This window comes from Lactuca serriola, chromosome 9 (genome assembly GCF_051521515.1).
Source record: "Lactuca serriola cultivar US96UC23 chromosome 9, Lser_US96UC23_V15, whole genome shotgun sequence".
Classification (NCBI taxonomy): Eukaryota; Viridiplantae; Streptophyta; class Magnoliopsida; order Asterales; family Asteraceae; genus Lactuca; species Lactuca serriola.
Genome location: NC_136416.1, coordinates 47,278,005 through 47,350,093, shown reverse-complemented (window position 1 = coordinate 47,350,093; position 72,089 = coordinate 47,278,005). Strand labels below are relative to the sequence as shown.

Below are 72,089 nucleotides of genomic sequence, written 5' to 3'. Positions count from 1 at the left end.
TCTGGGAGTTTGAGTAAAGCCCTTTGCAACCAATCGCGCCTTATACGTGTGTACTTTCCCATCCATGTCGGTCTTCTTCTTGAGGATCCATTTGCACCTGACCGTCTTACGACCTGGCACATTGTCAACCGAGTTTCAGTCTTGATTTTCATACATGTACTGAATCTCGATGTCCATAGCCTCTTTCCATTTAGCAGACTTCGGGCCTGCCATGTCTTCCTTGTAGTTTTTAGGTTCATCCAAATTTATTAGTGTACTATCACTAATAAATGTATCATCCTCAGCAGTTATATGGAAACCATATAATACGGGTGGAACGCTAACTCTACTGGAACGTCTAAGAGGTAAGGATTCGTAAATCGGTTCAACAGGACTTTCCTCCTCAGGTTGAGCATCGGTGTTAGAAGTTCCTTCATCGCTTGATTCTTGAATCTCTTCAAGATCAATTTGCCTCTCACTATCCTCTTGGCATATGAGTTCTCGCTCTTAGAAAACGCCTCTCCTCGCAACGAAGACAACATTGTCACTCGGTCTATAGAAGAGATATCCAAAGGACTTCTGCGGATAGCCGATGAAAATACATTGCTCACTACGAGGCTCGAGCTTGTCGTGAGTCTTTCGTCTTATGAAAGCCTCGCAACACCAAACCTTGATATGTGCCAACAAGGGAGCTTTCCCTGTCCACATCTCGTGAGGTGTTTTGGCAACCTTCTTACTTGGGACTATATTAAGGATATGGGCGACAGTCTCTAAGGCATACCCCCAAAATGAGATAGGTAACGAAGCCCGATTCATCATGGAACGAACCATGTCCAACAAGGTTTAATTGCGCCGCTCAGCTACACCATTAAACTGCGGTGTCCTAGGTGGCGTCAATTTTGAAACAATTCTGCATTCCTTGAGGTAGTCGTGGAATTCAATACTAAGGTACTCATCTCCTCGATCGGATCGGAGCATCTTAATTTTCCTGGCCAGCTGATTCTCCACTTCTTTCTTAAACTCTTTGAACTTTTCAAAGGTTTCTAACTTGTGCTTGATCAAGTAGATGTACCCATATCTGCTATAATCATCGGTGAAAGTCACGTAGAAGCGATTTGCATCCCCTGTATCCCACATACACCAGCATGTATGAGATCCAATAAACCCTCACCCCTTTCACAAGTGACAGTGAAGGGTGACTTAGTCATCTTTCCAAGTAAACAAGACTCGCATGTGTCATCGTCCCTAGGGTCGAATGACTCCAACACTCCATCCTTTTGGAGTTGGGCTATGCGTTTCTTGTTGACATGTACAAGACGACAATGCCACAAGCATGCTTTTTCCAAACCATTGGAAGAATCGATATGCAACACATCATTTCCTAAGTTGTCTACAACCATCACAATTTCATATATTACATTACAAGGCAATGCTTCAAAATAGAAAGTATCATTAAAGAAAGCATTAATAGAACCATTTTCATTATTAAACGAAAATCTAAAACCTTGTTTATACAAACCATGAAAAGAAATAATGTTTCGTGTCATTTCTGATGAATAGCAACAATTATTCAAATCTAGACCTAACCCACTACTAAGCACTAACGAGTAAACTCCAATCTTGGTGACATGCGACACTTTCCTATTCCCCATGATCAAGTTTATCTTCACATGCTCCACATCCCTACTTTTTCTTAGACCCTGTAAATCAGAATAAATGTGAAAACCACATCCTGTATCGAGGACCCAAGACATAGCATGTGATGAGTTATTAGATTGAGTAGTATAAATACCTACGAAGGTGGGCTTTATCTTCCCATCCTTGATGTCCTGCAGGTACTTCGGGCATCTTTGTTTCCAATGCCCTTTCTCGTGGCAGTAGTATCACTCTGCTTCCTTCGAGTTGGAAGAGGGAGCAGCAGCCAGCAGGACCATATTTAGTTCTACTAGAAGAGGTACCATCATGAGACTTTCCCTTGTGGCTCTTAGAATGAGCCTTCCTCTTCTTTCCATTTCCCTGCCTAATAGCCAAGACAGGGGCAGTAGTACTAGGATTAGATGCAATAGATTTGCCTTTCAGACTACTCTCAGCAGTCCTTAGCAGGCCTTGAATCTTTCTTAGAGTGACCTCCACCTTGTTCATGTGATAGGTCATACGAAACTGGTCGTAACAAGGAGGTAAGGAGTGTGAATAATATCTATGGCCAGCTCCTCATCGAAGTTAACATTTAACTTCAGCAAGCGGTCCACGTATCTCTGCATTTTCTTCAAGTGGACGATGATGGACTCTCCGTCCTTCATTTTGGTAGTGATCATCGCAACGATGAGCTAATGTCGTTCCTGCCTAGCACTTTGATGGTACCTTTCCATCAAATCTTGGTGCATCTCGTAGGGTTAGTAGTCCTCGTAGGACTTTTGGATTTCAGCAGTCATCATTGCAAGCATGATGCAATGAACCTTCGTAGCATCTCGCCCATGAGTTTCATAAGCAGCGATTTCTTCGGGAGTGGCAGAGTTCACATTGACCTCTTTCAGATGCTTGTCGAGAACATACTCTTTGTCCTCGTAACGGGTGACCATGCGAATGTTGCGGATCCAATCATTGAAGTTGGACCCATCGAATATCACCCTCCTACACAAGTTCATAAGTGAGAATAAACCGGAAGGGGTCGAGCCAGAAGTGTTGTTGTTGTTCGAAGTAGACATTTGAAATAGAAAAGGAACAAAGTTTAGATTAGATAAGAATCCCTGATTAAACACCCAAATGAGAAATTAGGGCTAGGACCCAACACAATTATTTAAAATTCAGAAGAGGGATGTCGTAATCTAATTGCAAATCATTTGAAGGTAGGTAAATGACGATTTACCAATTTCCACCATGAAAACGGAAAAGACAATTAAGTTTTAAATGTCTAAAATTCCTAGATCCTTTGAGATTCGTTGAAATTTTCAATGGCATGTTTAAATCTCGATATGCCCTTCAAGTTTGTGACTGGGATACTGAGGATCACAAACAAGGTGTGAATAACCTTGTAAATGTACTTGGTGCTCTCGATGTCATTTACCACCTAATCAATGTGTCGGTTAACCACACACGCTCCATTAATCTATGATAAACATCGAGCCACCCTTTTCCACCATTACTAGTCCCAAATCAGTCTGTCGGTTATCCACACACGTTCCACTAACGACTTAACAGGGTCCAAAGTGTAATTTCATGGAATAACATCATTTCACATTTTTCCTAAAGTAACTAAGATTAGGAATTTTATAAAAAATTTAGTTACTTTATTAATAATTATACTTTTAATGAGGAATTAGATGTCATATCCTACCCGTTCGGCTAACGACCTTCCACCAATCAAGGAAGCGGTGGGTGAGACTGGACACCTATTAAACTGTCATTTTATAGCAAGCAACCTTATACCCCCTTATAGATCGGCTTCGTGAATGACGTCTACTAACAGTAAGACTAGCTTAATCTTATACATATATATAATTATTAATCTTTATAATATTATAATACTATAAGGGTTGAATTTTAAACTTGTAAAATTCTAGGGTTTGGAATTTAAATATCTCAAAATTAAAACTTTTAATTAAAATTTAAATCCCAAAACTTGAGGGCAAGTTTTGAAACTTTTCAAAACATCTTTTAGATCAAATTTGAAAAATAATTAATTATATCATATTATTAATATTTATCACATAATTAATCTTTATCATATAAAACAAGTAATTATCTTATTTATGACAATTATCTTTGAATTGCATTAGGATAATTCATACCTTATTGAAAAAATCGGATTTTAACAGCCAAAAACGTTTTTGGTAATTATCTAAATTCAACTTCAATAAAAATCCCGAAAAATCAGCCACCACACTTCCCGAATCGCCGAGTCATAGAATGGACTCGTCGAGTTGCCTGGCTCGTCGAGTTAATCAGGTGACTTGACGAGTTCATCAGGCAGAAGCAAGATTTTTTGATTTTTAACTTTGAAAAATTTTAACAATACATCAAATACAAAAGAAAAATGACCTAGGCTCTGATACCACTGTTGGGTTATTAGCAAAACATCAATCATATGGTGCACATGCAAACCCTAAAGTTTTGGATCTAGGTTTTCTATTTGTACATGCAATAATCATCCAAAGCTCTCAAACCCTAAACTAGCATACAACAAAATTGAAATCTACATCTAATGAAGACTTAAGATAATACCTTTGATTGTAGCTTGAAGATCCTTGAGCTTTAATGAACCTAGCACCTCAAATGTGATGCCTCTAATGAATCACAAACACCAAAACAATTGGAGAATCTTAGAGATAGAAGGGAGAGGTAATTTCAGCTCTTGAATCCTTCGAGGGTTGTGGTAGCCGAAAATTGGATGCCAAGGGTGTCCTTATATAGTTGAAGAATTAGGGTTTCAGTCAAAGACCTTATCCGGTTGCTTAGGCTCCAAGCAGTCCACAAGAATCTTCCAGAACCTAGCCATTGGATGAAATCCTTATAGGCTCCCATAAGATTTTGTCTAACCCCTTTCCAAGGGTTCCTCAGCCCATTATGCAATTATCTTATAATTACAAGTTCAGTCCCTTTAATTCAATTAACCTATTTTGACCACAAAATTAATTCTAAATTAATTCTTGACCAATGTTAATTAAATAATATGATTTCTCCTTTAATATGTTATTCATATAATATATTAATAAACCATAATAACCTCTTTCTCCATTATTCATCCAGTCAAGTTGCTTTGGTGAAGGCAACCCAAAAGGACCATGCTACAACCCGGTCAAGTACATACCAAATATAGTTATGGGCTTAGACACCTAATCCAACATATACATCACAAGGAAGACACCGAATAGCTGTTGGAAGTTTTTTGAACTCCCAACTTACACAACTTCAATCCAGACGGCCACTTGAGCCGCCTCTCCTTCTGACTGGGATGTGAACTTACCCTAGTTCCATACCCGATCCAACTCCTGGAATTCTGAACGATTCTCCCCCACTTGGATTCGTCGAAACTCTCCCATCCCATAAAATTTGATGGACCCCCAACCCATCTTACCTGAATATAACATGAACCGACGATGACCAGTGTTTACCAATACTAGCATTCTATTACTAGCCAATCTCGATGATCGCCCAACTCTTGAAATCCAGAAGAATACTATCCTAAATCTTAGAAAGTCCGATAACCCCAATCACTTACCATGATACCGCACCAAATCCTTAAGTCCTTTATGTTGGTGACAAATACCATAACCCTTGCACTGAACTGGCGAATCTTCACCCCAACTCCCCATCCTTCACAGAATCTCTGAATTCTAACCATCTTCAACCCTTATGATTAAAAAATTATTTCGACACTTCCAATGACCAAACGAACTCATACGGCTTCCATCCACATCTTCTTGCTACCGTTCCTTCCCTAGCAACGGTAGTGATTGGATCCGAAGGTCCTGCCGAAGACGATTACCAATCCTACCTGAAAATTGCTATCACGCTCGCACTCTAACATTGTTGGAGAAATAATCTTGCTGAATCGACTAAAGATCTCTCAATCAAAACCCCTGAAATGAACCCAATAGAGAACAAGAACAACCACCCAAAGAATTGAATCCCGCTCAGCAAGATACGACCCACGAATGACTCTTGGCACGCAAATTGGCATATAACAATTCTTGATGATATACCTCAGGCAAGGACAGATAACTAACCCGGAGTGTAATGACCAAAAATTTGAGCCAATTTAAAACATTTTATTTCATTCAAAAACCATTAAGTTCATACATCTTATTTTCAAAATAGTTTAAACATCAGAGTATCCCCCAGAACCATACCACATGAATCATAAAACATGAGGAGCGGTACGATCACGCCTTCGCCTTTCCACAATCTCCTAAAGTACCTGAAACAATACACTGAACTATAAGCCCGAAAGCTTAGTGAGTTACCCCTAAAATACCAACCACATACAACCATAATCATAACATATTGTATCACAAAACAGAACAGCCATGCCTCTCAATTCTGCAGCGTGACTGGTCCGCCCTCAACAGGCCTTCAGTTCACCTGGTCCACTCTCTGAGTCTACAATATGACTGGACGGCCCGCACCAGGCCTTCAGTCTATATGGATCTATCTGAGCCTTCGGTATGAATGGACCGCCATACGGGCCTACAATCTATCCGGACCGCTCGTAGGGTATGTTGGCCTTCAACACAAAGCAAGACCACCTCAACCCAAACATCAAGCAAATAACCATGTGTACATATAACAAGAAATCACCTAATAGTCCATAGGCAAAAAAATCGACCTAACCGGTCACTAACATAGCATCATCCTATATACCATGATACTGACCTAAACCAGGTCACTAACATAGCATCATCCTATATACCAGGATACCGATCTAAACCAGGTCACTGACATAATACTATCCCAATTACCAGGGCGTCGATCTAACAGATCAATAAGCACATCAACAATACTAGTACAGATATCAGATATAACTATCTCACAAATCATCGATCATATCAATCTCTCATGACCAAGGCATCGACCTAACCAGGTCACTAACATACCAATCCTAACGAATCACATGAGCATAACAACATACTGTCTATTCTGATACGAATCTAACAGATCATAACCACATGTAGCATACTATAACCAAGATAACAACTAAAAGGGTCGGCCTTAGTGCCTTAGACCCTATTGATATAGTGAGGATAACTCACCTGAAATTGTTGACTGAAAAGATAAGACCAAGCTGCTCCGACACGATCGCCGCCACTGAACACTACCAAAGAACCAATTCCAAAAATACCAAGATTACCAAAGTACCCTTAGAAGTCAAATTGGTCAACTCTTGGTCAAGGTCAAAGTCCTAAGTCATAGTTAACCTTCCTGGTTGACTCTACTTGCCGAGTCACCCCGTCGACTCTCCGAGTTCCCTTACCCAGAAAACTCTCATAACACAACTTAACTCGCCGAGTCGCCCCAAGACTCGCCGAGTCCAACGATCTCTGAGTCCCATCCTGTCCAACTCACTGAGTCGCCAACCGACTCACTAATCCAAGGCTTTAACCAAAAGAGGTTGGGGTTCTGCGACCTGACTCGCCGAGTCCAAGGCAATCTTCGACAAAATTGTCGAGTTGTTCTTCCAACTCTTCGAGTCCATGCACGTGTTCATACAACTCGTCGAGTACACCCATGTGACTTGCCGAGTCTCTCCAGTTCTCAATCCATTTAGAGGCTTTTCGAGCCATGATGAGGCTCCAATCCGTAGATCCACCCTTCTACAATCTATCCCTCACATAAAGTTGCAAACTTTACGTGAAACCAAAGAGATATAGGCCCAAAACACACTAGGGCTTGGGTTTTAGACAAAAGGGCTTCACCAACAATTCAATAACTGATGCTTTATGACTCTCTGGACAAATACAAGTCTAGATCTAAAGTAGCAACCTCAGATCTGGACTCCAAACCCGAAGTGGATCTCAATCATACCAAAATGGCCCCAAATCTCATTCAAGAATAAATCTAGAAGCAACAAAGGAAAGGTAACAGCTCATTACCTCCAAGATGTGCCCAAAACTGAAGTAGATTCTGGATCTACACTACTTTCTTGATGCAAACCCTTTTGATCTTCAAGTTTCTTCCACTAGAACACCTATCAAAGCTTCAATCTCCCTCCAATGGCCTTATACACATGAGCTAGGGTTTACTGGATCTCAAAGGGGGATAAGGGAGCTGAGGGGGGGGGGGGGGGGACATTAAGTCCTTTAAATAGGGTGCAAACCCTAAGATTAGGGTTTTTCTCATCCCAGCACCAACTCGTCGAGTCCAGCTTCCGACTCGGCGAGTTGGTCACTTAATTCGTGACCCAAACCCGCTCCGACTCGGCGAGTAAGCGTACCTACTCGTCGAGTCCCTTCTTCGAAATTACACTTTAAACTCTTAAATCGTACTTCTGAAATTCGGGATGTTACATGGAGATAACACTTACCCATACCCAACAAGATATCAAAGCAATATAGATACTAATAATAATCAAGTGGAAAGCAAAAGATAATATACTCGTGATAGCATCTGAAAAAATCTTGACCTCCTCTTCCTGCCGAACTACCTGCGATGGAACCTAAGTTGCCCCAACCACTAAGCATGGGCAATTCACCCTGATATGACCTGGTTGATGACAACGATGACACAATTCTACCCCCAATGTGCATTCTTGGCGTAGGTAGGCCTTCCATCTGCATATGTCGCACTTAGACTTGTCGTATACATGCTCATGTTCCCCTTCATCCTTTTTGCAAACATCACGGCCCCTTGAGTCTCTAACGCCAGCCATGGCAACATCCACCTGCTCAGATCGCCGAGTCAGACCATGATTCTGCTTCCTCTTCCCCAGTTTCCTATCCGAACCAATCTCTTGCTCCTAGGTTACCCTATCCATCCCATCAACTGTCTGAACAACCAAGGTTCGACCCTCAAACCTGGCGACCAATCTATCAGTGACACGCCCAATGATGTCTGGTAACTCTTCGCGTAAAGCTCGTGAAACCTCTGTGGCAATCCAATCATGGGATCGATCCCCATGGAAATAGGGTGCATAACCCACCTTCGATTCCAGATAACAAGAACTAGCTATAGGATCCTCCTTCCTGAAGGATTCTAGGTCTCCACAAGCTTTGGGCTCCAGATGAGCCCCAAACTTCCCCGCTACAATCTCGGTTTGAAAATCCCCAAGACAACCATCAAGGCAACCATCCAAGAGCTCCAAAATCCCCTCTTTGACTAAACCAAAAATCACAGGATTCCATTCCAAAATACTGTGGGTAACCTCCGATGAGATGAACTCCCACATGTGCTCATTGATCAGCCTAACACCTACAACTGAGCATGCATCTGAACCTGAACCTCCTTCCTGAGTGCTCATCGCCATTCTAAAACACAACCATATAAATGACCAGAACATATCTAAGAATCCTCATCCCACAATATTCCTAGATTCTCCAAGACTCTCCCCAATTCGAGTATGGATCATGTTCTTTTAGTAGTACAGGCCTAATACCACCTTCCAGACCTATCCATACTTTCCCTAAGAATCATCTTGAATCCTCTAAATCACCTTCTCAATCGATACTGCAATGCTCACTAAACAGCGCAACTAAACTCTCCAAAGCATTTCCTAGGCTTTCCTAGGTTTCCAATCTCACCCTGCCATCAGCTACTAAAGAACTCCCCATAATGTCAATTACCCACCTCATGAATACAATCACATGCAACAAATCTTAGATAATCCTTCGAGTAAAAGAATCGTCTCTACAATGGTTAGACTCAAATGAGAGCTACACAATAGGGTCAAATTTGTCACTCTAATATTATCCAATCTTGGCACTTGTGACTTGTCATATTCACTTAATAGCAAAATCACAACACTTAAGAGGTCCACAAAGAGCAAACCAAGCAACATTTGTGCAGTAACATTCCAGTCCATAGAATAACCAAGAACATCCAATCTCTTATACTACAACTCATGCTAGAAACTTCCACTCTCACTGTTAATTGCCTTACGCATACAAATTATACCATATCTAGCATCTGATGCTTCCTAGGCTACAAGGCATCATATATATCAGGACAATCTATCACTGACTGATCAGAGCTAGCATGCAAGTCTACAAGCTCATACATTAGGCATACAAGGATTTTTTTTCCTAGCATTCAATTATGGAAACACTGAGCATATCCTTATCCCTAACTAGCATGTGATTCACAGATTCATAAATCAAATCATATCAAATAACATGTATGGGTATTTTGGGAAAATCTTACTTGAGCTCGTTCGATTGCATGCACACACCCTTTCTTGTATTAGAAAACCCTTTTCTTAAAAAAAACATTTCTTTTTGAAAAAAATTACCAAACTCTCAGTTTGAGTTCGGACACACCCGAGAGTATATCTGAATCCATCAAACCAAGGATCTGATACCAACTTATAACGTCCCAAAAATAAGACCCAAAAATCTTTCATTTTTTAATTAATAAAATAGTAAACCATATCATTGTCATAAAACCAAGGTAATAAAATTTCATCAATATATCATCATTATTAGAGTAAATCACAAAATATGGAATCGAGTGGTGTGTGCTCTTCAATAATCCCGGGCTCTTCCCTTTGAAACGAGAAGTACCCGAAACATAAACTAAAAACCGTAAGCATAAAAGCTTAGTGAGTTCCCCAAAATACCACATACCATACATATATAAAATAAACACATAATGGGTCCCGCCCGACATCGGGCCCCGCTCGGTATACAAATATGTCAGTCATCAGGCCCCGCCTGGCATCGGGCCCCGCCCAGTATCTATATAACATATAATCATATATACATACAACACATGCAACAATCACAAAGATAATATCATAGAGTACCGTTATCAGGCCCCGCCCGGTAAACATATACATATAACACATGCAAGAGTCACGCAGACAACTAGCATACTAGAACATCAAACCATGGGCCAAAATTAGTGCCTTCAATTTGCTAAACACATTGAGGAAACTCACCTCGAGCTGTTGAATCACTCGAAAGGTCTCCGACTGATGGTCCGGAAATATCCTCGCGCTATCCAAACTATATAAAATCCAAGTAATAACTGGATTCCAATTCATAACCAAGGTCTAAGCTACTAGACCCAAAACCAGGGTAAAAGGTCATTCTATCCTTTATCCATCTTGGCCGAAAGCCAAGGTCCAATTCAACCACTCACAAGGCCCAACACTTAAAATGAAAATCTCAACCCCAAAATATGGCCCAATTTCCAAATTGGGCCCACAACCCATTATGACCTAGAACCAAAGAGCCCAACATGCTAGAGAAAATCCCCAAACATAAACTAATGCCCCAATAAGGCCCTGAATCCAAAACATGGACCAACAATGCAAATCCATAATCTCTTTGGCCCAGACTAGCGTACGCTTGGCGTACTAATCTTGTACGCCCCGCATACACGATTGATGTAAATACGGGACTCACAGCCAGTACACTTAGCATACCCAGGAGTATGCCTTGCTTACCAGCCAGACCTTAATTCCATGACCAAACGGCTTAATCACTTTAGTACTTGCAATACCAATCACAAGAAATCTTCATGCTAAGGACTTAACCTATCAATTCGAAGGCTTTAAGCCTTTACATGGCAACACTACTCCAAAAAGCCAAAACTAGCATCTTAGTTCCATTGAATGATACACCAACTTAGCATGGATGCAAAAAACCCATAAAGGAGACACTTTTATGCACAAGGGACCCCTAAAATGTCCAGATCTTATGGTTAAGCTTCTGAAACAACTTATACTCACAAGAACCAAGCAAAAAGGGCCCAAAACAAGCCATTATCAAACCCAAATAGATCTACACAATAAGATGTTAAGCTAAGAACTTTATAACTCAAATGGCTTGAAATGAAGATGCTAACTCTAGATCTCTAAGCTACATTCCAAAGGATGAATCTTCAATCTCCTTCAACCACTTCAAAATGCACAAGAATTCACCAAACTTCTTCACAAGAGCACAAAAGCACCACAACAAAGGCTAGGGGCAAGATTAGGGTTAGAAGATGCAACCTCCTGATTTCCAAGTATGAGATTTATTATTCAAAAGGCAAATTTCCCTTGGAACTTGACAAGTTGATGGCCTCAACTCGACGTGCTGAAAGGCTTTGGGCCTCGCATCTTTTTTGACCAAATGGACAAGTTGGAGAGGAAAACTCAACGAGTTGGCGACTGATTATGAAACCCTAAATTTTAGGGTTTGCACCCTATATAACCTCCTTATGTCCTTGAGACTGATCTTTTATCAGCCTCCAAACCCTATTATCGGCCTTGTGAACCCTAATCTTCATTCCATCCCGTATCGTGAGTTAGTGTGGCATTTTGGAGCAAAAGAAGGAGAAGATTGAAAGAAGGAGGCAAGGATCTAGCAAGCTAAGCTCTCATATTCAGTTTGGAACTCTTTTGGACCATTGTAAGAATTCAAAATCCGATTTTTATCTATCTATGTAGCTAAATCTTGAGTTATGTCCCCTTTTCTCCTTATTCTTGGATGTTGCAATGGATGCACTTCATAAAGTTTGCAACTTTATGAATCTCCACGTGAAGGTGACCTTAGAGTGGGTTAAATCTGGTCTTTAGCCGAGCTTTGATGTCATGCATGGAGTTTAGGTCATATTTCCCCTTTTGACCCATTTTTGGTTCAAGACATGCATTGGATATGCATGTCTATAAAGCACCCACCTTTGGGACGTTTTTAGGCTAGAATCTCTTATGGAAAATTTGGTTCCAAATCTCAAGGATTTTGTGCTTAATGGTTAAGCCTTTGAGTTTTCAATCCTTGTGGAACGATTTTTGAGCATTTGGAGTAGCACCAAAGGATAAAGTTGGAAACTTTATCCTTTTAGACAGATTTGGAGTTTAGATCTAAGCCTTAGAGTCTCTGGAATCGAAGAATCAGCTATAGGTGTTAAGTTGGGAAAAACTCGACGAGTTGGCTAGGGTTTTCCCTGACTTTCTGAGTACTGTAGAACTCGAAGAGTTCAAGAGGTGCACTCGACGAGGTGGGTCAACATGGACTGTTGACCTTGACCATTGACTTTGACTTTGCCATGGTTGACCAAGTTAAACTTTTGAGGGCATTTTGGGTATTTTGAGATTTTGATGGGTTGGTCATGATGGTTGTAGGCTATGAGTCGGGAGCTAAGATTCGGAGTTAGATCTTATCAGTTCAGCTACTAGTGAGGTAAGTTTTCCTCACTGTACTTTCGGGTCGAAGGTACCAAGGTCGGCCCATTGGTTTGATAACCTAACATTGTTTATATGTTGAGTATGGTATAGATATGCATGTTAGTCTTGATATGCTAGTTTGGTAGATTTGTAGGACTACTTATGATACTATCTTTTTATATGCATGATATTATCTGTTATATGTCGAAATATTGTGTGGGTTGGGTTGAGGTTGTACTGCTCCGTGCTGTAGCCAACAAACCTACCCTGGAGTATGCCAGATATGAGCTGAGGGCCAGGGAAAGCATGCTAGACTCATACTGAGGACTCATGAGCATTCCAAATACAAGATGAGGGTCGGGAAGGTCATGCCAGACTCGTACTGAGGGCTTAGTAGTATTCAATCCAAGGACTGATCAGGCCGGGGAGCAAGCTAGACATAAGCTGTGGGCGGAGGGAAAGCCAAAATTATGTTATGGGCTCAAGGAGTAAGCCAGTCTGTTGAGTATGGTATAGATATGCATGTTAGTCTTGATATGCTAGTTTGGTAGATTTGTAGGACTACCTATGATACTATCTTTTTATATGTATGATATTATCTGTTATATGTCGACATATTGTGTGGGTTGAGTTGAGGTTGTACTGCTCCGTGTTGTAGCCAACAAACCCTGGAGTATGCTAGATATGAGCTGAGGGCCAGGGAGGGCATGTTAGACTCATACTGAGGACTCGTGAGCATTCCAGATACGCAATGAGGGTCGGGAAGGTCATGCTAGACTCGTACTGAGGACTTAATAGTATTCAATCCAAGGACTGATCAGGCCGGGGAGCAAGCCAAACATAAGTTGTGGGCCGAGGGAAAGCCATAATTATGTTATGGGCTCAAGGGTAATCCATTATGTTAAGCAGTGGGCCCATTACATGTTGTTATTATATTTGTGCTATTTGTTAGTATCAGTATTTTGGGGGAACTCACTAAGCTTTGGGCTTATAGTTTTTGGATTATGTTTCAGGTACTTCAGAGGATCGCGAGAAGATGGAGGCGTGATCGTGCACCTCCCCATATTTTCTTTTACGATTTTGGGATATCTCTGATGTGAAACTTATTTTGAAAACAATTTGTAAACAACGATGGCTTGTGGTTTATTTTAAATGTTTAAACTTTTCAAGAATTTTATTAATGTTACAGAAGACATGGAGGCTAGTTAAAAATGACCAAATGGGGCTATAATGGGGGTTTAAATGGGTGCAAACCCTTAAAATTAGGGTTTCGCTCAATCCACGTATGTCATGCGTACTCCACGTATGCCCCGCGTACGTGGTTTAGTTCCACGATCTGAAATGGCCTAGTACGCCAAGCGTACTCCCTTGTACACCCCACGTACAAGGCTAGCCTTAAATTCTACCAACTTTCGAAGTTCATAACTCCTTTGTTATAAGTCCGTTTTCGACGATCCTTATATCCACGAAGTGGTAACGAGAAGCTCTACACTTCTATCAACTCATATTTGCCTTAAAACTTCCTGAACAAAACCTAATTTCCATAAACGCCCGAACTGGCACTTTACCGAAGTACCCCTAGGCTCCCAAACACAATCTGAATTCCCGTATCATCTAGTTTACATTACCCACACCCAATTGAGTCTAAATCTAATTTCCTCAAAGGCCCTAATCCTGATGATACCCGATCTTCGGGTCACCGTCCCACATTAGGAAACGATTCGAAACAGGACGTCACATATACTATAATAGAAACTAATTTTATATTTACAACATAAAATGAAGAGATTCCTGTTTACTATTACAAACCATTTGAATAAATAAATAATATTACAACCATATCGAAAAGCCCAACAACACACAACACACGGTTCATCGCTTGTTTGTAACAACTCAAAATACGACCCAAAAAATTTTGTTTAAATAATACTAAAGATATCAACCATTTATAATATATCATGAAATCGTACGTCATAAATCCCCAAAAGTTATAATAGATGTGTCATGACAAAAGAACTGTATCAACATAACATAGTATCCGAAATAAATTCCCAGGACAAAAGCTAAAACTGTGGTATATGCAATGGCCAGATCCCGAGCTCTTCCCTTTGCTTACGGAAGTACCTGAAACCAAAACTGAAAATGTAAGCACAAAGCATAGTAAGCTTCCCCAAACTACCACATACCATAGAATAACATATAAAGCACATAGTGGGCCTTGCCCACTGCATCGGACCGAAGTCCGGAAACTAACCAGGGCCTTGCCCTCTGCATCGGACCGAATTCCGAAACTAACTGGGACCTCGTCCCCCGCATCGGACCGAAGTCCGGAACTAACTGCATCGGACCGGAGTCCGGAATTGACTGGGACCTTGTCCCTTGCATCGGACCAAAGTCCGGAACTGACTGAACATAGCATAGTACAAACACATATCAACTAGCATAAACACGTATACTACATACCGCATCGAACCGAAGTCCGGAACACATAACACAAGGACATGCTTGAATCACAAAGACATCAAGCAATCTAACTACCGCATCGGACCGAAGTCCGAAACTATTGCTAACTAAATGGGCCGACATTGTGGTCATAGACCCGTTCCTACTGGAAGGAAAACTCACCTCATAGTGTTGGCTGCTAGGATGCTAACTCTAAAAGTGGCTGACTGCTGCTTCGGAACTGTCCGGCTACAAATCCCAAAACGCTAGATCGGTTACTTGTAAATGCTCTCAGGGTAAAATGACTATTTTACCCTTGGTCAAAGTCAACTCCCAGTTGACCGGACTCGCCGAGTCAGGGCACAGACTCGTCGAGTCCCTTATTTACTAACTCTGACTTTAACTCACTGAGTCCCTTTCCACTCACTGACTCACCCTGAAATCACAAGTCGAAGAAAAACGGGGACTTGCGACTCGACTCGTCGAGTCCGAAGAACAACTCGCCGAGTCCTATCGTGCAGATTCCATACAATTGAATTCTAATCCATTCTAGAGCATCTAACTTGTAGATCTGAGCCCCTGGAACCATCTGAACACTTAAAGTTGCTAACTTTACGTGTAACTAAGAAGGAATGAAGCTATTTCACTCAAACACTACTTTTCTCGGGAAAACTCATCCGTCTCGCCGAGTTGTTCAAACAACTCGTCGAGTCTAAGGAAATCTTCATCGAACTCGCCAAGTTGCTCATCCAACTCGTCGAGTCCATGGCTATCTTCATATGACTCGCTGAGTCAAGCTTGCGACTCGTCAAGTCCTTTCAGTCCTTTTTCCATACAGACCTGATTTGAGCCATGTAGCGGCTCCAAATCATAGATCCAAGCTTCTAGGGCATGCTTATCATGTAAAGTTGCAAACTTTACGTGCATGCATGGCTTTAAAGGCTTCAAATGTCAAGACTAAGCTCTTAATGGGGTTCTAAGCTCAAGAGGGACCTCAATCACGATCATGATTGAAACTTTACACTTCTAGAATGCAATGAGGGTCCAGATCTGAAGTTTCCATAAAAAGGGAAGTCCATATCTGAAGTTTGAATCATAAGAGGCTCCAAAGAAGGCATAACAAGCATAAAGGAGGTTGTAATTGAGGACTACACAAGGTCATAACTTCATTACCTAAATGAAAAACAGATGTAAGATAACTCCTGGATCTTCCTTCTCTTCTATGGACCTTCTTTCCTTGCCAAAGCTTCCAAGCTATCACAAACACACTCAAAATCAACAATGGGGGCTAGGGTTTACAGGGGAAATGTTCTGAGAGTGATAGAGGCGAGGTTGGGGGTGTATAAGTGTGTTTAAATAGGGTGCAAACCCTTAAAATTAGGGCTTCATCCAACCAGGCGGACTCGCCGAGTCCCAGCGTATGGACTCATCGAGTAGCCAGCTTAAATCACGTGATCATCCCGTCTCTACTCGACGAGTCGGGCTACAGACTCGTCGAGTACCCCTCAAGAAAAGAAAATACTTTATTTAAATCACATACCAGAAATGGGGTGTTACTTTGTTTATGCACATATAATCATACAAAAATTTTCAAATAATATTTTGTTTTTCTAAGGCAACGTCAATGTGATCAAATGCATGTACTTAAAAATAACTTGATCACATTTCCTCTCTTAAAACTAGCATTGCCTGTTACCAAATAAGCCACACATGAACTTTTCATACAAGCATGGAAATCATCCATGGCTTCCAAAAACCAAATATTTTCATTTCATCAATAAAATCTATGCATGCATGTAAAGAAGGCTCTGATAACACTTGATGGAAACATAAGTTTCAAAACATAAAACTTTGAGTTTGCAACGAAAGACTTTTCATACAAAACTTAAACATCATAAAATCCAACAAAGGATCACATTGCATGAACATGCAAGATTTAGATCAACAACCATACAAGGATAAGATTAACAACCTTTGTTATCCTTTAGTCCTCACAGAAGGTTGAACGATGATGATGATGGCAAGAAATCAAAGTAAAATCCATCTAGATAAAGTCCACCAACAAGCTCCAACACTAGATGAATGCTAGTTCAACTCTTGATAATTCAACCTCTTAAGCTTGAACACCCAAAAATGAATTTTTGGTGTTCAAGAGAGTATGTATTCTCTTATTTTATCAACTAACAACTTAGAGAGAGAATGAGAGGGTTTATTAGAGTAAAATTTCGTTCATATGCTTAAGCATATGGAAAAATGAAAGTCTTCCACTCTTTTAATCGTCTCACACATGCAAGAGTCAATCTTGACTAATATAAAAGCCTCTACATGCATTGGACCACCCATAAAGGTGGTGTGGAGTGATTATACACGAAATCATGAGAGAGAGGAGGAAAAGTTAGTTAAACACTCATTCTCTATCCTATTTAATACTCCAAGTCTTCTTTTTGACAAAATTGCAAAAATGGTCCCTGTGGTTTCTTATTTTATGTGGTTATGGTCCAAACGTTTGAAAAGTTGCAGATTTGGTCCTTTTCAACAAGTTTTGTTGTGGTTTTGGTCCCTCATCTGTTAAGTTCCTAAAAATGACGATTTTACCCCCAGGGACCATTTTCACAGTTTGTCTTTTACTATACTATAAGGACCATTTTTGCATATATTCTTTTTTATTTTAATGAAGTATTATATATTAATAGATATTATTTTTAATATATAATATTATATATTAATAAATCTTTTTTTATTGGATTATTAATTTATTTTAGTTGATTTTTTAAAAAAAACAATTGTTTGAGTAATTCTTTTTTATTAAATTATTATATATCAATACATATAGTTTTTAATATATAATATTTATATCATAATAAATATTATATTATTGGATTATTAGATTTTTTAGTTAATTTTTGTAATTTTTTATTGTATTAATATTTTTAATTTATTATTTTCTTCATATACTAAATATTGTTTTATTAGATTATTAATTTATTTTAGTTAATTATTTTTTAAATTTTTTTGTCAAAGTAATTCTTTTTTATTGAATTATTATATATCAGTACATATAGTTTTTAATATATAATATTTATATCATAATAAATATTATATTAAGAGATTATTATATATTATGAAACATTATTTTATTGGATTATTAATTTCTTTTAGTTGACTCTTTTTATAATTTCTTTTTCTTGGAGCAATTCTTTTTTATTAGATTATTATATATCAACAAATATTATTTTTAATATATAATATTTACATCATAATAAATAATACATTATTGGATTATTAATTTTTGTAATTTGTTTTTTTGAATTATTAATTTATTGAAATATTACTTTTAATTTATTATTTTTTTAATATAATAAATATTATCTTATTGGATTATTATTTTATTTTGAATGTATACTATTAATTGTTTTTAATTTTATTAGTTTCACCACAAAGTCGCCGAAACATAAAAGTGTCGATTATCATCGTCAAAAAATAGCGGGATCACCTCGAAACACCTTCATTGGAGGTTCAATAGATACCATACTCTATTCAACCCAGCGTTATTGGTAGCCACCTGCGACAACCTATTCATAATCCACTAGAATCATTCATATCTCACATAATGCGAAACAAACCCCGATAATATTTATAAGTGGTGGTGGTGACCGAGTGATGGTGGTGGTATTTTCCAATGGTTTCTCATTATAAGCTAGATGAAATGAAAGTGTTTGGCAACGATCCTAACGATTTCGATGATGAGTGACCACGATTTTGTGTATCTCATGACTTTGTGGTGGAACCAATAAAATTAACAAGAACTATTATTATAATACGTTAAAATAATATTTAGTATATGAAGAAAATAATAAATTAAAAGTAATAATCCAACAAAAAATATTTTTAAAAAAAATAAATTACAAAAATTAACTAAAAGATAATAATAATCCAATAATATAATATTTATTATGATATAAATATTATATATTAAAAACTATATGTATTTATATATAATAATTCAATAAAAAATAATTACTTCGACAAGTTTTTTTAAAAAAGAATTAACGAAAATAAATAAATAATCCAATAAAACAATATTTTGTATATGAAGAAAATAATAAATTAAAAGAAATAAAAGAGATAATCAATTAAAATAATTAAAAAAAAGAATTAAAAATATTAACTAAAAGAAATTAATAATCCAATAATATAATACTTATTATGATATAAATATTATATATTAAAAACTATATGTATTGATATATAATAACTCAATAAAAAGAATTATTCTAACAAGAAAATTAAAAAAAATCAACTATAATAAATAAATAATCCAATAAAACAATATTTATTAATATATAATATTATATATTAAAAATAATATTTATTAATATATAATACTTCAATAAAATAAAAAAAGAATATATGCAAAAATGGTCATTATGGTATGGTAAAAGACAAAACTGCGAAAATGGTCCCTGAGGGTAAAATTGTTACTTTTGAAAAGTTAACAGCCAACCAGTTAAACTTAACGGATGAGTGACCAAAACCATAATAAAACTTGTTGAAAATGACCAAATCTGCAACTTTTCAAACGTTTGGACCATAACCACATAAATAAGAAACCACGGGGACCATTTTTGCAATTTTGTCCTTCTTTTTTATAAAACTATCTTTTATATTTTATAAAGATTTTCAAATATATATACATATATTTGTTAGTTTTATTTATTTAACCTAATTCTGTAAATTAAATAAATAAATCTCACACAAACTAACTAATTTAATAGTTAAACAATATAAGTACCAAACTTATAATGATTCATACACTCTTATGAATCACATTTTATTATTATTATTAGACAAAATTGCAAAAATGGTCCCTATGGTATGCATTTTTTTAGGGTTTTAGTCCAAACCTAGACTTTTTTGGATTCATGATCCTTTTGGCCTAGTTTGTACGTAGAATTGGTCCCCTAACTTAAGTTCTGTTAATTTGTTGTTGTTAACCCTCTCATGTGCCTCCCACATGAGGGTATATTCGTCTTTTCACTTATAAGAGACCATTTTTGCACCTAAAAAATATATCCCCTTTTTTAAAAAAAATAATACCTATTTATTTATTTTAATTATTAAAAAATAAAAGAGCTCTCTCTTTCTCTCACTCTCTCTTTCCAAACACAACTTTAACCTACACATAAACACACACGGTCGATTGCAAAACAAATTTAGACTAAATATTGTCATCAATTCACCGGATCACAAACCAAATCTCCAAAATAAAATACAAATTAAACTACTAATTCATCAACCATGTCATCCTTCTTTATAATCTTCTCCAAATCATGTGCATCCAATCGGATCCCAAATTGGTTGTCTCCTAATTTCATCTTGATCAACCAGTTGTGTTTAATCATCATCTCTTTACGTCTTCACCAAATAACTCAAAGGCTCAAACTTAGATAAATCAAAGGCCTAAGATGATTGTCGACATTTTCCTGTGTATTTGACCAAGTAACACCAAACCCACATCACACAATTTTACAATTTCAACATCATTAAGAAAAATGTGTATTTGAGAAACATACCTTATGAAGAAGATGAAGACGGTGGCGATGGAATTGAAGAAGACCTTGTTGGTTTATTAGGTTTTAGGGTTCTCCAGATTTGGTATTCGGTTCCAGATTTGGGTTAGTGGGAAATCACTGATCAATAACCCACGTCCTCCAGAATGAATCTTTCCAAGATTCCGGATTTAGGTTTATGATGGAGTTTGTTATAGCTACATCTAGTTTCACACACGATCACCATATCGCTTCCGGAGCCCTTGAACTAAACCGTCGCCACAGCTTCAGCCTCCACCGCCAGAGTACGTTTCGAATCCCACCCCCACATATTGATTCATCAAAAGTTCATCATCAACAAATTCATCACCACTGTGATTAGAACCATTTGTTTCACAAGTGAAAAAGAATATGGAATTTCCCCCCACCATCGAACATTATTTAGGGGTTTTAGCCATTTTTGGGAAATATGGACACCTTGATCAAGCTTTTGAGTACATCTAGACATTACCATTTGAAACCCAAATCAGAAATCTGGGAAGTTGTAATTAACTATGCTCGAATTCATGGAGATATAGATCTTGAAGATAGAGCTGAAGAGATATTAATCAATCTTGATCCATCAAAGATTGACCCAGAAAAATTCCAACTCCACTTCTAAAGAAGATTATGTATCTTACTCACAGGTAGCTAAAATGAAGAACGGTGGTGACTGGTCCAAGATTGATTATCTTCTTCAAATTTTCTGCCAAGGGTAAGAGATGGATACGTGGCAGGGAAATGGTGGGTAATGTGTGTTTCTTCAGGTTTACCAGAGAGAGAGAGAGAGAGGGAGAGAGAGAACTCTTTTATTTTTTAATTATTAAAATAAATAAATAGGTATTATGTTTTTTTAAAAATATGGGATATTTTTTTCAGGTGCAAAAATGGTCTCTTATAAATGAAAAGACAAATATATCCTCATGTGGGAGGCACATGAGAGGGTTAACAGCAACAACTTAACGGAAGTTAAGTCGAGGGACCAACTCTACGTACAAACTAGGCCAAAATGACCATGAATCCAAAAAAAAAATCGAGGTTTGGACTGAAACCCCAAAAAAATACATACCACAGGGACCATTTTTGCAATTTTATCTTATTATTATTACTATGTAATAACAAATTCAAGAGTTCTAATAATTTGATATGAATCAAACTCATATACTAAAATATTAATTCAAATGTCTACTTATTATTGGTGTGAAATTATAGGATCATATGTTATTAGCAATATCGTTTTATGATCATTCTTGAGCATATAGAACCAACACATTTCACAATGAAAAATGTGAAGGAAATTGTTAAATAAACGATATACTTATCTTTTTTTAATGGTAGGCATCAATGCGTCGCGCTTAATGGACGCTTTGTGCCCTTCCCTTTCCCTTTGATGTGTCGCGCTCTCACAAAAATTATGTCTCAACTTCAAACGGTCATAACTTTTTCATACAAATTTGAATTTTAATGATCTTTATATCCAAGTGTTCATATCCAAGTCAAATACAACTTTCTTTTTCACTACGTTTTCCAAAATGGATTATATTCTTACTTATAATCTCTTAAACGAAAGGATATATAGTATTAATTCTCAAAACTACACACAAACTCGTATTTCACATTCGTCAATTCGCATACTCTAGCAAAATACATGTCTTAATCATTTATTTAACTTATAAAAGTATTACACCCTTCTAATAATACTAGCTATAAGAAAAAAAATGTTACATAAACCAAGTTATTTAAGATCAAGAAAAATGCATGCATCCATCATCACATAATCAACCTATTATACATGCGTATTAGGGTTAACCAGTGTATTTGCTTTTGTCAACCTATGTTTAATCGTTTTTATCTTATAATAAACAAGGAGGAACAATAATAAGTTTTTAGCGTACATACCCAAACATTTGTTCAGTTTAACGTAAACAAACAAATATATAATATACTTTTGTTCATGGTCTTTTAAGTCATTTAGCCGAGTCATGAACTTATTTTGTAAATTAAAAAGGTATTTTGTAAAACTATATGCAAAATATATAGTTAGTTTGTACGTTATAGTATACATTTCAAAGACAATTTCCTGTTCCATTTTGGATAGTTTTGTTTTGTTTATAAGTCTAAAGTAGAAGCATATACTTTTCTTTAAAAATGAAAATTGAGTTAGAACTTAGAAAAGAGACGTAACCAATTTGTGTGTTGGTGGACCTTGGGAAGCAACCGACCGCCACCATATCCATTGCTTTGGATTTTTTTCTTAATGAGCCCATGTCAATTGCCAAATCCGTACGGTCAACGCACGGCAACTGAGCTTATGGTTTATATTTTATACATACTTTTCCTAGATATAACGCACGAGCCAGTCAACCCAATATCAAATTAATGCTGTCGCTGTTTATTGTGAATGATATTAATTTCAAGGGTTATGTTGATTCTACTATGGAGTATAATATCATATATTATATACTATATAATATTATTACTCTGTTTCTTTTTATTAAAATTCAAAAAATATTATTATATATAATATTAGGGGATAATAACATAAAAAACATTATATTAATTTTTTTGGTTTAATAGATGTAAAAATCGTCCAGTTAAATCGTGCTAAAAAAATCTTACAGATGTAAAAACTGACCGAATAAACGAAAAGATCCAATCACAGTAAAAATTTGATAATTTTTAAAATAAATTATAGATGTGGTTAATTGTTTGTATGGAATTTACACTCACAGACTTGATTGTAGAAACCGAGTTTTGTGGTTTGGGTTTTCAACCAAAAAAAAAACTGAAACTAAATCATAAAAAGCAAACCAGAATGGTTTTCAATCCAAAAGGTTGAAACTAAACCACAGAAATCAAAACCGCATGATTTTTCAACCAAAAAAAAAACATAAATTTTATGGCTCGGCATCGACATATATAAATATAGATATTTGTATATTGAGAAAAACACATTAAATTTTGATATATTAATTTTTACGATAAAAAATAACTTAAACATTAACAAAAAAAAACGTATAGTGTTCGGAAGAGATTTTGAAAATATGAATTTAAAAAATAAAAAAATAAAGAGGAGTTTTATTTAAAAGTAGATGGTGTTTTTTATCAAAAATTAAAGTTAGAATTGTTAAACCGGATGGAAATATAATGTATTTTTAATTATTAGCCACATTATACATTTTATAAAGTATGTGTGTTCAAAATCGAATAATATAATTTTTTTAAAAGCATGTGAACTTTATTATTATATTCAACAAAACGTAACTTAGTTTACAAAATCAAACATGTGTTCAAGAAAATACAAATTTTCGGTCAGTAAATTAATATTTGATTTGTATGGCTCCCAACTTGGAGACTGAGTACCATCTTTAATAATAAATTACAACAAGAAGAAGCCTTCGTTAATACAATATGAATACATTATTAATATATTATTAGATAGTATAAGTATAAGTTTCGTAGCAACATATATATAAAAAAACATCTTGAACACATTTCTAGTTTTTTAAGTAGCTGTATTGCCATTGGGTTAGTAGTTTAGATTTTAATAATTAATTTTTGTATTCTTTTCTATGGGATTAACTAGTACCCATTTATAATTTTAATTCTCCAAAGGATGACATGTGATTAATGAAGATAATAATTATGATCTATGTTGCTCAATATGCTACAGTGTTTTTTAGAGCAAGAAGGCGGCTCAAAAAAGAAAGACTTTTTCCATAACTATTTTCTTTCTTTAGAAAAGTTGATCAATCATGTTTTACTTTATTGGTCTTGTTTGTCTTCTTTATTGAGAAAATCAACCCATGCGTCTTATTTTTCTCATTCTACGCAATAAATTTAAGAATTTTTTTGTCAACGTCAGGTGATACTAGTTGGAAATGGTAATTCATACCACTTTGAATCGTCTCAAAACCTGTTGTGACATAAGACAAATCGTAAAACACTGGTAACATTTTATGGCAATAAATGTAGCGACAAAAAAAAAGGATTTTAACCATCAACTGTTTTTTTAGCGGTAATTATATTATAAAACTAGCAATATGCTATAAACCAAAGAATTATAAAGAGGAAATAGCATTGATTGCATTGTGAAACCATCTAACTCAGTTTTCAATTTTCTACTTCTACAAAAAATCCTAAATTACAATTGCAAAACAATCTTGTAAACAAATAGATTTTTTTGGTTTAGCCGCTCCAAAAATCATTTTGTGTCGAAATTTCTAAATCACTCAAAAATCCGTATGAATCATCGTGTCTAAGAACTTTTTGGGTGATGTTGAGAGTGAGATGATTTTTTCATTTAATGAAGCTCGAGAATGCGTAGATACTTTAGGTGTCCAAATCTTACCGTCGACGGATTAGACCCAAAAGAGAAGTTGCAAAGGGGCAATAAAACAATTTATGATTTGAAGTCTCGATATAAGTATTCCAAGGAGTGTATAGAATCAAATCCCATTCTACACCTTGTCCAAATCAACTTTAACAGGTAATTTCTTCATATGCATTCTCCAAGCCAAACACATTCAATTTGATAGGGACATGTTATGAACTCACTTAAAAGACAACAAAAACACAGAAATTGCAATTGATAACTTAATATTTCTCAAGGTTCATAACATGAACAAGAACAAATGAAAGGAACAAGATGGATATAGGGATTCGAGATGTTATCGTCTCTAAGTAGAAGAAACTTCTAAATTATTACACCTGCCTTTTCTAACAACGCCCTCCCATAATATCAATTGGGCATGACAAAGGATCTGCCTTAATTCCCAAAATACCATTGTTGTCCCACTAACTTTGTTGTAGTGCCCTCTTGGTTGTCTGTGGTCCCCTTTCCTCGGTGAATTGCAAGGGTGCGTGCACAACATTACCCTTTCCCCAAATATTGACCTTGTCCTCAAGGTCAAAATCTGAGAATGTTTGTTGGATTGTCATGAAATTTTCCCAAGTTGACTAGAACTCCGGCACATCCTTCCATTTGATTAAGCCTTCCATTCTCTATCTCACTTCTTCCACTTGGTTTCTTACTCCCAAAACTGTTTATGGTTCCCAATGGAACACCCCTTCTTTGGTTAAGTGAGCAGGTAAGGTTGGCCTTGCTTCTTAATTCCGAATAGCTTTCTTTAACTGGGACACGTTGAACACCGAGTGGATGCTTGATGACTCCGGTAGTTGGAGTTTGTAGGCCACTATTTGATCTTCTTGACAATCAAATATGCCCCATAGTAGTGGTCTGCCAACTTCTAGAAGGGTCTTTGAGGCTCGAATTGTTGGCGGTAAGGCTGTAATTTCAGGAAAACCCACTCCCCTTCATTGAACGCTACTTTTGTCCGGCTTTTGTCTGCTATTTTCTTCATCTTCTATTGGGCTTGGATGAGATGTCGTTTTAGATGATCTAAAATTGCATCTCTTTCCAGGAGTTGTTCTTCAACGATGGAGACAGTCGTCTCTCCTTTCTACAACCTCAATACTCTTGGGGGGTCACAACCATATAAGGATTAAACGGTGTGATCTTCCTGGAAGTGTGGTAAGCAATATTATGCCAGAATTCAGCCCAATGTAACCATTTAGACCAAGTCTGGGGTAAGTTGGCGGTGCTTCGGAGTAAGTTGGTACCCTATAGTTTGAACAGATCTTGCCAAAACAGGCTCATAAAAACCTTGTCCCTATCTGAAATTATCGTTTATGGGAAACCATGAAGCCTTACGACTTCCTTAATGAATGATGTTGCCACCGAGATTATTGTGAATGGGTGCTTCATGGCTATGAAATGCGAGTACTTTGAGAGTTGGTCAACCACCATAAGAATTTCATTATACCCATTTGAATTCGGAAGTCCTTCTACGAAATCCGTGGAGATATCATCCCAAACGTGTTCTGGAAATGCGAAGGTTAGAGAAGACTGGCAGGATGGGTGTGTAACGATTTTTGGGTTTAGCATACCTGACAGCTCTGCACATACCTTTGAGCCCTCTTTCTCATTCCCACGCAGAACCATTCAAAATCCAATCTTCAATAAGTTCTTATCTCGCCTGCGTGACCTCCAATAACAAAGTCGTGAAATTCCCTTAGAAGATTGGGTATTAATTTTGAATCTTGAGGAATTACCAAACCTTCCCTTGTACAACAATCGACCATTCTCCAAGGAGTACCCAACATGAGGTTTATTACCATCAGACATGTCAAGCTTGACTTGTCAAATGAATGGGTCGTTCTCAATTTCCTCATTCAACTCTTTCATGGGTACTGACCATGTGGATTGGAGAACTTGTAACTCCGGAACACCATCCATTTTCCGGGATAGAGCATCGGCCACCTTATTTGTAGGACCCAGTTTATAATGCATCTCAAAATCAAATCCCAGCAACTTTTACATCCACTTTTGGTACTCCGGACCGACTTCCATTTGCTCCATTAGGTACTTAAGACTTCGTTGGCCGGTTTTGATGATAAAGTGCCTTCCCATCATATAGTGTCGCCATTTTTGTAACACCAATACTATCGTCATTATCTCTTTCTCGTATATGGACTTGATTCGGTTCCTCACAAGAAGGACTTGGCTATAGTATGCTATCGGGTGTCCCTCCTATGTTAACACTGCCCCGATTCTTGCCTCCGAAGAATCCGTTTCTACAATGAAAACCTTAGAGAAATTTGGCATAGCCAAGATGGGTGTTTGAGTGAGAGCGGACTTCAATTGGATAAAGGCTTCGGTGGCATCTTTGTTCCAATTGAATCAATCCTTCCTTAATTGGTAAGTCAAAGGAGTTGTAATTCGAGTGTAGCCCGCGATGAACTTCCTACAATAATCGGTGAGTCCCAAAAACGCCTTAGCTCCTTCATTGAAGTTGGAATCGGCCATGCCTCCACATCTCTGTTCTTCTCGACATCGACCAACACCCCCTGTTCTGAGACCACATGGCCCAAGTACACAATTTTCAATTTACCAATTCACATTTACTCTGGTTCGCATATAGTTCGTGTTTATTCATCATTTTCAGCACCACCTCCAAATGTTTAGCGTGATGCTCCTCATTTAGGATGTATACTAAGATGTCATCAAAGAATACCAACACAAACCAACGAAGGAAAGGCTTGAATATCTCATTCATTGTGGATTAGAATGTTGTTAAGGCATTTATAAGGCCAAACGGCATAACCGTGAACTCATAACGACCTTCGTGAGCCCTAAATGCGGTTTTGGGTACATCATCTTCCTTCATCCTAATTTGGTGATACCCAGATTTTAAATCCAGTTTTGAGAAAATTTTGGAACCTTGTAGCTCATCAATTACAGGGATCGGGTATTTGCCTTTGATGGGGATCTTGTTAAGACTTCAATAGTCCACACAAAACCTCTAGGAGCCATCTTTCTTCTTAACCAGAAGTACCGGGCTAGCAAATAGACTTCCTGAAGGTTGGATGATCCCAAATTTGAGCATATCCTGTAACCATTTTTCAATTTCTACCTTTTGGGTGTAGGAATACTTGTATGGTCTCATTAAAATTGGTCATGTTCCTTCCTTCAATTGAATTACGTGTTGCTTGGTTCGAGCTGGAAGGAGGCCCCATTTCCATGTAAAAACTTCTTCAAATCTTTGGATCAGTTTGGTCAAGTAGGGTGGATTTGTTGGGACCGATGAGCTCAGGGCTTGCATCTCTATGTGGTTGTATTGGATCAGGTATCCTCCTCCTAACGCCCCTATCATTCTCACCATGTTCTTAAATGAGATCATAGCTCGTTCCAAGGAAGGATCTCCCTTTAAGGTCACCCGCTGCCAATTCACGTGGAATTTCATTGTAACGTCCAATTTCACAATCAAAAATTTTCATTTTATTAAGGTAAAACTTCCCAATTATAAACTCATGTTAAGAAAACCATTTATTTCCAATTACAATTATTGAAAATCAGAGTAGTATAATGAACGTGGAATCCTCAATGATGTTGATGAACAGTCTCACCTTCTCCTTCCCACGATCACTCATGATACTTGAAAACAACAGCAACTGAGTAAGCATAAAGCATAGTGAGTTTCCCCGAAAATACCGCATATGATAAACATACAAGCATGCATAACGACCCACGATCACGGATTAGAATTCCAAGGGTCTATTGGCCTACCACCTCACCCAACCGCTCGTCCCGAGCCTCCGTACCTATGGCTTACAGTCGGCTTGAACCAAGTATCTTGGCTACAGCACACACAACAGGACCGCCTCAAACCACTACTACCATATATCAACATATAAACAAACAAGGATCAAGTAGGCACATAATACAGGAAAACAGCAATCATACATCTCACTACCGCTGTGACATCCCCAATTTTCACGGCCAGAAAAGACCGATTTTGTTTATGCTTTATAAAAATCAGAGTACTTATTTTCATAAAAATGTTGCGGAATTTTTTTTCCCAGAAAAATACGATAAATACATTATCAAACATTTTTGAAGAAACGTATTTTATTCATTTTAAAACGTTTGGGATGTCATTGTCAACACAGGAACATAAGCATAAACGGAACTTACATTTATTTACACTAGTGATCTACATCTCTTTAATTTCTCAGTGTAATGTCACTTCATATCGACACATGTGATATAAATAAACTGAGTGGGTCAGGTTGGGAAACCTGGTGAGTACATAGGGTTTTCAACCCACAATAATATAATTATTATGTTTAAACAATCAAATAATCAACCCAATTACCCATCCCCATTATCTTCTTTACTCTTAAGGATTTAACCTAAGAGTCATATATCCTGCATTCGTTTATTCCGAAGTCCCTTACTTCCAGGGTTATAGGACTGGCACTAAATCCATAGCTGCCAATGTTTGTTCGTAAAGCACTAATTCCATAGCTGCTATAGTCTATTCATCGGGTACTAAATCCATAGCTACCAGTGTTTATCTAATAGGTACTAAGTCCATAGCTACCAACTCCTAACAGGTACTAAATCCATAACTATCGGTGTTTGTCCAATAGGCACTAAGTCCATAGCTGTCAATGTTTACTCACATCATCTTTTATCTCTCATCATTCATCTACCCATGTCATTCCCAACATATTCGTATATATAAAATACGTATATAGTTTAAATCATTTAAAACATGTTTAAAACGTTCATCTAACATAAACAGCAAGTATTCAGATAATATGCACACATAGCACGTAGTTTATATAAAATACTTCATATCTATGTTTAAGATGAAAGGGACTATGCAATCACCTGAAAGGTGGTGACTCGGCACTCGGACAGTGCTTTGGTACTCTCAAAACGATTTCCTTCGATAAAACCTAGTATCGATACCACTAGGGTTTAGTCTAACGATAACCGCGACAAATTAATAGCCTAGCTATTATTTTTATTATATAAGTGTTAAATAACACTCAATATAACTCATAATAATAGCCCAAATAATTATATTAAGGACCTAATAACATTCCTATAATTATTTGAAAGCTATATTAAAAATTGTGTAAGCGTAGCTCACTTACAGCGGATTTTAAAGAAAATCAGGCTTTGCTCGGAGCAGCGTTTCCGAAACCGAAAGACACTTTTTCTCGAGACTTCGGGAGCCTTGTGGCTTCCTTCGGGTGCTAGGGGTTCACCTAGACTTTAGGGAGGGTTAAAACCCTTAGAGAGAGAAAGTAGTGAGAGAAAGTGTGGAGAAAGGTGTGAGATTTCCGAGGGGTTCGCATGGTATTTATAGTGTTGGAGCTACTCGGATTACGCTGGGCGTATCGAGGGTACGCTGGGCATACTCCTCGGATATGGATGCCAACCGAAGCCAGTTGTCTCGCACTCATCTAGGAAGGATAGGGCCGAAGGTACGCTGGGCGTACCAGATTTCATACGCGGGGCGTAATGCGAAGGGAGACGTGTCCGAATCCGAAGTGCGTTTCTTCATCAGCGATGGACGGTCTAGATCGTGCCACGTCATCGCATCTAGCAACAGCTTCGCAAATTCAAGTTTAATCTTTAAAAATTCGTAACTTTCGCATACGAGCTCCGTTTTCGACGTTCTTTATATCCACGCGAATGCGGGAACATACTCTACAACTTTTGTTTAGACTTCGTCGGCTAATTTTGACTCGATTTTAAATTTTATATTATTAACAGACCGAGACAGGATTGGTCCATTAAATCCTCATAACTTCTTTATCTGACGTCCGTTTTCGCCCATCTTTTTCTCGTTATGCTACTCTTATCGAGATCTTTGATTCTCGTTTAGGTCGTGTCGGCTAAAAATCACTCGATCTAATATTCGAATTTCGGGCTATACACCGCTAATCCGAAACTTCGAAAAATCATAACTTCTTCACACGAAGTCAGATTTGGGCGTTCTTTTTATCGATGTTTTTAGTTTAACATACTCTATGACTTTCGTTTAGATTGTTAAGGCTAAATCTCGCTCTATCGTAAATTCATTATTTACGCTTCCCGGTGCCGTGTCGGTTCCGTCACGAAACTTCGACGGGTCATAACTTCTTCGTTATAACTCGGATTTCGGCGTTCTTTATATGTACGAAAACCTTGTGACATATTCTACAACTTGGTTAAGATTATTTATTCTAAATAATATTTTGTCGAAAAGTTGTTTTCGACACTTATTGCCTCTAAATTGACTAGCCCGGATCTGCGGGCGTTACAACCACCTACTAGTCCTCACACATCATAATGTCCCGCTACCAGCTAAACTCCATGAAATGCGTAACCATAAGTAACCATAGGTGAGATAGCCACCCGAATAGATGATCATACCCTGGAGCCACAACCAAACAAGGAACATGCAAGAAAGCCTAGATCAAGAGTTCTCAGGCTATCATATATGACTACATACAACCCCTAGGGCTTTCCACTAAAAGATAACCAGCAAGTACAGGTAATCATACAAATCTACAGATCTCTACTACATAGCAACATCCTAGTTACCAGGATACAAATCACTACAACATAGCAACGTCCTATATACCATGATACATAACTGACAATCCAAGGAATGCATAATTGTATGTACTCAGAGGTGAGATAAACACCCAGACAGATGATCCTACTCTAAAGCCACAACCAAACAAGGAACAGATAGGAAAGCCTAGATCAAGATTCCTCAGTCTATCCTACGTGATTACATACAGTCCCTATGGCATCCCTCTACTACATGATAACCAAAACTAGTGGGACGACATTAGGGCCTTCGAACCACAGTACAATGAGGAAAAACTCACCTTAATCGAAGAACTTTGAAACACTGCGATACAATCTTTGTTTCTACATTGCTTACTCTCACGAGCCCTCTATCACCAAATCATGGAAGAATCTTAATCAACATCCCAAATCCTTCAAGTTTGACCTAAGGTCAAACTAGTCAAAAATTCAACGGTCAACGAATGTCAACAGTCAACAACTCCTCACAACGTAACCATCTCTGGCTCACGTCGTGAGCCACTACAGGACAAAATACTCGGGACTCATGATCCTCACGACGTGACAGGCATAACCTCACGTCGTGAGATCAGTCTGAATGCCATATTGATCCAAAAACTTCTTGATCCATTAAGCCACTAATCACTCTTTCCATGAGGCTTCCTAACACTCCAAGAGTCAATAAAATTGATGGTTTAAGGTCTTGTATGTCCAATACAAGACTTGAGCTTAAACTAGGGCATTCATGAAGAAAAAGGAGATCAAATCTCAAGCATGAACTCAAACATCATCCAAACTTCATATCCATAACATATAGTCACCAAGGGACCCTAAGGACCCATAAAGTTGCCAACTTTATGGAGTCCCAACACTCTAAATCTTATATTCATGGATAAATATGAATAAAACCTTATATATAGCTACAAGGAAACAAAAATCTTGAATCTTGTTTACTCACAATGGTCCAAAGGTGTTGCTAGAGGTTGCAAAAATGAACTTCTAAGCTGAATCTATGATTCAATGGGAATATCTTCTTCTTCAAACCATCAAAACTCCACCAAAAGCTCAAGAATCACAAGGAGAGGCTAGGGTTAGGTTTTTACTGAACTTACGGATGAAGAATGCTCTTTTGGAACCCTAAAATGAAGTTTATGGGGTTTAAATACGAAGGAAACCCTAAAAGATCATGGGCTTGGGCTACAACGCGTCTCACGACGTGAGCTCAGCATAATTGAGAGTCTTTATTTAATCACTCATCACGTTGTGACCCCTCTATGGTCACGTCGTGAGCCTTGGTTTTACCCAAAAACCATGCATTTGACTCCTTAAAGACCTAAATCGATCTGATCTGGAAATCAGGTGTTACATTCATCAATTGGGTTTTCCAATTTGTAGTCACAGCTCTTAGTTTCTCCAACCATTGAATAACCAAGATCACATCGGAATTGCCTAGGGTGAGAGTAAGAAAGTCTTCCATGATATCCAAGCCTTGTATTTGTAATAGAACCCTTTCACATCTTCCATGACCTGACACTGCCCTTCCAGTTCCCAAAGAAACTCCAACTTCAATCGTAGGGGTCACTCGTATGTGTATCTTTTGGATGGCTTTTAAGGAAAGGAAATTGTGAGTTGCTCCTAGATCGATGAGAACCACCACTTCTATGTTTTCTAGGGTACCCTTGAGCTTGAGGGTTTTTGGATCGGTCAACCCCATCACTGAGTTCAAACAAATTCTCGACAAAACGGTGTTTCTTGGGCAGGGATGCCGATATCATCTACGGGTGACTCTTCTTCTTCATCAAATTCTTCTTACATGAGCAGTACACTTAATTCTTTCTTTTTGCATCGATGCTCCGAATTTCAATTTTCATCACAACAATAGCACATGCCCTTCTATTTCTTATTCTGTAACTCCTTGTCAGAAAGCCTTCTCACTTCCCCAGACCCTCGATTTCTCACAAAGTTGCTCATGGGAGTACTAAACTGAGAAGAAGATGTTATGTTAAGAGAGTAATAAGTTGTTTGATGGGAGTTATGAGGGGGGGTACTGGATATTGCTCCCACAGAAGACAATCGGAAGCTCAATCCAGCACTTAAGGTCGGGGGTTTCTTGGGTTGGGGATGTTGGGTCTGAGCTTCTCTTCTGTCCTGATGGACAGGGCCATAGCATGGTCAACATATCTGGGCTCAAGCATCCTCACGTCAGATCTAATGTCACTTTGATCCCATTGACAAATTGACCTATAGTGATGTCATCCACTAACATACAAAGTGAGGCAAGGAGTTAGATAAAGGAATGTTGGTAGTCTAAAACCGAACCGGTTTGAACCAAAGACATTCATTGTTCATAGATTATACCTTTGTGTCTAGGTCGAAACTATTGGATGAGAAGGGCCTTCAATTCGTCTCACCTCATTATCGATCTCCGTCGGTTTTCCCATTGAAACCACAGTAGGGTGTCAACTTTGAGAGCAACCGCCGCCTCCATCTTGTCTGGTTCGGAGATATGGTAAAAGTTGAAATACCGCTCCGACCTGAGTATCCACCCGTCTAGGTGACTATCGTCAAATAGCGGCATATCCAGTTTTCGGAATCTCCAGTTGGACCATGTTCTATAGTTACCTCCATTGAGTCGTCTTCCACTACCATTGCCATCAGTGCTTCCACCACCAAGACCGTCACCACTTTCAGTGTTGTTTCTTGATCCTCCATTAGACCCTGTACCCACAAATCTCGGCGTCTCCACCAAAGCAGACCATGGTTCACCTTTGAGTCCCACTGGTGTGAGTTTCTTTCCTCCAAGTTCTTCACGTTTGTTTCTATCGATGGCATTAAGCACTTCTTCAAACCGCCGGTCCATCTTCAACTCCAGTGAGGCAATTGAATCTGCCTGGTGTTGAATTTTATGCCCTTAAGTCTCCGTACCAATTTGTTATGAACTCACTTAAAAGACAACAAGAACACAAAAATTGCAATTGATAACTTAATATTTCTCAATGTTCATAACAAGAACAAGAAAAAATGAAAGGAACAAGATAGATACAATGATTCGAGATGCTATGGTCTCTAAGTAAAAGAAACTTCTAAAATATTTTGCCTGACTTTTCTAACAACGCCCTCCCATAATATAGGTTGGACATGACAGAGGATCTGTCTTAATTCCCAAAAACCCTTGTTGTCCCACTAACTTTTTTGTACTTCTCTCTTGTTTGTATGTAGTCCCTTCTCCTCTTGAAATCATTTTATGCATCTATCTCTGATAGGTGAATTGCAAGGGTGGGTGCATAACAGAACCAATTTGTTCCTTTAGTTGGAGTGCCTAACGACTAAAGAAGTTTTATCAATGATCTACCTTGATAAGGATAACGTGTACTCACTTGTACCCTCAAGCTTCCATGCCCATCTATCACACTAATCAGATAAAGTTACAGACTACACCGCCTTTTGTATTTCAATAGCAAGTGAGTCATTTATAAAAGTGTTGGTTGTAATATGCAAGATAAACAATAACGTATATTGTTATTTATATGTTAAACTATAAAATCACACACAAATAAATTAGTTATCTATGATTTATTAAATCAAAACAAATTAAATAAAAGACTTTATTTAATAATTAATAAATAAGTTTATTTAATAACCAAATAGTTAATTAAGGTAATTAATATGGTGAGTTGGGTTATTTAAATTGGCTGTCTTGAAGACTTATGGAAAGTATACCCAAAATTGTAAGTATTTAAAGGAGCATATTAACAAGGATTGTGCCTTCCAAGTACTTAAGTGAGATGCTTTTATCTTTTCCTTTACACAAATACTTCAAGCTTCTCTTTAGATTTTGTTCTAGCTCAAAATCTCTCTGCATCTTCCAACAATCTAACTCAATTTGTGTTCAAATGAAAGAGGATAAGATGCTTATGCCGCATCTTTGGCGATTGAGAACAAATAGCCCCTCAACTACCCATTTTCTAATTTGACCGCTAGTTGAAACTACTAACTTGGTCAAATCTCCCATTTACCAATTGAACTCTAACTTTTTTTATCGGCTGATAAATTTTATTAAAAAGAAAAAGTAGTCAGGGGTTAGGAGGTACAAAAGGAAAAAAAATAAGAGAAAAAAAAATATATGAACTTAGAGTTTACGGTAGCATTCTACAATGGGATTACAACATCAGTCCTCCTATTTTAAAGCCACACATTTTCTCTTCTTCGAATTGATCCAAAGGAATGATAACTTTTGTACCTCATGTGCCAAAACCATGTGAGATTTGAGATTAGATGAATGAACCTTTTGATAATGGAAATTTCACATCAGCCACAGAAAAACCATCATTACTGCCTCATGGGGATCTGCAAGTTTCTACTGGCCTACCATAGAATCTCTGCACCTGATAAGATCAGACACCAAGTTTAATTGGGTTCCAAAATGCCACAACCAACCACATAATTGTTGTCATACCAACTTAGTTAAAACACCCAACAAAAAGGCGATCTTCATTTTTCAGTTACATTATTACACATTTTACAAGTAGCAGAGTCGGAAATGCCAAACTTGGAGAGATTTTCCATTGTAGGAAGCTTACGATGACAAATTCTCCAAGTAAAAATATTTAATTTTCCAAGAACAAAAGTATTCCAAGACCATCAACCATTTGACTGTGAGAGTGAAGCTTCATCAATACAATCCCGGAGGGATGAGACTGAATATTTACTAGTAGGAGTGGGAATTATTTGGTCCAGAACCGAAAAAACCAAAAACCAAATCGTATTCAAATTCGGTTTTTGGTTTGGTCCGAGACCAAGCCGAATTTTGAAATTGATTTTTGGTTTCATAAACTTTAGACCAAAACGAACCGAAAATTCGAATTGCATTAATTATTTAATTAAAATTTATATTTTATATTTATATTTTATATATTAAAAATCAATATAAAGTAAAATACATTTAACCCTTATACCAAGTTAGGGTTTTACTATTCAGTATTCCTGCTCATAATCCTAACGAATTCACGATTCACATGCACACTTTACTTTTCATTTTCAATTTCACCTCCCAATCATAGAAACTTTAGATATTTATGCTTGCAACTTTAGCTTTTATGTTTAAACCCTTGTAATTTATGTTTGAAAAATTACAACATTGAACTTTTTTTAAGAAAATATTTGGTTTCCTCGGTTTCCAAACCGAACAAAACCGAATTGGAATTTGGTTTTCGGTTTGGTCTAGATGGATTTGAATTTTCTTTGGTTTAGTTTTCGAATTAGACAAAAAAATTCAAAACAAGATAACCGAGGAACCTACAAACCGAACCGATTCTCACCCCTAATTACCAAAAGGTTAAAGTGATCAGCTCCAATTTACCGTCCCATCTGAACTAATTGAGGATTGGAATAGATTCTGAAATGCAATATTTTCACTTGCTAAGATCTTATGAATATTTGCAATTGTGCCCAGCAGCCGTTTTTCTTTTTTCCATTGTAAGGCGTGAGAATCCATCATTTTCTCTGTATATTGATTTAACTATGCCTACCCAAATACTATTTGTATTATTTCTAAGACGTCGCCACCATTTTCCTAAAAGAGAAATGTTTTGCGCTCTAAGGCTCCCAAGACCAAGCCCGCCCTTATCTTTGGGAGCAAGGATAAAAATTTCATTTTTATTGTAATCAAAACATAGATGTAACTTGATCCAAACATTTAAAAACATTTCTAAGTAAAACAATTATCAGAGTTAAATCCCAAAATCACATATTGCGAAAAACACGGGTGTATGCGCTGCAATCAAGTCGGGCCCCTTGCTTTCGAACCGGAAATGCCTGAAACCGAAACCACAAACTGTAAGCACAAAGCTTAGTGAGTTCCCCAAATACCATATACCATACCTATTAAACGAACCATACATGTTATACATAATCATGAGTCATACATATCATACGTATACCACAATCAATAGGAGTGTTATGTGTCAACCATAGTCTTGTCGTTATACCACGAATCGCCTCGTGGTCTTCCTTGCCAGGTTGGGGGCCAAAACCCTATGTCTTACAGACAAGTGCCAGGAGCCACCTCCTGGTTTTCCATGCAAGCATCACAAAGACAACTAGCATACAATCTACCATTACTAACTAGTTAACTGCCAGAGTTCAGTCTTTGGTCTTGCATACAAATTGTCAGGAGCCGCCTCCTGGTCTTTCATACAAAATGCCAAGGGTCACCCTCGGGTCTTCCTACAATACATAAACCAGATAGGATGGCATTGGTGCCTTCGACCCATAAAACAGTGAGGAGACTCACCTCGAATGTAGAAGCTCACCGAAAGAAATCCTTAGTTGCTGCTTTGACGACTTCCCGAGCTATCAATACTAAAATAACACCCAATTAGCAATTAGGTTCCAAACCAAGATCCATAATCCATGCTTAGGGTAAAATGACCATTTTACCCCTGACCCAATATGAACCAAAACTGCGACCCAAGCCCAAAACCAAAAAGGCCCAAAACTACAAGATCTATGAAAGCCTACTAATGGCCCAATTTTCCAAATTAGGCCCAAAGCATATGGGCCTTATCCTAAAGCCCAATAATTCCTTGTCCAATAATAAATCTCAGATGGCCCAAAGGCCTAAACAACAAATCCAATAAATTGGCCAAAAGGAAAGCAAAGCCCAAAACGCAACAACCCAAAATCCATCAGATCGATGAACGTGGGGCGTACGCTCAGCTACGTTGGGCGTACTCGAGGAGTTCCAAATTGCAACCAAAAGGAGGTACATTGGGCGTACCTTTAGTTACGCGGGGCGTAATCGCAGTTTCTCTAAAACTCGATTTATGACTTAACCCTTTAAGTCGTTTGCACTCAAACCTCAGAAAACCTTCCAACTAAGCTCTTAATGCATAAAGTCAACACCTTTATGCATTTGCATGACTCAATGGGACCCAACAACCAACTTAATCCATTAAGACCCAACATAATCCATCTAGAACATGATAAGCCATTTTCCTTTTCTCCAAGTCTGCACCCTAGAAAAATCTCATGCGAATTTTTTCAAGACATTCAATGACTTTTGAAGGAGCCCTGTATAAAGAGAAGAAGAACTTACCAAGATTCCCCAATACATAGTTGTATAGGATTAGACGTCCACCAAAAAATAGAGTAGAGGTTTTCTATTTTGACAATTAGGATCGAAATTTATTAATTATAGGATTCTAGTGTACTGCCCGAGACATTGAAGCCCCAATAGGAAGACCCAAGTATGTGAAAGATAAGGAGTCAATTGAACAGTTTATACCACGGGCCACCAGGTCAATTTCACAACTTTGTATCCCAAAACCCAAACAACTTGCTTTTAGACATATTAACTTTCAACCCTGATGACAAGTTCGACTGTGAACCTACGAAAATTACATCATCAATATATTGTAGATGTGACAAGTTCGGCCCGTTGTTGGGAAGTTAGATCCCGTCGAAGATATTCTTTTCTTTAGCCTCTTCTATAGCAATGTGTAGACCTTTGGTTGTGGTTATAAAAAGGAAGTGGGGGAGGGAGTAACCCTGTCTAACCCCCCTCTCCGTTGAGAATTCAGATGTTGGAGATCCATTTATAATAATTGAAACCCTAGTCGAGGAGAAACAACCAAAAATCCAAGATCGCCGTTTAGACCCAAACTCCATTTGGCTATAATGGAGTCAAGATATTCCCACCTAGGGATGTCAAAAAGTCCCGTGGGACCCCGAACCCGTGGGGGCCCGATCCCGAATGGGGAATATTTGTTTAAAAAATCGGGGACGGGGGTGGGGGCGGGGGCAATGTTAACCCCCGTTTTAGTTTCGGGGGCGGGGGCGGGGGTGGGTAGTCCCGTCCCGAACCCCCAATGGGGACCCCGTTAATATATTATTTATATTAATATATATTAATGATAAAAATATAATAAATAATAACAATGATTTTGAACTTCCAAAATTCAATTAAATATCATGTTTTTAAGCTTATAGTATAACATTTTTAAGATGTTATAATATTTTTATTTTAAATATATAAACTTATGCTATAAATAACTATTTTTATCCAAAATGGTTTCTTTTAGCTCAAAAAATAACTTCTTTTAGCATAAACAACACCTTCGTTCGCAAAAAAAAAAAAAGTCAACCCAAACGGGGGCGGAGAAACGGGGGCGGGGGCGGGGGTAATCCTGGGATTCGGGGGTGGGGGCGGGGATGGGGAGGCTAGAAATTTAGGGGGCGGGGGCAGGGGCGGGGGAATAGGAAAATTTCGGGAGTGGGGGCGGGTGATGCAATCTCCGCCCCGTTTGCCCCCGTTGACATCCCTATTCCCACCTAAGATTTTTAAAAGCCTTCTCAAAGATAACTTTAAAGGTAAAGCCTTCTTTTTATTCTTTGTTGAGTAAATTACATGAATGGTCCTTATGGTTTAGGGTAATTTGCACGTTTGGTCCCTAACTTATTTTTTTAACTCGGAAGGTCTCTGCTGTTTGTTTTTATTACGCGTTTGGTCCCTATCATACCTAAAAAGTTTATTTTTCCTTTGATTTTTTAATTTATTTAAATAAACACAACCCCAACCCCACTCATCTCACCTTATTTTACCTACTCTACCATTTTTTCCTATATAAATAATAGTGTTTTTAAGTAAGACAGGGACCAAGCGTGTAATAAAAACAAACAGTAGGGACCAAGTGCGTAACAAAAACAATCAGTAGGGACCTTCCGAGTTAAAAAATTAAGTTAGGGATCCAGCATGCAAATTACCCTAAACCATAGGGACCATTCGTGTAGTTTACTCTTCTTTTTTTTACATGCTAATACTTCATTTAGAATGAAAGCCCATCTAATATAATGCGGTCATTTATAAATGGTCCAAGAAGAGTTGGCTAAGATAAAATCATGGTCGAATCTGAATTTCCTTAATTAACCAAGTAAAAGCTAGATTTTGAAATAGTTTACTACAAATAATTATTTAAATCATTAATTCAATTCATTTTCTTTTAATGTGATTACTTTATACAATTTATAAAGTTTTGTAGATGACGGATATAACCAAAATCAAACTTCTTAAATTTAAATTTTGACATCTATTAGTCAGAACAACTTGTACGTATGATTTTAGAAATACTCATCTAACCATTTGCCACCTCAAAGATGATTTTTTTAGACCCCAATCAAAGACCTAAGCAAAAAAAAATCACATGTTCTAAATTGAACAATTTAAGTGGATTCAATCAAACTTATTGGTCTTGAAACCACATAGTTCACACAAAGATAATGGCAAATGGAAACTACATAGGTTTTTCTAGTTTCTATTCTGCAAAATAACATTGCAAAAAACAGAAATAAATAATACAACCATCTAAAACCACAAAGAGAGTAGTATTAATAAGCAACAAGAATACACACACACACACACACTAAAGCAAACAGAGTTATAATAAAAACTTGATATCACCAAATTCACCACGAGTGGTAAAAGACAAGACGTAATAACCCTTCAAATGGTCTGCAACTGAGAAAATGAGATCCGAATCATGGAATCACCAAGGCTACTTGCATGCTTACACACAAGAGCTTCAGTGGCCTGTTCTTCATTTTCAAACAAAACAAGAGCCTGTTTTTTAGCATTCATTTCAAAAAGCTTAGTGTTGATGATGCTCCCATGTTCTTCAAGGTGGGCCACAATCTCCTCCTCTGTTATGTCCTGTGGTAGGGTGGACAGGTGGATCATTTTGGTTGGCGAGCAACAGTAACGATAGTTTTTAGCAGCATTACGGTTAAATCGGTTAAGATTTGAGTTTAAATACTCATGCGTTTCAGCACCCATTGTGATGTGTGGATGTTTTGAATAATTAACCTCCAATCTCTTTCCAAATAATGTTGCCCCCTATAATTTAAAACTAATACTGGTTATAAATCTAACTATATAATATAATATAATATAATATAAAGAAGAGTATTTTTTTTGTAAAATTTTGGACCTTTAAAAAGTGTACTGCTAATTCAGACTGAAAGCCATCACCCATTTGGATAAGGGCGTGATCTGGTTTATTGCGAAGAAGCTTGATTCGGGCAATGTTTCCATATAAAGAAAACAAGTTGAACAGTTTGTTTTCATCTATCCTCTGATATTATATTTATATATATCAACACAAAATATCACCATCAAAACAAACATAATGTTGATCTGTGTGTGTGTGTGTGTGAGAGAGAGAGAGAGAGAGAGAGAGATTACATCAGGATTTAGATTAGATGCAAGAACAGTGCATCTGTCATTAGTCCCACTAATTCCAGGAGGCAACCCTCCTCCAAATGCAGCTGCAATTGCTGCGCCATTGTTCATCTTAATTTCAACAGTTTACAAAAAACAAATCCAATAAAACCATTAGTATTTAATAATAATATTAATATATGGTTATAATAAATGACTCCCTTTCAGTTTCAAGCAGATGCATTTATATAACAAAGAGGAGAACACCCACCTGTGGAAATCCAACTGAAAACCAAACAAGAAAAAATTAAAATTAAAAATATTTATCAGAAGACACTCTGGCACCTTTCCTACCTTCATGACCTTGTAAACTGTACATACCTCCTGCGTCTCCATATCCAGGCTGGCACAACAGCGAATAATAATAATAAAAAATTAAAAGAAAAATCAACTAAAATAGGAAACGAATTTAATAAGATAACAACAGATTGTGATCAAAAACATACTTGAGAAGAAGGTCTGCCCTTTTGTTCTGAAGGCAGTGATGGGTTTGTGAAGTCTCTATTGATACAAAAAAACAAAAAGTTAAATAAATTTGTAAAATCATAAGAAGATATTTTGTTATATTCACAAAAACATTAACAGACCTAGACCGATCATTATTGTAGTTCACTTGCAACTCGTCAAGACTGTAAAAAGTCAACAACCATTAAATCATATCATATTAGGAAAAGATTTTTTTTTTCTAAATAAAATAAAATTTAAAAACTTACTTTGAGAATTGAATATCTAGTTGACAACAACCATCATAAATATTACGCCCCTGAAGGGAATTTCTTGCAGATATAGCACTCTGGCGTGATTGAAACTGAATAAGTGCTTGAAAACCTATATGTGAAAATAATATATGACATGAAATTATGAATAAGAATTAAAAAGAAATGAAAAAATGTAACGATGCTAACCAGCTGACTTTTGAAAAGTGACGATTTTCTCGACATATCCATGAGGAGAAAAGACTTGCTGCAGGACTTCCACAGTAATAGGGTAGAGCATGTGATGGATTGTAACCAGGAGTATACGGTTAGGCTGTGTTCCATACCACGTCCAATCGCAGCCCAAAGCCCAGCATAGACAGAAGAGAGAGAAGAGAATAGAATGAATAGAGAAGAATAGATAGAGAAAAGAAGAAAGGGAAAGAGAAATAGATATAGATATAGAGATAGAGATAGAATTTTAAATATGTCAACCTCCTACACACATACAATTTACAAACAGACCCATAAATATAATATACTTCATCAAATCACCATAACAAAAAGATATAAAATTGATAATAAATACCTCGTCTCCACGCCCTTGAGTATTTTGCTCCATTGTGGTTAGCTCTTGGTGAGATGAAAACTGAACATACACATTTCTACCCCTGGAGTTTGCATATATAGTAAATAATAGTTAGTATAAATTTTTACCTCAATAAAACTTAAACGATTAGAAAAAGACCAATTATGATTTATGAAATCCATAATTCTTTCTTGTTCTAATTTTTGTTACATCAGTAGTCGATACACCTTATGCTTGGTTGAACATTGGCATAAAATTGCATTGCATTCACAGCTGAAGGGACATCTTGCATTTGAAGGAGAGCCTGCAAATGTTAGGAAATTAATAGCTAAAATATTGACCGATTTTATATTGCAAAGCTATATACCTGGTTTTTTGCACGAAGCATAACTAGTTTGTTGATGACTCCAAAAGGTTGGAATAGTTGAAGTAGATCAGGCTGAATAACAGAAACAATGAAACGGAATTATAACTACACTCTCTATGTTACAAAGTTACAATTAGCATCGATCTTTATGAACAGAAACAGAAAAATTCATCTAGGGTGATGAATAACAGAAAGAATGGAAAGGAATCCGTCCTTAAAATGCATAATCGAAAGAAGCACGTTGTGAATTACAAAGAAATCAAACCTCCGAAATCTCGTGACCAACATTCCGAACGTGAATGACTTTAGAAGGCTCTGTCATTTTAAATTATCCTGAAAGAAGAAAAAAAAATTTGAACTGATTCATGGAAAAAGGTTCCTCATACAATATATGAAGCAATCAATTCTAAAATCCAAAAGAAAAAACGGTTGATGATTGCTAATCAAGCAAAGCAAAAGAATTTGGAAGTAAAACCCTAAATTTCCATCGGGAATTGTAATAAGATAACGTGAAAAAATCAAACTGAATCTTCTTGGAAGGGGAAAACCAGGAGTGAGAATCGTAAATCTGAATAAAGGGGAATCGCACCTGAAGATGATGAACGAAGTCAGCCGAAGCTGGAAGCGGCAAAGAGAGTAGTGTCTGAAAGGGAAAATCGTATTGGGTTACGAATTCTCTTAGTGTTGTGGGGACTTCGCCCTAGTTATGAATATGATCTTCTATATTTTTGCTTTTGCTTCGTTTCATAAACAGGGTAAATAAAAGTATGGGCCTTTTCATATATTATCTTTGTTTCCATCTCAAATCTGTTTTCATGGATAATAAATAAAATATTATAGTTGCTCCAAAACTATTCTCATGGATAATACCTAAGAATATTCAAGATTGTTCTTTAAATGAGCTTTTCTACTATATTTTTTTTTTACTTTGTACTGTTTTAAAAAGGTAACATTTGATACACAACATAATAAAGTGGAATATGATAGAACTCAACTAAACTAAACATAACATAACAAAATTTGACATTTTATTAAATCGTCACAAATATTAAAACACAAACAAAAATTAAATTATAGGGAACAAGCAAAAAAAACGTATTATCTCGATGCTCAAAAAAACATTATACTTTTTTGCCTAGATTAATAATGCTTTGAGACCAATTTATGGCAATCTGCTTTCATTCGAATGTCTTTTAATTAAAACCATTTAATAACCTCGTAGAGGCAAGATAATGTAACTTGTTTGATCCTTTAGTGAATAAAATACATCTTTTATTAAAATATTGTAAAGCTTATGTTGTTTCAAAAGTTGAAATTTTGGGATGCTCTTGTTTTGGTTTTGGGGTGTTAAGGTTGTACACTTGTACTTACTTGCTTCCTTCTTATCCTTATTACTGTTGCAGGTATTTGAGTGATCATGCAGATTCAATGTTTGACTCAACTGTTTGTAGGTCAATTTTCATACATATCTTTCACATGGGTACCTGCATAATAACAAAATTGATTATAAATACCACAAATTAAATTAATGTCTTATAAATCTAAAAAATGCGTATATTGATAAAAAAAAATGTGAAAGTATACATTTCGCGAAAAAGGTTTTGTGTTTTGCGTATCCATTATGCCACATGTCAATTTATCTTAAGTTTTGACACTTATCATTTTGTGGTATTTTTGAAATAAATAATATCTACATGTCAATTTCTAGATTTTTTTAATTTTTAAAATTAAAAAGCCACATAATACTTAATATAACTATATAAATAAAGTAGTAAATGTAATAAATATGATCATAAATTGTAATAAATATGTATTTTTCTTCCTTATTTTAAAATTTAATTTTAAAAATATTTAATGTTTACATTTTGATATTTAATTTTTTTATTTAATATATATATATAAGTCTCACACCTAATATTGTTAATTCCTTTTGTGAATCGCAAAACCTTGTTCATGAAACGTGTGATCATTTCGTTATAAAAAATTGGTTATTTTATAATTTGCATTAGATCTAATTGATGTTAATTTTAGCCTTTCAATGCATCGGTAGCGTATTTTTAGGGAATTTCTAATTGATCATTTCTCTATATTATTATCATGAAAACTATATGTATGTAATTTAGAAGAAGAAAAAAAACTTATTTTAAAACAATTTTACAATTTATAGTTTGTTAACAGTAGTAAGCTCAAGTCTTGACTAACACTATAGTTTTTTAACAGTAGTAAGCTCAAGAAAGAAAAAACTTTTAGTTTTTTTAAAGTAGTTTAATAAAGCTTTTTAGTTGTAATTATAGCATCTGTAGTTAAGTTTATTTGTTCTAACTAATTATTGTGTGAACCTTTTTCTTTTGAAAATTTGGTTTTTATTTGAGTTTTTGTAAACATTTTTGGTTGACTACAATTTGAGAACAAAATTTCAAAACCAGTTAACGTTTTTACGATTTTGGTCTCTTTGTGTAGCTGAATTTTTCAATTTTGGTCATTCTTTGATGTTTTGTAACTATTTTGGTCCCTGTTCTAGTGAAATGACCAAAAATAGTCATTTTACTTGGAACATATATATAAAAAAAACGTTGCAAGTAAGAGAAAACTTTTTAACCAAAAATATAATTCACTCTTAAATAATGAAGCATATCCCATAGGGCCCATACTCTACTAAATTTGAAGATAAAGAAGTGCTATTGTTGACAACATGAAGCTTAGAACATTAATACTCACAAAATTCAACAATCAGAATCATAATCAAACCATCATGTTAACTTCATCTTCCTCAGGTGCATCACTAAACATATACTGACTCTGATACTCCATCAAATACTGAGTCGATCTCTTCACATCCCAAAACAACTCATAAACCCTACTCACATCCTCCATCTCCACCACCTTCCCTTTCCTCTTCTGACAAGCCAAAGCAGCCGATGTTATCAAATTTATCGCATACCTTAAACTCGTCTCCACCCCAATTTTAGTCAACAAAACCTTAGCATCTTCCGCCACATCAACATCCTCCTCCCCACACCTTATATCTAGAATCTTCCGGATATCCTCTTCCGTATACGGCTGTGTAGAAATTATCAAAAGCCGATCCAAAAAATCAATCGGAATCCCATGTGGCGATTTGTAATTGGTCCCACGAATCGTTGTGATCCCTCGGTTCGTTGCAACAACCAGAATCGGCGCCATGTCATTTTCTAAAGCACGATTTAGGAAAGAGAAACATTCGATGTCGAGCATGTGGACTTCGTCTATGAAGAGGACACCTGGCACGATCTCGGCCTTTCCTTCCTCTCGCCACTCTGCCACTTTTGTATCAATTTGTTCACGGACTTCGGCGCGTATCTCGCCTGTGTCACCCGTGAAAAGAGCAAGAAAACCTTGTGTCCTGCAAAAGAAACAGACAGACAACACTTTATTCAGACAGACAGACAACACTCTATCCAGACAGACAGATATCATTACTCATTCATCTACTTTACCTGCTATTGATAACATCGATTTCATGAAGGGTAACACAATGAACAACTTCTTTCCTCTTCTGCAACTCGCCATCTGGACACTGAACGAATTTCGTTTGTGGGCCCATGGCATCATAATCTCGAGACCGCGAAAACGATCTCCCGAGTTTTGTGATCTTTCCGGAAGCCTTATCGATAGCAATCACATCACCACTTTGTACTTTGTCTTTCCCTAAAGCTTCAATCATTTTAGCTCCTAAATCATACACAGTCTCCATCTCGGTAGTCTTCAAAGTCAACTTCCCGGTTTTCGAGGCGGCTCCGGCCACTGCAGGGCGGTCGATTTGGATCTCCACAACTTCTCCTTCAATCACTTCGGTTTCTTCTTTAATTCTAACACCAATTGCTTTCCTGAATGCTTGCATTAAAGCTTCTGTTTTGGACATTTCTAAAGAGAAAAGCTCACTACCTGCCAGCATGGCAAATGGGGTTTCAAGTCCTATTGACTTGGCCATGCCCATGGCTATGGCGGTTTTTCCGGTTCCGGGTTGACCCGCAAGTAGAACGGCCCGACCCGCGATTTTCCCTTCTTTGACCATTTGGACTATGACTCCGGCGGCTTTTCGGGCAGTGGTTTGACCCACCATGCCTTCGGAGACTGCCCGGGGTTCTAGGGCAGAGTCAAGACCGAGCCCACGGATGTGGGAGTGGGCCCCGATTCGTTCGATTCGGGTTAGGTCTTTGCTCTCAGAGACTTTCACCTCCACCATTGTTAGAACTTAGAAAACTGCATAAGATAATGGATTGTTTCAAATTAGTAACTGTTTCTTACACCAGCTAGTATAGTAGCAAATACAAGAATACAATACAATAAATCATTTTAGACCAATCAGCTAGTAAAACAATAAACAATTCACGTTTTTTAACGAGGTTTAATGATAATTTTGATTTTCAATTCGAATTTTTCAACAAACCCTAAGTATGAAATGTTGGATATAGAGTATATAAAAGCTAAATTGACTAATATACCAATGGTAAACAACATCTATGTCGATTTGTTCAAGAAAAACTAATGTCTGACCTTAAAGAATTACTTCAAGAGTATACTATAAGTGTTACTGACTTACTGTGTTAAGCAAGCAGGAAGATTGAAAAACAGGAAACAGATAGCCAAGTAACCAAAACCCTACACCGAAAACTAACATAATGCAAACATAAAAAGAAATTAAACCTAGAAAAACTACAAAACATAACAGAGTGAGACTGCGATATAGCGTGAATACCTCGACAACAACAGCAGCAGAGAAATTGAGAGATTAAAGGTGAGAGCGAGAGCCGATGAGAGAGTTTCAGGGTCAGCGAGAGAGACGGTGGTCAGTGGTAGCTTGGTGAGCCGGAGCCGCTGACTGTTGAGGCCGATGAGAGAGTTTAGGTTTAGGGGCCGATGTTGTGAAGTGTGACTGGGTTTTCCGGGAGAGACCGAAGAGGGTGATTCAATTCTCTTATTAGTTTTTAGGTATCAGAAACTTTTATCATTGCGCTTAGCCCGGCCCAAAATCTTTTTTTCTTTCAACGGCTTCTGCTTTCTACAGTAAGATAAGATAAGAGGGTTTTTAGATAGATTAGGGTTAGGTTATTGTTTATTAGTTTATAGCGGTGTGAGAAAACAGGTTTTGCAAAAGTGTTTGGATTAGCTTATAGCGGTGGGGAAATCATATCGCGTACTACACTCATATGCATATCGTCGTTTCTACATTGTGCACTTGATACTTCGTCATGTGGCTCGTTACCATCATCGGGTTCTTCATCATTACGCGGAATATAAGATTCTTCTTGTGCTATTTGAAATGTTGCATCACCACTACCACTTATTCTAATGTAATTGTGAAGCGTCATTGAAGCTAGCACAATTTTCACTTGGGTCTCGAAGTCGAAATTTACATGCATATCTCTTAGTAACATCCATCGAGCCTTCCAGATTCCAAAAGTTCGTTCAATAACATTGCGAAGTGACGAATGATAATAGTTAAATTTTTCTTTGAAGCCTTTTGGTTCCCGCACGGCAGGAGTCTGTTCACGATGAAAATCAAGGAATATGATAACGGATGTTCGCACTTCATTGAATATTCTTGTGTAGTGCTCCCCTCTCATCCAGCCCACGCAAAGGTAAAGCACATGTTGAAATCACATGTTGTCATAATATTTTGAGTAACACAATTCTTTCGTCCAATGTATTTGATTTGGTTCATTGTGGAACAAAGGCCTTCACGTGTGTTCCATCGATAACACCAATACAATCCTACAAATTCAAAAAATATAATAACTTACCAATTATTTTTACAATTAAACAAATTCACCAAATAGCATAACTTTGCAATAAAATAAGTACCTTGAAGTATGGATAATACTGAGGATTATTTAAAATATGTTCTGGTATGGTTTCGTTGTAGTTAGCATTTGGTTTGATGATGTCCTTACTTAGGTTAACCACAACATCGAAGACTTTATGAAAATGCCTATGGATTGTTTCCCCATAATGGTTAAAGAACTTTTGAAATAACTGATTTCCACATCCATGCGCTAAGTACAACAAGAAAATACCAAGGGACTCTTGAATAGATACACGATGTGATTTCTTCAACCCATAATGTGCATCAAGATCCCTACATAACATGTTGAAAACCGGGACTTGTAATTTGAAAAGTTCATAACATCGTCTCTCATGATCGTTAAGTATTTCATTGATAAGCATGCTTCATGTGCTTGAAGATGAACGGCGACGTCTACGTTCGTTTTTCAATTTATGAATCAATAGTAACCCATTGACAGCAAGCCCACATAAAAGAAGCGTTTGAATCTCTTCATTTTCTTTAGTTTCATCACATAAGTCATCATTGTCATATGAGTCGTCACTTTCACAGTCACTGGACATGAGTCAACACTAACATGAAATAATTTGTTAGTAAATAAAGGAAAAGGCAACAAGGGTAAGATGGAAATTTACCGCCTAATAGATAAAATCATGGAAAATGAAACAAGGGCAAAATCATGGGACAATGGCAAAATTGACCACAAAACAAACATAAAACGGAAATGCATTAAAACAAACAAAAAAACAACATTTTTAAGTCAACTTAATAGATAAAAGGATAAGTCTAACACATGACAATCGCTTAAAATCAACCTGATAGATAAAAGGATAAGTCTAACACAAGACATAAAAGTAGATTATATCTTCAACTACTTCGCTTTCCATATAAACTTTTTGAGAAACTCCATCTTTGTTTCATCAGTCTTTGGAACCATAAAATTCTGACGAGCTGACTTCTTTAGAAAGACCTCTAACGCTTCCAAATATCCTATTGAGCCTTCTTCAAAACCCGGGAAAGTAGACACAATTGTCATACATTCTTCTGTTGTTGGTGAGTGTGTGGTTTGTCTTGAGGTCTGAGTGCTCCTTGTTAACAAAACATCAAAAACAGTGTCCAGATTCTGTTCATATGACGAGCTTACCATACTTTTTCCTTTCATGCCTGGGAGTTAACTTCTTTCCCTTCCTTTTCTTACTAGAACTACTATATGTGAGAAAAGGATCAACATCATCAAATAAGAGGACTTCGTCACTAGCTTCTTTTCCATCCGTAATATCCACAAATTGCACATCATCTAGAGTGCTATTGTCGCCAAATTCACAAGGTAGCTTAGCCTTGCCTCTAACAGCTACGTTATCCCGAAATAAAGCCTCGTAATATGTCTCATATACCTCCAAATTCTTATCATTAAACTTAGCATACTCTTTATTTTCTCTTATGTACAAAATGAGAATGTCAGGAAAAACACAATACAAATAATAAAGTGCTAGATAAATTTTATAACTATTACCTTTGTCTTCTCATCCCACCACTCCTTTAATGCTGAGATTATATTTCTCACGTGATCAATTGAAATTTCCGTTTCTAGTCTTGTTAAACGGTCATAATACTTGAACTCTTTTCGCATAATGTCCCATTTGTTTTTTATTTGATTTCTGTCCAAATCTCTATCGGTTTGTTCCAAAAGCCTCTTACATATATTTTGGCACGTGGTCTTACTGAAATAAATACTGTCTATTCCCGTTTTTTAGCTCGTTCATACACTCCTCATAGATTAAGATTTATTAAAAATAATACATTAAAATTTAATAAAACAAGAAAAGGAAAAAAAATGGTAATATGATTAAAAAATATGTAATCAATATAAAAATGTATGTTTACAAATTTTAGGTTCTAGCATTTTTTGAGAATGGCCATGGGTCGCTCTTGGTCTGATCTCGTGTCAGTCTTGAAACTATCCAATTTTTTTAGGACCGGTTTTGTATCAGTCTTTTTCCTTGTGGTCTTTTCCTTTATTATTAGAGTTTGAACCTGAAAAGTTAATACATATAAATGTAAGCAATTAATCTTTGGGTTTTTTTATAATTGTTTATTTAATTACACACATCAAATGTTATAGGACTGGTTCAAATGGTATTAAATAGTTTGAATATTATAAACATATCAAACTCAATGAGATCCAATAAAAAATATATCAAATATCCCTTGATCTATATCATTATTATAAGATCCTTGTTCTTCTAATTTAGAAAAACCATTTTAAAATTATCTCATAAGCTCTTCTAAAAATATTCATTTTTGTATAACGAAAAATGGTTCACATAACTGATCCTACTAAACTTCCCCATATACATGTACTTCCATCATGTACATCAACATCCATACATGTACCTCAACCATATAGAACCTCATTAATACAACTTGTTCATGAAGGTTGAGAGTCCGTATATACATATCCATATAGGATTCAACCTACCAATGACCACCTAACTACATCTAAATTTTCGTCCAATAAACTTATTATGATATCAAGATTTTTTTAAGTGCATTTTCGTCAAGAAAAATGGCAGATTTGTTTTTTAAATTGTGTGAGAACCATCATAAAACGATTTCGCAAGCATTAATAGTGAATATACCAAACAATAAACACCTGAATTGTAAAATAAATATCCTGAAATTAACCAAAAAAACGTTTACAAATTCAAACGTCTCAAGTAAACAAAACTCAAACCAAAACTGGTCTTTCTTTTCAGAATTCAAAACATAACCAGAAAACAAAAGAAACCAACATTTCATGATCATCATATTTCAAAACCCCAAAATTCTTCAAGCCTTCATGCGATTGTAGAACTTAAGCTTCTCCTGTGTAGTCTGGAAACGACCATGCCCAAATTTGGATGACGTGTCAATAAACTTGAGCTTAATCTCCTCAAGCGCCAGCCTGGACGTCTGAGCAAGCAACGACTGTCTCAAAGTCACCACCCTCTTCTTGGGCCCCACACAACACCCTTTAATCAACAAATAATCATCCTTCACCACACCATAATGAGGAAACCCACCCATTGGTGTTATATCCTTCTCAGTCCTACACATAACAACACACCAATAACTCATTAAAAAGGTAATTTTATTTACAAAAAGATTCTTTGAGTTTCTGACTCGGTGAGTCACTAACCTGTCAAACTCAGTGAGTGCAGTGTGAGACTCGAGTCCAGTCTTTCCCAACTTGTAAATCTTCTTATTCATTTCAGTCCTGTGATGATACCCATTCTGACCAGCTCTTGCAACAGTGAATGACACTCTGGCAGGGTGCCACGCTCCGATACACGCCACCTTACGTAGACCTCTGTGGGTCTTACGTGGCAGCCTAGTCACACCCCAACGTGTCACCACACCTTCATAACCTTTACCCTTTGTCACACCAATAATGTCAATCATTTCATCTTTCTGGAAAACAGCATCAATTGGAATCTGTTTCTCAAAAAACCCATAAGCAAAATCAACTTTTTGAGCAATTGTTCCTCCATTCACTTGAATCTCCATCAAATGTGCTTTCTTCTGCTTCAATCCCTTCATTTTCCTTATCTGAAAACACAAAATGAGTCAGATTTAGATATAAAAGAGTAAATTACATAAAGGGTGAAATGGAAATTAATTTTTTTTACCTGGGTGTGAGCTAGGACACGAATGACAGTTCCGTATTTTTTCATTTTTTCCAACTGGGATTGAATGTCTTTTTTGCCCTCGTCGGATTCGAACTTCTTGGAGTATTTGGCGAATGCTTTCTTCTTGGATTTGCACCAGTTCTTGTAGAACCTTCTTTTGATGTCTTCACTGAGATGTTGTGCCCAAACAGTGTTCAAAGAACGGAGGCCACGGGGGGTTTTGACATAGGCAACAACTCCAACAACCACCATGGGAGGTGTCTCGATGATTGTCACTGCTTCACATGTCTCTTTCTTGTGGAGCTCTGAAGAAATAATGAAGTCAAGATTAGTATACTGGAAAGAGAAATTAATTAATTTGATGATGGAATTTGAGGAAAAATGGATTACTGGATCCAGGCTTCTCAACATCTCTGACAATGTGGGTCATGCCAGCTTTGTAACCCAAGAAAGCTGTAAGCTTGCAAGGTTTGGTTGGGTCATCCTTGGGGAAAGCTTTCACTGCATAAATCAAATCAACCATGGTTTAGTTGATAATTACAAATGAAAAGAGAATGAAAAAATACAACTCAAATTTAACCAAAACTACTAGAAAGATCAATGTGCTCTTAGAGTGTATGTGAGAGTGGTGGAAATTTTTGAAGGTCTAGTCTCCATTTTTACATCACTTGTGAAAGAGTAATGTTAGTTTCTTCATCAATTAATGAAAGTTTTTAAGAGTAAGGATTTTGTTTAAAAAAGAAAACGCTAGATTAAAAATGCAGAGATGAACTCCAATCAGAAACAAAATAAGGATAGATTGATTAATGCAAACTAAGAAACGAACTATACCTTTGCCTCTGTGGCGAGCAGCACGCTTCCTGGGAAGAAACCCAAGGGAACCGTGTCTGGGATGCTCAAACTTCCTGTGCGACATCTTTGCCTTCGTCCACCTTTAAATCAGAAATTAAACAATATATAGACAAAGTGGATGAATATGATAATCAGATCGTTATTCATTGAAGATCCATCTATAAGTGATTAAAATTTTCAATGTTTGATGCACAAACGAATCAAATGCTCAAAACTCGATTGAATCTTTACGGATGAATGCACCTATCTCCTATAAACGAATAAAAAATCATTTTTGAGTAGTAAATAAGCTCGAGACAGAGCCGACAACGTTTTGACAGTATGTGATCAATTGAAGTGTGTTCCATATGAAAACAGATACGGATTCGTGATAAGTGCAATTCATAAAATCAACGGATTGCAAGATAATTTCCAGTAACTGAGCATTCTGGCAGTCTATATAATCAGAAGAGACGAAATATAGATCGGATTTCACCTGAAATCAAATCCTTACGAACAATCGAACGAAAACATCGGTGATAGAAAAAAAACATGTGTTGATTTTAAGAGATGTTCATAAACACGCAGTAATAGTTCAAGCATTCAAATAGAGGGAGAGAGAGCGAGAGGGAGAACCTGAGGAATCAAAGATGGCTGCGCGGCGACGGTAGCTCGGTAACACTAGCAAAAACCCTAACTCTACGTTTATATAGTTGATGCCCTGTGTAGACGAAGCCCTATTTGATTCTAAGATTGGAATGAGTTACATAAATGGCCCCTTCACTATTCTTAATCGGCATTTTTCATCTCTAATAATTAACAAATTTGTTGCTTGTATTTAAGCAAAATCTTTGCATTTTTCAAAAAGAAAAATGTAAAAATGTCCAATAATAAAATATGTCTTTTAAGTCATTAAATACCAAACAAACAAATCATATTATGTGGTTTTATTATATAACAAGGTTTCCTTTTTGTGGACTTTAGGACATGAGGCATGTAGTTTCATGAAGAAAAAAAAAGTATGGTAAAATGTTATGGAACTTTTCAATAGAGTCCAATTGTTCATGTATAGTAATTTTATGATCTCAATATTTATGAATGTGATTTTTAAAAGAATTAGTTTCGACATCGAAAAATGATTAACGGCACAACTTGTTGCCCGTTGACTCCTTACATATATCTAAAACTTTTCTTTTTATTGATAACACATTAGTATTAAAGGAAAAAATTGTCAATTGGAAATAGCTCAATTCGTAGAGGCATAGGTGTTGTTTGTTTTTTCTAAAAAACCACTTCTGACTATTTATTATTGCGTCGCGCACCACTTGGTCATTCGCAGCTGTTTGTTTTTCAAAAGACTTTTGTCTTAAAAACAATTGTAAGTGTGTTGCGTGACACAACATTTGACTCTACTTCAAACTTTCTCATACCTTACTTTAACTTATTGCAGCAATCTGCAGAGGTTAAAAAACAAACAAACTTTTTATTACATGTTGCAGCCGTTTGGTTCCCTCTTCTACTACAAAGGGTTGCAGAGGTGGTCCGCAGACTTCATGCATTTTCGCTTCGAAAAAACAAACGGCACCATAGTCTCTTAATTTACGAGAATGGGGATGTCATGGTCCGATCCTTGGTGCTAAAAGGAATTAGAATATTAACACTAACACCTAACCAGTTAACCTGTTGTTCAAAAAAAAAACTAAAAAAAATATATAATTGGTTATGATTTTTACTAGGAACCCATGATGAACCTGATGTGGATTATACGTCCCTACATGCTTAATAAAATTCATGTTTAAATTTTAGTTATCATAAAACAAACACAAGACTCTTTAAAATTAATGGATTTTAAGCATCATTATGAATTTGATGCCCTTCAAAACTCTAATCACTAATTTATCAAATTCAAATTCTAATGAGAATTGGACAAAGCAAGATTTAATCTCGTTAATGAGTTGTACAAGGCCTCTATAACTTGTACAATTGATTGTGTATACAGTAATAAATTCAAATTATTGTAATTTAAGCTATTTGTTTGTAGTTGTTGATTCATAAGTTAGTGTAAGATGTAATTCCATACTTTCTTGTGAAGCTTGTGGTTGGAATTGATGATTTCAGTGGTAATATGCCATAGGAATAAATTTCAAACGATTTTGGAAATTACAACAATCACCAAAGACTATAACATCGCATCTTCATAATGAATATTTAAAACGTAATTCAATTTGTAAAAAACATATTACAATATATTTACATGTGTATTATATCTTTAGTAAATTTTTTTTGTACATACTAAAATTTATTTATATATATTTAAATATGTATTCAATAAGTATAAATACATATATATTTTATATAAAGCAATATATACAATAAATTATGAAAATACTTATTTATATGGTTTATATAAAAAGATGTTTTTTTTGCATATATAATATTTATATGACAAAATATGTCTTAAACGAAATGTATAAATACATATAGATAGGTGTTGTGTGTATATGTGTCTGTGTGTGTGTATAAGGTTCAGATCCGATGATGACTCCAATTTCGGTGAGGACTACGAGGATAGTTCTCGACCAATCGACTTCATTAAGGGTAGTTTTGTCACAAAATATATATAATCTAAATGGGTTGGGAAAAATTATTGTGTCATTGGACTATGTTGAACACCAATCCAGAATCACCATCTTATTTTTCGCCTCCAACTGAGTTATGTATTCAAACATACAACAACCAATTTTCTATTCTAACAATTTGCAGTTCTAATTCAATGTGATTGATTACAGTAAGAACCTTAACTGCTAACATATGTTATGTTTTTTTTTTTAATTTGACTTCTCAACTAGCTATTTAATTGATGAACTTTTTGTGTTTTTTCTGAAAATCATGTTCCTTCGTAATGATGTTCAATATGATTTGATGCAATTGTTGCTTGAAAAACATGATTCAAATTATTGTGTCTTTCATTTACTCCGATTTTTATTTTTAGCTTCAAAATCAAAATTGTGAGTTGTAACTAGATTTTCATCATATTAATAATATTAATCTAATAACACTAGTTGTTTTTATATCGGTTTATATGCAAGAAGATTTCGTGTGAAACTTTGAATTATAAAAGGGCTACCAAGTTATATTTGACGACGTTTTACAAGTGTTTGGTGAAATGCCTAAGAGAGTTAATTATTTTTATAGTTGTGTTCATATTTCATAGTTCACATTTATGATTAGTGGGTGTCTTTTTATTTTAAGTTGTTCAGTTTATGAAACTCCTTAACTTATTAAGCTTTCCATGAACATAAGTCTACTTGTCTCCCATGCTTTACAACTCATGCATTCTTTTTCTTATTTTAATCAAAAGACTATGACTTTCTTACCCTAGTAAGAAGCCACCGTTTTAACTAAAAGAATAGAGAAAGAGTTTAAATGTTATAAACCTAAGTTTTATAAAATATAAAATTTGTCTTTAGGTAAAAGACAAAAAGTATTTAACTAGTCCAAAAAATTGTGCATGACTTATTAATTCATACTTTATGAAATAATGTGTTACTTGTATTGTGATATAATTATTTCCATGAAATAAATATTTTCCCAGTTTATTATAAGAGTTTATGAATATTTATTAAAATCAAATTCTATTAAATAATCAATTGTATCAAGTTGTTGTTAGTGTAGCCCTTAGTATCATATGTTAATTAGCAATATCATTATAATATTTTTCTTGAGCATATTAGATCTTTCAACTTATGTTACTAAAGTTGTTAAACAAAGTGTTAAGAACGTTATAAGGTTTACCAAAGAATTGGTTGTTTGTGGACAGTTAGAAGTACGACATTATTTGTAAAGGACCATAGTGACGCCTTCTGGATTGGGATGATTTTTTATCATAATATTGGTCATATGGGAATATAGAAATGTTTTCCATAATAGGAGAAGTTTGCAAAATCTACATTTGAGTTGGAACCTTTAATACAAGAGAGGTGTTCAGTGAGTGTATATTGAATTTGAAACTTGGTTCAGTCTTTGTGACTTTAGAGCCTCGACATCACAGGATGTCAATACATGTAAAGATGGAATTCAATTACATCTTAGATAAAAAAAAAAAGAATTTAGATTTGTGAAATGTGCGCCATTGGAATAGTGTCGAGTGGATGTGTTTACAGATGAAGGACCATAGAGAGACATAGTAAGCATGTTCGTAACATAGGCATGACTGATGTTATCTAATTCAAGTGGTTAGTTAATTACTCGAAACATTATAGAATGAATAAATTCGTAATCACTATGGTGATTAAATAATAGGATTTGTTAATATTCAGTAAGTTTGAAACCATAGTTAATTAATTTCTTATTATGTTTCACTTTGCATGTATACTTCACTGAGTAATTTTAATATTATTCAAAATTCCACAGTCGGTTATACTTTTGGAATTAAGTAGTGAATTAAGATTTTCATAAATTGATTGTAGATTGCCGATTGAGGTTAAAACATTGCAGTTGGAATTGTTACGATATTCATGAGTACTTTGAAAATAGAGATTTTAATTATTGAATAAACTCATGCTTAGATATTACTTCATGGATTTTATCACGAGTAATTGTACGACGATAAAATCCATGCATTGGTTTACCTAAACGCATCTCGTAACTAGGTGTTATAAATAGTAGTTTCATGCATGATTTGGTTGGTAAAATGTATCATTATATAGTCAAATTAATTATTTCCTTTTACCTTAACAGGAAAAAGCGATATATTCCCCCCCCCCCCCCGCTCTTAATAATTTGATGCCGACATCTGAAGTACTTGGCGGATGTAACGTCCTGAAAATCATGCCATAAAATTTTTTGTTTTTAGATTAATAAATCGTTATTACAAATCTTTCCCATAAAACCAAGGTAATCAAGATTTAGCAAAACATCATCAAATCAGAGTAATTCACAAAATACAGAAACATGTGGTGTGTGCTCTGTAATCATCCCGATTTCTTCCAACTGAAAATCAGAGTACCAAAAACATAAACTGAAAACCGTAAGCACAAAGTTTGGTGAGTTCCCCGAAATACCATACAACATACAACCACAAATTATCATTCACATACATATAGTTGCCATGGGCTCCCCCCATTATCTTTATCTAGTATGCCATGGGCTCCCCCATTGTCTTTATCTAGTATGTCATGGCTCCCCCCTGTGGTCTAACATCTAATTTCCACGGGCTCCCTCCGGGGTCTTTCATGCAAGTATCACATAGACAACTAGCATACCACATAACACGTAATGGGCCGACATTGGTGCCTTCGACCTTTGGAGGCAGAGATTCATTTTTCCCGGGTTGCCTCCCGGTTAGTCGCCCTTTTTTAAAGCCGTTGGCTCAACATGGCCCCTGAATACGCATCAATCTAAGTATGTGGGGCTCTCAAATACATCAACCTTCTCGCCACTTCCTTTAATGGAACACTTATCTTATACTTGATTTTCTTTTTGTGTGGGAACCATATTGGACTTAGACCCTTAATGCCCATAAGCGTAGTAACAACCCGTTATTTCAGGTCAATGTAATGACCAAAAGTCAAATATTGTAATCTTTTTGTGATGTAATAAAAAAATAGCGTCAAAAATGAAAGGTTCAAAAGCTCAGTTTGAGTATACTAAGTGGTAGATATCGTAACAAGGGTTCCAAAAACATAAAGAACACTAAAATCTGAGTTATAACGAAGAAGTTATGACCAACCGAAGATCCGCGACAATACCGATAAAACACGATTAAGCATAAAATACGAAATTCAAATAAAATACTTTTTAGCCTTGAGTATCTAAATGAAAGTTGTAGATATCATTAAACCGAAAACATACATAAAAAGAACGTCCAAATCTGACTTCGTGTGAGGAAGTTATGATTTTTTCGAAGTTTCGAATATAGCGGTAGACAGCTAAAAACTCGAAATAGAGATCGAGCGATTTCTAGCCGACACGACCTAAACGAGAATCGAAGATCTCGTCAATAATAGGACAATGGTAAAAAGACAGATGAAAACGGATGTCGGATGAAGAGGTTATAGATTTTTAACTGATTTTCCCGGTCCCGGTCCGTTAAAAATATACTATTAAAAACAAAGTCGGAATCAGCCACGAAGTCTAAACGAGAGTTGTAGAGCATTTTCTGACCTATGCGTGGATATAAAGAACGTCGAAATCGGAGCTCGTACGCGAAAGTTATGGATTTTACAAGTTCATGGCACAAAATCTGAGGCTGGTCCAAGAAGGAACGCCCTGCGTTCTTCGACCAGAGCCATCCCATCGTCCATCAGAGGAAAATACGTAAGCGTTGACCTCACAGGTGGAACGCGATGCGTTCCCTAGAGGAACGCACTGCGTTCGTGGTGCCTCCCAACACTATAAAAAGGAGGCTAGGGCCCCGGGTTTTGTTGCTTCTCTCTCAACTCCTTCGCCCTTAAACGTCTCTCTAGCCCCTCTAAGCTACCTTAAAGTCCCGGTGTTACTGCTAGCTCACGATGCAAGTCTCGACGCTCCCAAGATTCCTGAGATTCCCGAGAATTCAACTTTCTTCCAGTCGAAGTTCTACTCAAGTTTAGTCTTGCCTTCTTCAAACTACCACTTCAACCAATTGAGTATACCCATATCACTACGTTTTTAAATACCTTTTCAAATGCTTTTAAGGGGGGGGGGGGGGATACAAGGAAACACACGACTAAAATCGTGTGAAACACAATTCACTGTTGTACTTTTCATGCTATTGCTATAACTATAATAAGAAGTTATTAACATACAAAACATCTCACAATGCAACTTTACTCTATTAAGATACATCATGTTTTATAAATAGAAATATGTTTTATTTGTAAACATGTATGTTACATCAAATCGAGGGTAACCATTTCAACTATAACACTATGTATTTTAAAAGTAAGTACAACTCATTATTATGTCTTTGTTCATACTATAGAAAGGGTAATCATTTTAGACAAAAGCATATTTTCATGAATACGTGACTTAATTGAGAATCTGTGAGTCATTCATCTTCATTATACCTATTAAGGTACCGCTAGAAAGTCCTGTTTTATAACCAGAGTATTCTGTCCGGAAAATGTGATAAGTGTGTATAGATCTATACAGGACTGATGATCCCTCACCCTGACTGCTAGCTACAGTCCGCGGAGTGACAAATATCATAACGCTTCGACGCCTGAAGAACGTCGCTACAGGCAAATCCATCATAGTACGGTTATGAAAACTCACTGGATAGGCAATTATTATGGTGTTATGTTTTCACGGGAAAAGTGATATTACAATTATTTTCACATACAAATACAAGCTTCTTATAGTTTTGTTTTATAATAAGACTATACATCGTTATCTTAAGCATGGCATATTTGCTTACAAGTTACGGTCTTGGACATTTAACACTGCTCCTCACTTTTAGGAAAATATAGGATTTTCCTAGTTCAAATACATATAATTTATACAACAATCATTCACACTCATTTTATACACTCATAAGAAAATATCTGATTTTCTGGAAAACAAACGTGAACTTTCGAATGACATACATTTCTCAAAACACTACTTATGAACTCACCAACTTTATTGTTGACACTTTTTCTTTTAAATAACTTGTATTCTCAGGAAAACGCTAAACCAGGTAGCAACTACTTTTGAAGACTAACGCGTTGGCGTTAGTAACATATTTTGGACCACCATATTGTATTTGATATTCAAACATGTAACACATACAATCATGTAAACTTTTCAAATATATTTTTATTATGGTGGTGTGTACTTTCTTTATTATTCAATTGTTATGATACTGTACATGACGTCCTCCGCCCCCGAACGTTTCCGTCGTTCTGGTTTGGGGGTGTGACAAGCGTCTAACCGACCCTTTTCTTTGATAGGGTGGTCGGGTTGGTGACCGGTTGGGTATCTTCCTTCTTGAGATACATGTCCTTTGAAGTTTTTGCTAGATTTTTCATTTCCGGCTCTTGTGGTTGGTCTACCAGTGAAAAGAGCTTCTCATTGGTAATGGGTGACTCAGCCTCTCTTTTATCAGCCTCCAACACCTCCTTTATAGCTTCCTTGGCATCCTTCTCCACTTCTACTTCTTCCTCTTCTTCCTTGTCTTCAAATTGCAATCTTGGATCATCAAAAAATTTCCTACCATTCAAGGTAACGGTAGAAACGATATCCATTGTGTCCTCTTCAGTTTGCAATGGTAATTTGCCTTGAGCTTCCATTATACTCATAGATTGAGTAAGTTGTGCAATTTGTTGCTCCAAGCTTTTGAGGCTGGATTTGGTTGTTTCTTGGAAGATTTGGGTAGTAGTGGCAATGCTTTTGACAATTTCTTCCAAGTACATGCTCGAAGTTTCAGTTTATTGGGGAGGTGGAGGATATTGTTGCTGGAAATGTGGAGTTGGTTGGTATTGGCCATTTCCCCAAGCTTGGTATGGGTTTTGGCATTGTTTGTTTTCCCACCATTGATCACTTTGAGGTTGATCATAACTCCATTGGTTTGACCAATAGTAGCTTCCCCTTTCTTGCACTTCCTCCCATTCCCTTTGTAAATATGGAGACATATCGGTATGATGTCCACTTTGAGTGCAAAAATCGCGAGGAATGGGTGTGGGTTGCACACTTTGATCCTTTCCAATCATCATAACTAACTGGGCTAGCTCATAAAATTGGTCTTCAATGTAAGGAGTATTCACTTATGAGCGACACTTTTTGTTTTTTTTTTAATGTTTTTTTATAGAGATGCACCTGCTCAAAAAATCTTGACATAAACATGGCGCCAATTTGTTAGGTGTGTCAAACCCAACAAATAAAGGGGTACAAAATGACTCCAAAAACACTACTACTTTGCACTAAAAATGTAATACAAGGTATGCAGGGTCGATCCACAGAGACATAGAACAAATGTTAATACCTTTTTGCGGAAGGTACAATAATGGTCACATAAATAGGGGGTTGTTATGCAATGATTTAAACAAGAGAATAAAGCAATGAGTAAATGATCAATTTAATGAAACAAATTCAGGATTTGTGAGAACTCCAACTCTATGCAAGACAATTTAACAATGTGATTGTAAGGATGAAATGATATCTACTTAATTCCACCTAAGTTGGTACTTGAAAGTGTTAACAAGCTCTAACACTCCCCATTCACCAAGTTTTCAAATTCAAAAAAGCTCTTTGAAAATAACCTAACCTTCTAATTTAAGTCTAAACAAGCTCTTAGATAGAAATCAAAAGGTTGCAATAAGATTTATGTGAATGTTCCCAACAACACTCAATATTCCTCACAAGCTCTGGAGCGTAAGAGTATGTGAATAAGATTTACACTAAATTCATTCAATGGAAATCAATTTAGTGTTTGTTACTTAGTCCAATTCACAAAACAATTATGGATTTTGCAACTAGATAACTTGAATGACCTAACCCTAATTCAAATGGCCAATAAGAATCACAATTAGAATCAAACTTTCAATTGAAACAAAATCAAATTCACTAGATAGAAAATTGAAAGCAAACATCAAGTCATATGATTGAAATAACAACTAGAAGTCAAGACATAAAGTTGGAGAATCTAGGGTTCTAGCCACTCATGACTAGAACAGGATCACAAATCTAGAAAATGAAATTAAAGTTCTTACAAAATGAAATCAAATGTTCCCAAGTGTTTTCAAGCAACAATTTCCTTCAAAATGCTCCCCAAAATCGCCTCTAGAACTCACAAAATCGACCCCCCTTTTTTCTAGAACCGGTTGCCCCTTTTTAGAAAGAAGAAAATATGTTTTAAACTCGTGACCACGTTTACACGGCCGTGTGAATGCAAAAAGTACACTATGAAAATTGGTCAGGCTTTCAAAGTACAATGCTCGAGAGACTTCGTTTACATGGCCCGTGTAAACATTTACACGACCGTGTAAACCTCTGAAAAGCCAAAATCTTCATTTCTTTGATATCTTCCTCCTCGATGCTCCACAAGTCCCGAAACTTCATCCAAATCTCTTATTTATCTCCTCAAGTAATATCCAACCTCCAAAAGTCCCTGAAATATCACAAAAATGTGTGAATGAAATTGCCTCATGAAAAATCTCGAAAAACATGCAAAATGCATGAGTTTAAGCCTATATGCAATGCACTTTCATGGAGTAAAACTACAAAATGGGTGTATGAAATGCATCTAACAAATCTCCCTAAGCTTGAACCTTTCTTGTCCTCAAGAAAGATTCAAGAAAAATTTAAACCGGAGAAAATAACATAAAAGAGAAGAAAAGAAAATCAAAATCAAAACTTTTGAAACTTAATGCAATAAATCAAAACAAACATGAAAAAGATCCAACCCAATTAACGTTGTTTTTGTACCATAGTTGAGAATGTATCTGTCGTGCCTTGAGTCAACTTGACTTTAGTATCAAATTATATAACAGTAGAAATAAGACTTTAGCCACTCCGTAATGCAACTCAATATAATCAAAGATCACAACCCCTTCTCTCTCAATATCATCAAGTCAATTCATGGAACAAATTATGGTCTTACTCTCATGAAATTGTATGTGACAAAACATGCTCAATCATCTTTGTTTCACAAAATATAACAATGACCGACTCCAGCATGAGTTTAAGCCTATATGCAATGCAATTTCATGGAGTAAAACTACAAAATGGGTGCATGAAATGCATCTAACACCATCCCAAAATAGGAACGATTCGAAACAAGATGTTATAGTGGAGCCTAAACTAAATTGATGTTTTCAATTAGTAGTCTGAATTTAGCCGTCAAAAATCGGGAAATCGAGAAACAAAATTTTGGACTATGAGATTGATTTTAATCCATGTATCGCTTCCATACAATATCTTGTAGAATGATGGAATATTTGATCACTTATCTTAGAGCCAACATTTGATTTGAATTAGAGTTTGGCAATGGATTTGGAAAGCACACTTTGTTGTTTACTTCACGGTTTATACTTGCAATTGTAGTTATAGACTTATCCAAGTGGAATACTGTTGGATTAAGGTGTCCAAGCCAATAACTAAATTGGTATATTCTTGTAGTTAGAAACAAAGTCTTTTTTGGGTTGCCCTCATAACCAGAAGTCAGTTAAAATGACATTTAGAGAAAGAGAGAGAGAGAGAGAGAGAGAGAGAGAGAGAGAGAGAGAGAGAGAGAAAGAGAAAGAGAAAGGACATACATTTATTAGTTTATTATATGATTAACAAATTGTAATAAATGATTTTTTAATATATTATGATTAATATATTAATCGGAAATAGACAATTGATTTGTTAATTTACAAGGTTGATAAGTTAATGAGAAATCAATTATAATTAATTAACTATGAATCTGGAATCAACTCTAGATTAATTGGAATTAATTAAAGGTCTAAGGGTTGAATTGTAATTGTTCATAATTGAGTAAGGAAAGAAAACTCTAGAACCCATATAATGGTGAACGAAATTTAGGAGTGATATAGGGTTTATGGAATATTTCTAAAGCTGATAAGGATACCGTATTTGAATAGAATATATTTGAATATTTATTATTCAAATATAGGGTTTTTCCTTGTCTTATCCACACTATAGTAGGACCTCAAGGGTTATGATTTTCGAGAATACTCTTCTTAGAAGGATAATTTGGCTTAAAATATTCCATTTCCTCTCTCCTATCTCCTATTGTCTTCTGGTTATAGGGTTTGGGTGTGTGCCATTAGAAACAACATCCTTTTGGTGCTAAGTTTTCCAAGACCAACATTACAATGGGATTAAAGTGATTTGTTTGTTACAATAAATCCAAGTTATGTAACCCTAATCTCATGATTCCGATTGTATTATGGTTTATGTTAGTTTTGTTGTTCATTGTATGTTGTTTTCAAAGTGCTATGACATAGATCATTTATAGGAGGCATGTAATCTATTAAATGTCAATTGTTTTCCACATTGTACAATTTTGTTTTCTATAAAACACAACAATATTGTGGAGTTGTCGCTTCTAGTACCTAAATTTTACTAAACTGCTGATAATACATAAAAAAACCAAGTATAGCATGAGTTTTTTTTATCCGGTTATCATTATTTCTAACAAAAAAATGCACATATCGTTGCCATGGAAAACTATTTCCGATGCATATGTTTTTGTTTACTTTTTACCAAATATGATGCATTGAGTTTATGGAGATGTTTGTATGTCTATTTAAATGTGAAAATATCATAAGTGTTCAACCTAATTTTTAAATACCATATTTATTTTCGTAAAATTTTAATATATCATATTTGTCAAATTTATTTTTTTAATAAATTTTAGACAAATTGCAAAACATGTGGTTGTCAAAAAACTATGGTTCCAAATTTTTTGGTGGTGCATTGGTGGTCTAGTTTTGAATACATTGTGTGGTTTTGGTCCTTATGGTTTACATTTTTTTGTGGTTTAGGTCCATATTCATTCTAAAATGACTCGTATTCCCTTCACTGATTCTTTTTAATTTCTTTTAATTATTCCTTTACTACCTTTATTTAAAAAAAATTCACACCCACCCCACCTCCTACTAAGCCACCCACCTCTCACACTTTGACTTCACCTCTCTCTCTCTCTCTCTCTCTCCTTCTCTCTCTCTATCCATTGCTACCGGACACACCACTTGTTGGACCCCCACCGTTCGTCATCAGACCACCACCACATGTCGGATCTACCATGAAAAGCCCAAAAAAATCAACTCTCTTTCTCTATTCATATCCCCGATCCTACTTGATTCACCAGAAAAAATGGTCATGTGATGAGGCAACATAATGAAGGCAGCCATCGGAGAACCGATCTAATCAATACCAGAGGATGTGGTGGCTTAACAACCGGAGACCAATGAAGAAAGCTCATGCATGCCTGGTTTAACTCCTTAGAAGACGTTGTCCGAGCTTACACCCACCACCGATTAAAACTAATGTTGGTACCCCACAACGACAACGATTTCCACAACAAGTGCAACTTTTCCTCCTCTATGGGGTCACTTCATCTTCATGTAAACCTTTACGCTTTGATCTCAAACTCCCACCATCATTGGACAAAATCGGATTCTCATCTAACCCAATGGAGAAAAGAAAACACCAACTCAAACGCTCCTCCGATGAAGGTGGGGTGGGTGTTTATGGATAAGATTTGAATGAGATATGAATGTTGTCTAAAATTCGTCAAAGTTAAGGATTGACCTCCATGGATGAACTAGGAAACCACATAAATGGTTGTGCCAACAGTCTTTAGAAACAAAGTTATGTTTTTCAGTTGGCGGTGATTTCCGACAAGTATTGCAGCACCGATGGTGGTTTTCGACGAATATTGTTGCGTTGACGGTGATTTTTGTTGTTGGTTGTGGTTTTCGTTCGGTTAATGAAAAGAGAGATAGATGGAATCGTAGTGTGTGCTAAAGAGAGAGGTGTGGGTTGGGTGTTTCGATTATGAGTTTTAATTTTTAATAATTTGAATATTATAACAATTAAAAAAATTGAAAATAAAAATTATAAGAACATAAAAGTCATTTTAAGTACATAGGAACCAAAATAAAAAAAAAATCTAAAATCAAACCATTATGTTTTCCAAAAACCGCAAATTTGCGGTGCGGTGCGGTTATTAGTTTTCAAAAACCGCACCGCACCGCATATATTATATACAATTTTTTTAATTAATATATTATATATTAAAAATAAGAAAAGTTTCATGGATGAAAGATGGATAAAATACTAGAAGACGAAAGTGTTGGTTTTTTGTTATGTTTAACTTTGAAAAATTATGAAATTAGACAATTTTATGATATTTATTGTTAATTACTATTGATTTGACGTTTTTAAGATATTAGTTTATCATTATAAGTAATATGTTTGAACTCTTAAAACCGTTTGACCTATAAACTATGGTTAAAACACACACAAAATAACCTCACCAAATACATGCAGTTAATAACCGCAAAAAAAAAAAAAAAAAAAAAAGAAACTCGCACCGCAAAAATAACCGCACCAAGCGGTTTTGAAAATGGATTAACCGCATTTGCGGTTAGTGGTGAGGTTTTAACTAATAACCGCATCGCGCTCACCCCTACCATTGATGCATGACCCAACTTCTTTTGGACCCAAACCAATCACATTACCCATTTTCTAAAATGTGTTTATATTGTTGGAATGTATAGGGAAATAGAGTAAGCAGTTGAAATCTTATGAATGCATAGGGGAATAGAGTAAGCTTTTACTGGTGGTGAACACCACCCCACGATGTTGTTTTACTGGGGGTAATCTTCACCGGTAGACTTTTTTTTTAAAAAAAAATTGTCTATATTGTTGGAATGTTATGAATGCATAGGGGAATAGATTAGGCTAAATGACTTTTTTTAGGCTGGAGGATGTGGTAGTGTTTTTACCGCCAGCAAGCTGAGTTGGCAGCTTTTATCGGTGATGAAAGCCGCCCAACTATGTTTTCTTTAAGGTAATCTTCATCGGTAGACTTCTACCAATCTCTCTCTCCTTTTTAGGGTTCAAATACATTATTTATCCCCCCCCTTTTTTTTGCCAAAAACAACCCCCTCGTTACTCAAATCTTCATAGGCAAAACATTAAAGCCTTTTTCAACTATCCGTCTATACAAAGGGGGTGTTTGAGATTACTTTTTGAAGGGAAAAGTCCTTTTTGTAAAAGGACTTTTTCTAAAATACCTTTTTCCAAAAGATTTTGTTTAAAAAGTGTTTAAGTTTTCTTTTTTGCTTTTTCAACCTCAAATCTTCAAAAAGACAAAAAGTCACATAAGTGTGACTTTTGAAAATGCTATATTTTGTGCTTTGCTAAAAGTTGGTTTTAAAAGTTCTTTTTCATTTACCAAATAATTTTTGGATTTTTCTAACTTTTTGGAAAAGTTAAAAGTCAAAAAGTTGATTTAAAAGGAAAAACAAACACCCTTAAAATTCTTATATCTTCTATCCTTGTTTTCAAGTATCTATCTATCGAACAAAGCAGACTGTCTTCTTATATCTTTTATCCTTTTTCGAGTATCTATCTATCGAACAAAATCTTCTATCATTTTTCAAGTATCTATCTATCGAACAAAGCAACTGTCTTCTCATCACTGACAACATAGACCAAGATCTGCACATCCACATTGATGCAAGATCCAATGTACTAATATTACTTTATGATATCTCTATTCATGAATCTTCTTCTCGTGTTGTTGCATCTCTTTAATCATGGATTTCCCTCACACTAATCTCTTAGGTGTTGTTTTTTTTTTCTGAGGCAAAATGTATGCAGTCTGCGGACCACATCTATAGACCTCTACAGTAGAAGAGGTGGACCAAACGTGTGCAGCCTGAAAAAAAAAAAGATTGTTCGTTTTTTTAACATCTACGGGCTACTAAAATAAACTGAAATCAAAATAAACTAATTTTTTTAAACTTCAAAGTGATTATCTAATATTCTTATGACTTTGTTATAAATAATTAACGAATACAGATCAACTTTATGTATTATTGTATAAAAAATAAAAATAAAAATGATATGAATTAACGTATATATTTGATAAAAACCAACAACTTTGGTTGCAAAGTTATAACTAAACATTATAATTAGTGATCAAAAAATTTGATACATAAATGGACGGAAATAAACTTCGATTTTTTCAATTAAATCCATTAAAAACGTACCATAAATATTTTCTCAAGAAATTAACGATATTGTATTAAATAATATTTTATAAAATTTGGCAAAAAAATATAAGAATATATTATGATTTTTTTTTTCATATTTATATAAACAACTTCAACGACTATTACTGTAATTAGGGGTGCAAACGAGCCAAGCTACTCGCGAGCTACTCGGGATCGACTCGGTAAAATCTCGACTCGAGATCGGTTTTATCGAGTCCGAGCCGAGCTCGAGCCTGTGTAACAAAGATCGATTAGGCTCGCGAGCCTAAATGAGCCTATATATATATATATATATATATATATATATATATATATATATATATATATATATATATATATATAGTATATATTTTATTTTTATATTTTATACATTAAAATAGATACTTGGAAAATTAATTAATTATCAAATTAGGTTTTTGGGTATGAACGTATGAGGGGATCATGTAACATCCGGATTTCCAGGTACATTATTTATTCATTTTATTTTGGAGATTTTGGAGAGACTCGGCAAGTTGATGCTTAGACTCGCCGAGTAGAGTCGCGAATTCCATCCGGATTAATGACCGGACTCGGCAAGTCGAATAGTGGAATCGGCGAGTCAACGCTGTTTAATGAAACCCTAATCCCCGGGGTTTGAGGCCTATTTAAAGGGGTTATAGCCACCAATTGCGGCTACCAGACCCCTGAGTGAAACCCTAGCGATCTAGAACGTTTGTGAGGAAGAAGATGCCATTTGGGTGTTTTTGCAAGAAGATGGTGACCAAGGCAAGAGTAATCCGAAGGGGGTGCTATTCTGTGAATTTAAGAGCTTAAGGACTACATATTGAGGTATATATTCGACCCTTCTTCAGTTCTGGGTGTTAATCCTTTAGAGTTAAGGTTTATAGTCCATTTAGAGTATGAATGTGTAACGCCCGTGTTTCTAGGCTTGCCATTTTTAGCAATGTAATAGTCTAGGTTAACCTTTGTAACCCAATTCGAAATAATAAAAATGTATTATTTGTGAATTATGTGATTTATGTGTTTATTTTCTTAATTATTATAATTTAATGAATTAAGAATAAAATAAGCGTCAAAATTTAAGTGTAAAATAAACTCGATATCTTTGCATAAAGTTGTAGTGGCCGAAACGAGGTTTACGAATATATATAGAACGCCCAAATCTGACTTCGTATGAGGAAGTTATGATTTTCTGAAGTTTCGACTTGGCAGTATGCAGCCCGAATACTCGATTTGAGATCGAGCGGTTTTTAGCTGAAATAATCTAAATGAGAATCGAAGATCTCGTTGTTAGTAGCGAAACGATGAAAAGTTAGGCGAGAACGGACGTCGGACGAAGAAGTTATGAATTTATAACGAAGTTTTCCTGTCCCGGCCTACTAAAAATAAATAATAAAAATAAATTCAAAATTAGCCGACAGAGTCTAAACGAAAGTTGTAGAGCGTAGTCTCACATACGCGTGGATATAAACAACGTCGAAAACGGAGTTCGTATGAGGGAGATATTAATTTTTGAAGTTTATTAAATAATTAAAATTTAAATTTAAATTTAAACTTCCGATATTATCCGAAGGGGAGTCACCGGACTTATCCGGGTTACGCCCAACGTACAGGGAAGTGTGACGACCTTCGCACTCGAGTACTCTGATGACGTAAGCGCTGACGACTTCCAAGGCGTACGCCCCGCGTACTCCGAAGTTACGCCCAGCGTAACCCCGAAGCTCAACACCTATAAAAGGGCATGCGAGGGCAACCAATTTCCCTTACAAACTTCTTCCTTTTCTCTCTAGTTTTTGCCTCAATTTGCATGCCGTTTATACCCCCGAAGCCCCGATATTATTCCCGAGCCCCGAAGCAAGATCCGAAGCCCCGAGGATCCCGAGAAGTGAGGTTTCCGAGCCGAAGCCCTGCCCGCGAGGAGCCCGGTTTTTGTGAAGATCTTTCAGATCTACGGAGAAACACTACTTCTGAAAGCCGTAGTGCTGCCCGATCATATTCTGATCAAGTGAGTGTGTAGTCATTTTCTCCTAACATATTATTATGTATTATTTTATACGAAATACGTGTTACGTGTATACTTTGTTGATTATATGTGTGAATGTATATTCACTTTCTTTTATCTTATAAATCTGATTTACTCTCTATGAAATACGTGTAATGTGTGTATGCCTCATCTGTTATGTGGAAAAATGTATTGATCGAGCATGATATACAGGTTTTAAACTTTGTATAAAAATGTATATTTTTATCTACTAATATGTTGGGTAGAACATGGGTAGATAATTGGTGTGTAATAAACAGATGAGAGGCCTCGATGTTGTTGGTGTTATTCTAGTTATTCAGCAGAGTATGGATGACGACCACGGACTATTCTAGACTGTCCTGTGGAACACTAGCAGG

At 36.1% G+C, this 72,089-nt stretch overlaps 3 protein-coding genes across 5 annotated transcripts; all 3 read right to left on the bottom strand.

Annotated features, from left to right (window-relative positions):
* Positions 1-40,950: 40,950 nt before the first annotated feature.
* Positions 40,951-44,422, bottom strand: PTB3 (polypyrimidine tract-binding protein 3). 2 transcript variants are annotated; one of them, XM_079019252.1, is made up of 14 exons: positions 44,261-44,422; positions 43,937-44,004; positions 43,672-43,743; positions 43,532-43,608; positions 43,305-43,386; positions 42,926-43,049; positions 42,734-42,848; positions 42,608-42,649; positions 42,467-42,521; positions 42,315-42,363; positions 42,232-42,245; positions 41,985-42,092; positions 41,731-41,874; positions 40,951-41,636 (listed from the first exon to the last, which is right to left on the bottom strand). In XM_079019252.1, the coding sequence occupies exons 2-14, from the start codon at positions 43,991-43,993 to the stop codon at positions 41,247-41,249; spliced, it is 1,329 nt and encodes a 442-aa protein (XP_078875378.1). In that variant the 5' UTR covers positions 43,994-44,004; positions 44,261-44,422; the 3' UTR covers positions 40,951-41,246. The 2 variants fall into 2 exon arrangements, with proteins under 2 accessions (XP_078875378.1, XP_078875379.1); XM_079019253.1 differs by having other exon boundaries at positions 42,342-42,363.
* Positions 44,423-46,262: 1,840 nt separating this feature from the next.
* Positions 46,263-48,635, bottom strand: LOC145073536 (uncharacterized). 2 transcript variants are annotated; one of them, XM_079020081.1, is made up of 4 exons: positions 48,410-48,635; positions 48,254-48,324; positions 47,148-47,913; positions 46,263-47,053 (listed from the first exon to the last, which is right to left on the bottom strand). In XM_079020081.1, exons 3-4 carry the CDS (start codon positions 47,894-47,896, stop codon positions 46,414-46,416), a joined length of 1,389 nt encoding a protein of 462 aa, XP_078876207.1. In that variant the 5' UTR covers positions 47,897-47,913; positions 48,254-48,324; positions 48,410-48,635; the 3' UTR covers positions 46,263-46,413. The 2 variants fall into 2 exon arrangements, with proteins under 2 accessions (XP_078876207.1, XP_078876206.1); XM_079020080.1 differs by lacking the exon at positions 48,254-48,324.
* A 3,518-nt stretch (positions 48,636-52,153) lies between these two features.
* On the bottom strand, positions 52,154-54,740 carry RP1 (ribosomal protein 1). The gene is made up of 6 exons (XM_079018750.1): positions 54,631-54,740; positions 53,995-54,095; positions 53,554-53,664; positions 53,164-53,468; positions 52,674-53,083; positions 52,154-52,583 (listed from the first exon to the last, which is right to left on the bottom strand). Exons 2-6 carry the CDS (start codon positions 54,077-54,079, stop codon positions 52,325-52,327), a joined length of 1,170 nt encoding a protein of 389 aa, XP_078874876.1. The 5' UTR covers positions 54,080-54,095; positions 54,631-54,740; the 3' UTR covers positions 52,154-52,324.
* Positions 54,741-72,089: the final 17,349 nt, after the last annotated feature.

What these genes read in the sequence shown, in the direction of transcription:
- PTB3 (XM_079019252.1), bottom strand. Translation starts at nt 43,993, where the DNA reads ATGACAGAGCCTTCTAAAGTCATTCACGTTCGGAATGTTGGTCACGAG. An exon ending in TGCTTCGTGCAAAAAACCAG is followed by an intron (nt 43,609 to 43,671) that starts GTATATAGCTTT and finishes TAACATTTGCAG; the next exon opens with GCTCTCCTTCAAATGCAAGA. An exon ending in AGGGCAGACCTTCTTCTCAA is followed by an intron (nt 42,364 to 42,466) that starts GTATGTTTTTGA and finishes CTGTTGTGCCAG; the next exon opens with CCTGGATATGGAGACGCAGG.
- LOC145073536 (XM_079020081.1), bottom strand. Translation starts at nt 47,896, where the DNA reads ATGGTGGAGGTGAAAGTCTCTGAGAGCAAAGACCTAACCCGAATCGAA. An exon ending in ATCGATGTTATCAATAGCAG is followed by an intron (nt 47,054 to 47,147) that starts GTAAAGTAGATG and finishes TTTCTTTTGCAG; the next exon opens with GACACAAGGTTTTCTTGCTC.
- RP1 (XM_079018750.1), bottom strand. Translation starts at nt 54,079, where the DNA reads ATGTCGCACAGGAAGTTTGAGCATCCCAGACACGGTTCCCTTGGGTTT. An exon ending in GTGTCCTAGCTCACACCCAG is followed by an intron (nt 53,084 to 53,163) that starts GTAAAAAAAATT and finishes TTGTGTTTTCAG; the next exon opens with ATAAGGAAAATGAAGGGATT. An exon ending in GCACTCACTGAGTTTGACAG is followed by an intron (nt 52,584 to 52,673) that starts GTTAGTGACTCA and finishes TGTTATGTGTAG; the next exon opens with GACTGAGAAGGATATAACAC.